This window comes from Panthera leo, chromosome F2 (genome assembly GCF_018350215.1).
Source record: "Panthera leo isolate Ple1 chromosome F2, P.leo_Ple1_pat1.1, whole genome shotgun sequence".
In the NCBI taxonomy this organism is placed as follows: domain Eukaryota; kingdom Metazoa; phylum Chordata; class Mammalia; order Carnivora; family Felidae; genus Panthera; species Panthera leo.
The window spans coordinates 36,219,399-36,291,487 of NC_056695.1; positions in this window are offsets into that span (position 1 = coordinate 36,219,399).

Sequence of the window (72,089 nt, forward strand, 5' to 3'; positions counted from 1 at the left end):
TACATTAAAAAAATAAATCTCAAATCAATAACCAAACTTTATACCTTAATAAATTAGAAAAAGAAGAATAGAATAGATCCCAAGTCTAAGAAAAGGAGGAAAAAAATTAGTGTGGAGATAAAGAAAACAGAGAATTGAAACACAGTAGAGAAAACCAATGAAACAAAAGTTGTTTTTTTGAATAAAATAAAAAAGTGACAAATTTTCAGCTAGACTTACAAGAAACAAAGAGAGAGAATTCTTCTCAGAAGATGGCAGTGGAGTAGGATGACTCTAGGCTCACCGCACCCATGAGTACAACTAGGAATCTATCAAATCATCCTAAATCCGCTAGAAATGACCCGAAGACTGGCAGAACAAACTCCACAACTAAAGGTAAAGAAGAGGCCACACTGAAGAAGGTAGGAAGTGCAGAGATGTGGTTTGGGAGATAAAAGGATCATGGATGCTGTAGCAGGGAGGGAGCTGTGGTTGCATAGAAGAGTGAGAGACAGATTACCATGGGGCAGCACACAGAGAAAAAAATCCCCATAGCAATTGGCTTGGGAAGCAAGAAGGGATGAATTTTGTGAGTTGTGGCAGTCAGTAGAGCTTAAAGCCTGGAGCTCTAAAGGTCAGTAAGCTTGGCTTAGACAGAGACTAGAGGGCACTGCACTGCTCTTGGACAGAAAGCAGGCAAACAATTCATAGACACATAGGATAGAAACAGTAATCTGAAGGGTGCCTGGAACACACATTGAGAAGCTTATTTGCTCATCTTGGAGCATGTCCCAGAGAGGAAGCATTCATAAAAAGACCCTTCCAGGAACAAAGAAACTGGCAGGCACCATTTCCAGGCCCCACCCCTCAGCATAAACAGAGCCTCTTGCAGAAACCAGCACAGCACCTATATTCATTACTTAACTTGCTTCTACCAAGCCCCACTCCACAGTACCCAAGTGGAACCACCTTTCACAGTCACGCTTGCCTTAGTCCCAGTGAGGCAGGCCCCCTACCCTAGAAAACTGGCCCAAACCCCTGCCAACACCATGTCTCCCAACCCAAGAGTTTTGTAGAGCCTTATTTCCAGCAGTGGTGGCAACAGGTCTCATTTCATGAGCATACCAGAATGCACCTAGTTAAAATACGCCACTTTCAGTCCAGGGACCAAACATTGCCCATAACAGGCAATGAGAGCCTCTGTAGACAACTGGCCTGAAGGGTAAAGCAGCCAGGGCAAAATAGTAGAGCAAAGGCAGCACACTGGAGATAGTCTCAGAAGCATCAGGCCTTAGGGAACAGGGGAATCTACACAACAGGGTACTCTAGAGGCCATTACCCTCAAGAACAGAAGGTGTAGCTGACTTTCTTAACACAGAGAGACAGGCACAGAAACTTAGACAAAATAAGAAGACAGAGAAATTTGTCCCAAATTAAGGAATGGGACAAAGCCTTGGCCAGAGATCTAAGTGAAACAGATATAAGTCACATGCCTGTAAAGTATTCAGAGCAATGATCATAAGGATTCTCAGTGGCCTTGAAAAGAGTGGAAGACATCAGTGAGACCCTTAACACAGAGATAAAAAAAAGGACCAAGTAGAGATGAAGAGTGCAATAAAGGAGATTGGAAACACTACGCATGGACAGCAAGTTGGAAGAAGCAGAGAAATGAATTAATGACCTGGAAGACAGAGTAATCAAGCTGAACAAAAAGGAGAAAAAAGAATTATGTAAAATGAGAATAGACTTAGGGAATTCAGTGACTCCATCAAATGTAATACTATTCATATTATAGGAATCCCAGAAGAAGAAGAGAGAGACAAAGGGGCAGTAATCGCAGCTGAAAACTTCCCTAATCTTGGGAAGGAAACAGATATCCAGATCCAGAAAGCACAGAGAATTCCCATAAAAATCAACAAAAGCAGACCTACAACCAAGACATACTGAAATCAAATTGCCAAAATATAGTGATATATAAACAATTTTAAAAGAAGACAATAAGTCAATAACATACAAGGAAAAACTGATAAGGCTATCTGGAGAATTTTCAATAGAAACTTTGCAAGCCAGAAGGGAGTTGCATGATATATTCAAAGAGCTACATGGGAAAAATCTACACCCAACAATACTCTATCCAAAAAGGCTATAATTCAGAATAGAAGGAGAGATAGAGTTCCCCAGACAAACAAAAGTTAAAGGAATTTATGAGCCCTAAACTAGACCTAGAAGAAATGTTAAAAGGTACTCTTTGAATGGAAAGAATAGACCACAAGTGGGAGTAAGTAGGGAGCAGAAAAGCAGTAAAAATAAATATATCTATAAATATCAGACAAGGGACCCCCAAAATAAAAGAATGTAAAGCATGATATATACTTAAAACATCAGTTGAGGATAAGAGTAAAAAATGGGTTCAAACACAGCAACCATCAACTTAATATAGACTGCTGTATACAGAAGATGTTACATACAAGACAAATGGTAACCACAAATCGAACACCAGTGATAGATATGAAAATAATGAGAAAGGAATCCAAGTATATTACTAAAGAAAGCCAACTAACCATGAGAGAAGAGAGCAAGAGAAGAAAGGAACATAGAAGAACTACAAAAACAACCATAAAATGAGTAACAAAATAGCAGTAAGTACATACTTTATTATTAATAATTGCTTTGATTGTAAATGGCCTAAATGCTCCAATGAAAAGACCAAGAGTGATGGAATGAATTTAAAAAAAAAGCAAGACCTGTGTGTGTGTGTGTGTGTGTGTGTGTGTGTGTGTGTGTGTATAAAACCTATAAGATACTCACTTCAGACCTAGACAACTGTAAATTGAAAGTGAAGTTGCGGGGGGTGGTGCCTGGGTGGCTCAGTCAATTAAGTGTCCGACTTCAGCTCAGGTAATGATCTCACAGTTTGTGGGTTCAAGCCCTGCATCGGGCTCTGTGCTGACAGTTCAGAGCCTGGAGCCTGCTTTGGATTCTGTGTCTCCCTCTCTGTCTGCCTCTCCCCTGCTCACACTCTGTCTCTCTCTCTCAAAAATAAATAAATATTTAAAAATATTAAAAAAAAAAAAGAAAGTGAAGCAAAGTAAGTACACTCATCAAACAAATGGATGTGAAAAGAAGCCAGAATAGCAATACTTATATTTGACAAAATAGACGTGAAAACAAACACTGTAACAGGAGAGAGAAAAGGACACTATATAAAGGGAACAATCCAATAAGATGTAACAATTATAATAGCAAACATAAAGAAGTAATTGATAGCAATACAATAATAGTAGGGGACTTTAACACCGCAGTTTAATCAATGTATAGATTAAAAAAAAGAAAATAAAAAAGGAACGAGTGGCTTTGAATGATACAATCAGATGGATCTAACCAATATATTGGTTATCTAACCAGTATATATCTAACCAATATTCAGAACATCCCGTCCTAAAACAGAATACACATTCTCTTTAAGTGCACATGGAACATTCTCCAGATGTTCATTCACTCATCATTTATCAGGGAAGTGCATATCAAAACCACAATGAGATGTCAACTCACACCTGTCAGGATGACTAAAAAACACAAGAAACAACAAGTGTCAAAGATGTGGCGAAAAAGGAACACCTGTGCACTATGGGGGGAATGCAAACTGGTGCAGCCCCTGTGGAAACTGTAATGAGGTCCCTCAAAAAAATTAAAAGTACAACTACTGTATGATCCAGTAATCCCACTACTGGGTACTTACCCAAAGAATATGACAACACTAACTTGAAAAGATACATGAGTCCCTATGTTTAATGCAGCGCTGTTTGTAATAGCCAATATATGGAGGCAGTTCAAGTGTCCATCAATAGATGAATGGATAAAGAAGAATTAGTATGCACACACACACACATACACACATGCACACGTGCACAGGAATATTATTCAGCCATAAGGAAGAATGAAATCTTGTCATTTGCACCAACACGGATGGAGCTAGAGAGTATGATGCTAAGTGAAATAAGTCAATAAGCGAAAGACAAATACCATATGATTTCATTTATATGTGGAATTTAAGAGACGAAACAAGCAATGCAAAAAAAGAGACCAACCAAAAAACAGACTTAACTATAGAGAACAAACCGATGGTTACCGGAGGGGAGTTTGCTGGGGAGATGGGTGAAATAGGTGAAGGGAATTTAGAGTACATTTATCTTGATGAGCAATGAGTAATGCATAGAATGTTTGAATCACTATATTGTACACCTGAAACTAATATAACACTGTATGTTAACTATAACTGGATTTAAAATAAAATTAAATAAAAAAGTATTATTCAGTATTACCAAGTGGGATTTATATCAAGAATGAAAGAGTAATTCAATATAAGGAAATCAATTCATATAATACATCAAATGAATAGAACAAGGCAGGGGAAACATGAACATCTCAATTGATGCAGAAGAGGCATTTGACAAAATTCAATATCCTTTCATAATAAAAACTTTCAGGGCCACCTGGGTGGCTCAGTCAGTTAAGTGTCTGACTTCAGCTCAGATCATGATCTTGCGGTTTATGGGTTCCAGCCCCACATTGAGCTCTGTGCAGACAGCTCAGAGCCTGGAGCCTGCCTCGGATTCTGTGTCTCCCTCTCTTTCCCTGCTCCTCCCCTGCTAATGCTCTGTCTCTCTCTCTCTCTCAATAATGAATAAACATTTAAAAATTAAAAAAAAAAAAAACTTTCAGAAAAGTAGGAATAGAGGAAAAATTCCTCAACATAATAAATGGCATTTATAGAAGATCCACAGAAAACATTACATTCAATAGTATTTCCACTTAAAAGTAGGAACAACACAAGGATGGTCACTTTTACCACAGCTAGTATGGTACTGGAAGTTCAAACTAGACCTTTAAAAAAAGGAAAATAAAAAGAAAAGAAAGAAAACACCGAGACCTGAAAGGTAAAACAATCTCTGTTCACAGATGTTATGACTCCATACACAGAACACCCCAAAGGATCCAGAAGAAAACTATTAGAGCTAATAAATTCAGAAAAAAATGTAGCATATAAAAACAACAAACAAAAATAAGTTGTTTCTATACACCAATCAGAAACAATCCAAAGAGGAAACTAAGAAAGCAATTTTATTTAAAATAGCATCTAAAATAATTAAATATTTAGGAATAAAACTAATCAGGTAGGTGAAAGACCTGTATGCTGAAAGCTACAAGTGTTGCTGAAAGAAACTAAAGAAAATCTAAATAAATGAAAAGAAATTCATACATAGGAAGACTTAACATTGTTAAGATGGTGATACTACCCAAAGTGATCTACAGATTTAATGAAATCTCAGTGAAAATTTCCAAAACTTTTTTTCACAGAAATAGAAAATAGTTTCTAAAATTCACATGGAATTTCATCAGGCTCCAAGTAGCCAATAATCTTGAGGAAGAAAAATAATATTGGAAGACCACCATTTCCTGACTTCTAACTTACTACAAGGCTAAATACTTAAAACAGAATGGAACTAGCATAAAAGCAAACATATAGATCAATGGAAGAAAGTAGAAAGTCTAGAAATAAGGTCACATATATTGTCAACTGATTTTTTACCAGGTGCCATGACCATTCAATGGGGTAAAGGTCAGTCTTTAAACAAATGTGGGGAAAAACGGATATCCGCATGTGAAAGAATAAAGTTGGACAATTACTTTACACCATATACAAAATTAACTCAAAATTGTTAAAAGGCTAATCTTCAGGGCTAAAATTACAGGTCCAAAAAGAAAACTCTGGAGAAAATCTCCACGACATCAGATTTGACAATGATTTCATGGATGGCACCAATATTAAAGGCAAGGAAATAAAAAAATAAATAAATTTGACTTTAACAAAATCAATAAATTTTGTGCACCAAATGACACTATCAAGAAAGTAAAAAATTAATCTTCAGAAGAAGAAATTTTTTAAATTATTTAAGTATTAAGAAATTAATATCAAGATTATATAAAGAACATCTACAACTCAACAATAACAACAACAAAATTCAAAAAAGATATAAAAATGACTAATAAGCACATGAAAAGAGTCTCAACATCATTAGTTATTAGGGAAATGCAAATCGAAATGACAGTAAGATAACACTTCATACCTATTAGAAAGACTGTTATTAAAAAATGAAAAATAATAAATATTGGCGATGGTGTGGAGAAATTGAAACCCTGTTTCTTGCTGGTGGAAATGTAAAATGGTGCAGTCATTGGGGAAAACAGTTTAATGGCTTCTCAAAAAGTTAAACATAGAGCTATTACACGACTCACAAATTTCACTACTAGGTATATATCCAAAAGAACTGAAGGCAGAGAACAGACATATCTATGCCAGAGCCATAGCAGCATTATTCAAACTACCTGAAAGGCTGAAACATGAATACCCATCAATAGATAAAGAAGCAAAATGTGGTATATATACTCATGGAATAATAATGAGCCATAAAAAAGAATGAAATTTTGATATATGCTATAACATGAATGAACTTTAAAAAACTTTATATAAAATAAGCCAGACCCAGAGGGTAAATATTGTATGATTTCATATATGTGAGGTATCTACAATAGCGAAATTCACAGAGACAGCAGAATAGAAGTTATCAGAGGCTAAAGTTGGGGAAGGGGAGAAGGTGAGAGGCAGAGGAGTTACTTTTTAACGGGTACAGAGTTTATGTTGAGGATGATAAAGTTTTGGGTATAGTTAATGGTGACAGCTACACAACATTTTGAATGTATTTAATGCCAGTGAATTGCATACTTACTTACAAATATGATATTATACGTATTTTACCACAATAAAAACAGATTGATCACAGCTGCATAAATATGTGAGAAAACAATTGGGAGAGTTCCTATCTCATTGAACATTGCACTTAGATGGAGGCAAGATTTGTTTCCATTTTCCTCTTGCTTACATTTCAGTGGAGGAAAAGTCATAGACAAGGAAAATGTTGGCTTGGCTTTCTTTTCTAAACTCAGTTAATTCCAGATTCTCCTTCTTTATGGTCAGATCAGTCTCTATTTTTTCCTTCTATGCCTTTCCTGCTTTAACAGTTGGAAGCAGGAAATGAAATACTGAGTATTCATTTGTATATCAGATTCTTAAATTCATCCCTATTTTGACTACCTTTCTGTATCAAATCTTTAATCAGGAATAACAATTGATATCAGGCATATTGCCCATTGGATCCTTATCTTTGTCGTGCCTGGTCAAAACCTAGGTTACTCAAAGAAGAGACTTTTAACTATTTATTGTACCCATAGTTAAATATTCTTATACTGTCAGAAAAATAGTTCAAGAAAGGTCATATTTGATACTGAATTAGTAATTTTCCTGTCAGCTACCCAGCATCACCCTCTCGTATTATTAGCATTAGTGGGAAAGGCTCAGAAAATAATATCATAGTAACAGAATCTGTAAAAGTAATGTGACTCATTTGAGTCACATTTATTTTGACATTTATTTTCTTAATAAGTAAGGGACAGTATTAGGGGCTTTAGAAGTTCAACATAAGACTATCTTTATGTTTTGCTAACACTGAATGGTGTAAAAATGATCCTAATAAGATAGGTTATCGATACATAAGCTGTGCTATATACTGCACCATGTCTACAGTTATATGTTTCCAAAATCTTTCAATTTAGAATGTTATATTATTTTACAGATGCCATCATAGGCAATGTAGGAAGACATCATGTAGGCATTATAGGCTTTATAATAAAAGAACTGTACATTTCTTTAACAAAGCACAATATTTTGCAAAATAAAATAAAGTATCTTATATATCTTATAATCTATGTTTAAAATAGGAAAAATACATCAAATATTTGATAAGCAAACAGATGGATATAAATGCTAGTTGTTAAAAAGTATTCTTTTTAAATTTTACCTGAATTTAGCTTATTATACACTTAATGAATTAAAAGTATTTTCTTTTATACTTCTATGCACCATGCTGTATTTTGAAGTTTACAACAAACATGATCCTGAGGAAGAGTAAATATGCTGAATTGTCTACTAAATTACTAAATGAAAACTAGATTTGTTTCAGTGTAATGATAATTATATTTAGTGTGTAACTTTATATAACTTCTGATCTCTTGTAGGAGCTCTTTTCCATACATTACATTCATGTCCTAATCATTTATAGTCTGTTCTTGATAACTGTCATAAGTCTATATATTCCTTGTCTGACTTAATACATTAGTCCTGACCAGAAATAATCAATAAATTATTGTTAATTTGAATTCACTTTCTAATTCTATTTACCAGAATATTTACAAGAAATCCCCTTCCCCAGACATGCAAGAAAATATCGGCACGGGGGGCGGGGGTGGGTAGGTAAATTTGGAAAGTGATAATCTGGAATTGATTTTTAGATAATGAGGAAATATTTTACTTTTCAGAAATTAAAAAAGTTGGATGCTAATTTTTGCTTAAACTATATATTTGAAAGTTTCTTTTCTTTCTTTCTTTTTTCTTCCTTTCTAAGAATGTAGGTTATATAATTTCCCCACTGGAAGTAAAACCACAATCTGGCAATAGTTTCTTTCTGTTGTTTTCATTGATATATAGTGAGTATGTAGAAAATATTGAAACAAGTGAATGTTCAATATTTGTTTAATGAAAGACTTAAATATACATATATTGAAGAGTATGATTTTATGCTTCCTGTTTAAAAAATAAATCATAAATTCATTTTATGATAAAATCACATCACTACCCTTAGGAACACAGAACATAAAACATTGGTTTCCCAGATATTCATGTGTCCACTCATACTCATATTTACATATATATATGTATATATACATATATACATGTATATATACATATAAATACACATATGTATATGTACATATATACATATATACACACACACACATATATATGTATATATGTATATATATGGGAAATACATATACATACATATATAGGTATGTATGCATATATACTTCTTTACAGAAATTTTTGAGACAGTGTCATGTATTCCTAAGTAAATATATAATTAATAGCAGCTTCAATCAAAATCCTGTGCAACTCTTTTGGGCCTTAATATTGTTGTAAAGCTCGGGGGGTGATTTTTGGTTCAAGATGACTGTTTAAACTCATTTACTTCTCCTTTTATCCTAAATCTCATTAAAATAAGAAAATAGGTATTCTAGAAAATATGTTCAAATTTTCTAAATAAAAACCTTCCCATAGAGATTAAAAGAGAGGAAGTATTTAAAAATAAGCATAATAACATTGAGACACTGAAAAAATAAAGGGAAGCCAGAAACAAAATGGAATACTGAAGAATTTCTGGTAATATGAATCATATTGATTGGCAGTGAAAGCACCAGAACTGAGAAATTAGTCCTATATACGTAATAGAACAAACGTGTTAAATAATTAAAGTTTTCCAGAAGAAACCTGGAATTCCAAGAACAAGTCATTCAAGTATCAGAGAAGAACTGGGTCACTCATGGTAGATGGAATGAGGCCAACTATTGCTTGACAATGTGAAAGGATGACTCAGGTATTGGTCAGCAAGTAAATAGAAATGATATGGTGGTGGTTAAGAACATTGACTCCATAACCAAACTGTGAGTTTGAATCCCAAATCTTCCACTGGTTAACAGTGTAAACTTGTGCAAGTTTGATAACATGTACAAATTTCAATTTCCCCTTTCGTATATCAGGGGTAACTGTTCTTACAGAGTCACCGTGAGGACTGAATATGATAATGTATGTAAAGAGTTTAGAATGCTACTGGGAATATAGTAATTACAGTGTTCGTGTTTGCTCATGTCATTTTGATGTTATTTGAAATTAAACTCCAAGTATCTTGTCTGAAGTGAGAATTCTGACACAGGATACACCTTGAGAGGTCACTTGGGAGAGAGATCTATGATAGAATAGCAAATAATTTAGGACTCCAAGAGGAGAAGGAATCTCCATCATCCAGAATAAAAACTACCTACATACCTTGCCCCGGTGCACATTGCCCTCTGTTAGGAGCAAGCCTTCTGTCCTGAATTTCTGAACTTCACTGAACGGTGAGAAGGAATTCCCATTCATTCTGATTCTTATTCATACATTCCAGCCACAAATACTGCTCTGCTTATACAAGAATTTATAGTTAAAACAGATAATTCAGAACATTTCAATATAAGCATCACAAAGAAAGACACCAAACACTTTAATAAACATATAATCCATCCAAAGAAACAAAAATGGATAAAACAGAATTTGGAAAAATATTATGGTAAAAAAGAAATACCAAGAAATCTTGTTTAAACAAACAAACAAAACCAGTAAAGGAGTAAATAATAAAACTGACCCAGCTGAAAATAAAATTAGTGAGATGAAAAAAAGGACTGAGTTATTTTTCCTGATGGCAAAAGAAAAATATATAAAACAGAAAAGTTATACAGTATAATAATTAGCGTCAAGAATTCCAACTATTCTTTAGTAGAATAACAGAGAATAGAATTGAGAGAATAGATGGAAAAAAGAAAATATTCATGTAGACCTATCCTACTGCCAAGCCAAGAATTAAAACCACAACAGAAAAACCAACTATAATCCTAAATTCTTTCAGGAGAAATGGGAGAGTTTATTTTCAAAAGTCAAGGGTCAGTAAACTACAATTATAGTCCATGGGTTGCCTGGTTTTGTAAATTAAGTTGCACTGGGACACAAGCACATCCACTCATTTACACATTGTCTATGGCTGCCTCCATACTACAAAGGCAGGAGTTGAGTAGTTGTAACAGAGATTATCCAATCCACAAAGCCTAACAACCTATTTACTATCTGACTCTTTGAGGAGCACTTTACCTACTCTGCTCTAAAGAATGAGAAATTATCAGCTATGAGGCTAGATACTAGTAGACAAATGAAAGAAAGCATTCAGAATTCTACAGAAAATTTTCAAACTAATACAAGATAAACACAACGTAACTTTGAAATACATAAGGAAAAACTAACAAATCCCTAATCAACTTGGAAAATGTTCACACATATCTTTCAAATATTAAAGGAAATCACAAGGAAAATAGGTAAGGATATAGAAGATTTAAACATTACCTATTTTTTAACAAAAGAAACATCTAAAACTCTAGATCAGCAAAACCAAAATCTCTCTCTGAAAAGAATACTTAAGTAGATAATTCTCTTGAAAGATTGAAGAATCAGGAAGAAATATCAAATACTAAGCACCTAATTGTCAAGCTCCGGGGAAAGGTTTTATGGAGTGGTGTGGTGGATACTGTCATATTCAGGCTGCATTCCATCTAATCCCCTTTGTAATGGTGCCTAATTTGCTTTCTGGAGATTAGTTCTCTTTTTTTTTTTTTCAATGAAGATTTATTAGAGGTAGCACAGGCCACTTTTTACAGAAGCAGGAGTCGGATCCTCAGTTTCCCTGTTACATCTCAAGAAGATAACATTTTTAGTTGGGAGACTAATTGGGATGAAAAATAATAGCAGCAGGCAGCTGACTCTTTGTACAATCACCATTCACAATTTGTTACTGCTCTCCAAAATGAAAATGCAACCAAATAATGAACCCTTGAGATAGGTCACTTTTTTGATTCTCTGGTCAGATTTCAGAGTCTCTCTTAGATTCACTTCTTCTTCCCCCCCACCCCCCCAGACAGGCCCATGGTACCCTGGTGTTAACTTTATAACCTTCTCCAAAGTACTGATATTATAAGAATGAAATCTTGCCATCTGGGCCAAGCTTGCATCATTCTATTTTCCTGCCAACCCCCATTTCCAGGGACTGACCTTTTCTTCTGTCTCTTTGTCTCCTTTGGCTAAGTTACCAAAATGACTGGATTTTTATGACTCTCTAATGATGCTTTGACCTCTGTAGATATGCAATCTATTCTGCATCCACCAAAATCGATGCCCTTTGTTCTTAAGCATTCCCTGGGCTCAAGTGGGTTGGATGTACTATGGCTCTGTTTGGACTCATCCTTAGTGTCCTCCTGAAGGTCTTACTCTGTTCCAATCTCCTAAGTCTCTGCTCCTTCTCTGTCTGCTCCCATCTCCCTTTGGCTATGTCCCTCAGTGACACCTAGCACACCAGTAGGCTGATCTTACTATATATTTTGCTCTTATGCCAATCCCCTGCTGGATGCCAATCTTAACAGAAGTATATGGGAGACATAAAAGCGAGGGCCATATCTTTATTAATTGCCTCTGCTATTTGAATTAAAACCTTTCCCTTAGGCAAGCTTAATGTACACAATTAAAAAAGAATTGAATAAAATTTTGAAGTGTGAAATTCTCTGTTACTATAGTTTCCTAAAGTTTGTATCTTTTTTTGCAATTAGATCTTGCATAAAAATTGAGCTATATAGATTGAAAACTAGCATCAAGACAATAAAAAAAAGACAATGATGCACTTAAAGCCTCAACTTACAGATCTAGGAAATCCATGTTTTTTTTCTTAATCTCTTTATTAATATTTTAGTATGTGAGATTTATAGCCCATTGTCAAATGCCACAGATATTATTGTAGTACATGGTTCAAATATCTCAAATGGAAATCAGAGAAAAATGGTTAAGGAACATGAACTGTGAAGTAAAATGCATAAAAATGAGAAACATAAAATTGGGTAAAAGGTCATCAATTATTGTTGGAAGACAAATATAAAAATAAACATTACAGGGCACTTGGGTGGCCCAGTCGGTTAAGCGTCTGACTCTTGATCTCCACTCTGGCCATGATCTCACAGTTCTTGATTTCGAGCCCCATGTGGGGCTCTGTGCTGACAGCATGAAGCCTGCTTGGGATTCTCTCTCTCCATCCCTCTCCTGCTCCTGTGCATGTATGCTCTCTCTTTCTCTCTCTCTTCAAATAAATAAACTTTAAAAATAAAGTTTTTAAACTTTGTTTAAAAAACAAAGTAAGTGTACTGAAAAGCATGGATTTGGATATGACTTACAGATAGATGTATGGTGTGATTTATAATTTTTTTACCATATTAGACTAATAAGTTCATATTTATTGTACTCGGACTATCTAGTGGGCATGGTACTACATTCTTTGTATGTCTTATCTTTTCTTATGACAACCCTATGTAAAATCTATTTTAATCTCTGTTTTACTCTTAAGGGCACAGAACCAGAAAAAGATAGAACTTGAATTCTGATGGTCTAAACATATGAATATAGAGTCCACATATTGGACCCCTGGATTCACATACGTTTTATGATTTACTAGACCCTTTCTATGAATCATGACTAGTCCTATGGAGGTAAATCAGAGTTTTGCACCTGATATGCCCCAATTGGTTGGAGGTAAACAGCAACATGTTGTACCTGTCTATACTCAGGCAAACTTGAAGGGACCTAGGTTTGCCAGAACCCCTAGATCTGGCATCTGTAATAAGAAATACTCCATGGAAGGCAGAGCACAACACAGGCAAATACACACTCCACAATCTTCACAGGCATTGAGAAGAATACATATTTCCTGGCTATTCTCGATGCTTTGAGCATGACAGAGGAGATGCTCTCTTATATGGATGTCTATTTTAATAGTTAGATGTAAGATTTACTACTGCCCATCACCCACAGGGAACTGGTGACCCTGCAGAAGGGATTTAGATTTTAGGGTTCCAAAGAGCACAGCCCAAAAAAGAACCATGGTGGCATGAAGGAATGAGCAGGAGAGATGTCTTGTGACCTGCAAAGGTATCTGTGGCACCTTCAAATCTTTATCTTTAAATATTGCAGTGATTAATGATAGCTGCAAATTTTTTCACACTCCTCCCTTTGAGCTGTAGGGGTCTATGCTCTCCCCTTTGTGTCTTGATGGTTCTGTGACTGCTTCATCAACAGAATGGAACAGAAGTGATGCCCAGTTCTGGAGCCCATGAAATAAAAGACTAACAGCTCCCATTTCCTATCCCTTGGAATGGTAGCCTATTGAAATGCAGTCATCCCGTTATAGGAAGCCAAGGAACCCTTGGACCCTAAACCAAGGTTCATGGCTGACAGGAAATGGATGAGCTTCCATCGAAGAGCCAACACCAACTTGTCAGCCATGTGAATGATCCTTCTTGAAAATGGATCCTCCAACCCCAGTCAAGCTATCCCAGGTGACACTACTTGGAAAAAGGTGAGCCATCCCTGCTGAGCCCGGCCCATAAAGTTGGAGATTCATAAGAAAACTAAACAAATATTTTTTTCTTTAAGCCCTAAAATTTAAGGGTGACTTGTTACATAGCAAGAGATAACTGGAACTAGTAGTGCCATTTAAACTAGCTCCAGAGTAATTAATCGCTCAGAAAGTACACAAAATTATGCAAATAAAAGCCTTACCTTACTTGGAAATTATTTATATGAAAAATTGTTATAATAAAATATATTCACAAAAATTTAATGTCATATTCATCACTAAAGTTAAAGAAGAGTTATTTAAGTCTTTAAATAAAATTTAACTTGTAACAATTCTAAAATGTTTTACATTTTCTCACCTATTTGTAGAAGGTTTCATGTCGATGACAACTAACAATATTTTGAAGATTATCATAAAAAATTAATCAACATTAAGACTACAGAAAAGCAAAAATCTTTATGTTAAAGAATCTAGTTCAAGATGTTTATGAATCTATTTGGAAGTGTTATGCAAACTAATATTAATACTTTACCTAATACTTTTATTGTATTATTCTAATGAAATTTTATATATATATATATATATATATATATATATATATTTTTTTTTTTTTTTTTTTTAACTTAGCCCCATATAAATACCTACAGATTGCCTCCAGCTTTTATGTTCTATACATAGGAAAATTTGCAAAGCCCTAGTGTAAATAATATTGTCCTTGTTTTAAGACTTAAGAAAAAAACAGAAAATTCACATACTTTGCCTCAGATCACATGAATACTAAGCTGTAGAATTTGAAGCCAAGTCTGTTTAAATTCTAAGCCAGTGTTCTTTGTAGTATTTTTTCCCTCTTGTATAATTTAGCTTTGAGAAATTCTTTAGACCTTTATGTTAGAGTTAACAATATGAGTATCTAACTAGGTTTGAACAGCTAATGCATGAAAATTAAAAATGGTAATAACATGGGCGTTTTATCTTTGTGAGCCTAGATTTAGTCACAAGTTTGTAGATTTCACAACACCCGACTCCAGATCGACCTGACTGGTACTCATTAGGCAGGAGAGGATTTGCCTCTAGTTGAGTTTTGTTCAAAGCCAGTTGCAAGCATATTCAACTCAGGGATGTAAGGTAAATCCACTAAGTAATACCTTTGAGTTTATGCTGTTAAACCCTGGATTGAAAAAGCTTTTGCGTGCACTTTGTTAACCGTAACAAACAGCATTTATTCTGTGTATGCCGAATTTAAAACAAAACGATACAAAACTCGGTATATGTGATTGTATTGCATTCTCTGTGTGCAAATTGATTGTAAAACATACACGACAAAAAGTCATATTTTGTATTTCCCTTTTCTCAAAAGTTTCAAGAAATTATGAGAATCAGTGTTGCTGGTGGGAGCTACATTAAAAAAGAGAAACTTAATTCTCAACTATCTAATCACATTTATAGTTTTGAAAATATCCTATCTTTCTAGATTTATTCTCTTCTTATTACACCAACTTGAGGCCTACTCAAATTGACGGTTGTTGGTAGCAGTAGTGTATGTGGCCGTGTTGATAGCGTGTTCACGTGTGTGTTTTTGTTCTTGGACTTAATTTAACTGGCGCTCATTTTATTCATATTTTCAACAAATCCCAAAAGAAGACTCTAATGAATAATTAGCAACTACAGTTTTCTACTTATCAACGACAAAGTATAGAAATTACATGTTGAAGAATGGGAGAGCAGGAGTGGGTGGGGAGTGTACTATAGATTGAACCTTGAGGTCTCAAGGGCTCAGCAGAATCTAGGGGCCAAAGCTACTACCTCTACAGGAGCTTTTCTGGAGAAGAGCCAAGATTAGATTATCTATTGCTGAGCAGTACAAAACTGAATTGGAAAGACCCCACCCCTCTCACCCTGAGGCAAGAGCCTTCTTATATGGCAGGAAATCGCTCAATCTACTTTTTCAAAATCCCTTACTATTGGCTTTCCCTTCTGAGGTCATATCCATTTTGCCTTCAAAAATGATTATGAGATAGAAGAATATCCCCACTATTATCTGGAAGAAGTAACAATTTTCATTGTTCTAAAAACTTGTGCGTATTGAACTATAGTTAAGTTCAATGAAGAAATGTATTGAGTTGTCATTGACCTGACCCCAGTTGGATAAAGAACACTGGCAAACCTGATTAAATGATGATAAAAAATGATGATAAAAAAAAAAAACCTGCATATTTCTGACGCAAAAATTTCTTAGGGATTGGAAATAGTCTCTAGGTTCGGACAACCTCAGTAGTTTAAACAAGATAAGCAGAGATGAAATGAATTTCATGACTATCATTGACGAGCAGGCAGAAAGACACTTTGATGAAGGAAATGTAAAAGCTGAACAAAGTACTATGGGTTGCAGGTAGATACCAACAAATATGTTACCAGGGAGATATGATAGCTTGTAGGGAAGAAGGATAACTTCATGATCTCAAAATGCAAATCACAAACATTTGCCCAGATAATAACCAGTACACATGTGGGCAATGACAAAGGAGCCAGATAAGCACAAAGGTACACTAGGTACTAAACAGATACCTAGGATCAGAAAGTGATAAAACTAGTGGACAATTCACAATACAGTTGGCTACAGAACAATGTGTGGATTGTTCCACTATGGATGGGGATTGTACCCCCACTATGCAGGGGGTACCAATCCCTGCAAAGTAAAAAATCTGTGTATAACTTCTGACTCCCCCCAAACTTAACTAATAGCCTACTAGTGGCTGGAAGCCTTACTGATCACATGAACATTCAATTAACACATACTTTGTATGCTATATGTGTCATAAATTGCATTCTTACAATAAAATAGGGAAAAGAAAATGTTATTAAGAAAGGCATAAGGAAGAGAAAATATATTTACAGTACTCTACTCTACTGTATTTAAAAATATCTGTGTGTAAGTAGACATGCATGGATCAAACTTGTGTTTTTTAAGGGTTAACTGTCTTTTTGAAAATGGTCACCAACAGAGTTCCTTGGTCATTCAAAATGGAAGCCATAAACAAATGGATTTCGAATGTGTGCTAACCAGAAGAATATCGTGATGAATACCAAGATGTCTATTCAAGACATTTACAGCATAGCAACTGAGGCATTGATTATTGTATTTACACAAAGAAGAACTATGAAAACAATACATATACTATATGAACAGTTTAAAAGTTAAATGAACATTCATGAATTTTTGAGCTTAAATAAAATATTGCCTGTACAATGAATGGTCTCTGGATTTCACTCTAGTTGCATCCCTCTTTCTTTCTCAAGGTAACTCGTATCTTATATTTTGTTTTGGTACTATACATGAGTGGATCCGTATACTATATATTTTATCACCTTCATTTTTAAAAACCATTTTAGAATTCCTCCACGATGACTTGTGCAACTGTATTTCATTCAGTTTCACTGCCCTGTATTTGCTTCACTGTATGCGCTATAACATATCCATCTATTGTACTGATTGACATTTTTCTAGATTTTTAAAAACTGATATTCTGAGGGTTGCTATCTTGAGCTTTTGTGTACATGTCTCCTGGCGTACAAGTGTAGGGTTTCTTCAGAGGATGTGCCTTGGAGTGGAATTATTGGGTCATAGAGTCTGTGAACTTGAAACCTGACTGCACCTTGCCAAAATATTTTCAAAATTTATTCTCCAAGTCATACTCTTGACAAGCAGTATATGGTCATAATATACGTACAGCCTCCGAATACTTAGTACTGTCAAGCTTTTTAAGTTTCCCCATTCTGGAAAATATAACTTTTTCTCATATCAATAACTTGTATTGATATGTTTAGTAATGATATTCAGTATCCTCCTGTTTTAAAAAAAGGAAAAAAAAAAACTTATTTATTTTGAAAGAGAGCGCGCGCGAGCAGGGGAAGAGCAGAGAAAGAGGGAGAGAGAGAGAATCCCAAGCAGGCTCTGTACCCACGTGGGACTCAAACCCACAAACAACGAAATCATGACCTGACCCCAAAATCAAGAGTCCGATCCGTAACTGCCTGAGCCACCCAGGCACCCTTCAGTATCCTCTTAATAACAGTTTTTGCCATTATTTGTTCTTCTCTGAATCGACTAGTTACATTTTGTTTTGCCTATTTCCTGTGGTGTGGAAATTTTTCACAGTGATTGTAGGGCTTGTTGATATAACTCAGCGTTGATCCATTATCAGCTATTTGGATCAAAATGATTGTCCGTTTGTGATTTGTCTTTCTGCTCTTGGTTTCGTTTCTTCAGGTGAACAAATTTTGTGTCTTCTTCAAGAAATACTGTCTACTCCAAAACCAGAGATAATCTTCTTTACCAGAGATAATCTTCTAACCTCTCTAAAAGGTTTGCAGCCTTGTGTTTCATGTTTAAGTCTTTGTTCTACCTGAAATGAATTGTTTTGTCCTGTGTGAGATAGGCATCATTTTTCTATGTGGATAATCAGGTGAATTAGCACTACAACTCAGTAACCAGTGCTTTCCTCACTGATTTCTGATGCCCACTCAATATGCATCAAGTTTTCCTACATGCAGGGTCGGTTTCTTGGCTCTCTATTCAGTCAAATGATGTATTTATTTATCTAAGAACCCATAGTAAAACTACTATCATATTGTAGTGTTAGTATCTAATACTTCAATTCCTCCCACTTCATCATTTTTTGTTAGCAACATACTGGTTATTGTTGGGCTAATGGTGCCTATTATCAATTTTAGAGTTAGTTTGTCAAGTTCTATGGAAAATCATTTTGGGATTTGATAAGTATCCTACTGAAATCAGAGATAAATGCCACAAAATTTCTTCTCTGCAATAAAGGATTGTCAGTGGATTTGGGAAAAAGTGGGTAAGCAGTCAAAAAATATTATGCCGATCCTTCATAATGGAAGCCAAGCAACAAAAAAAAATAAATTTAAAAACAGTTAAATTTTGTGGCTCAGGCAAGAGTCGCATTTGTCTCATCACAGCCCTGGCCCTGTGAATGAGTTACTCGATTAAATGAGTCTTCTTACCCAGACAGCTCATCCTTTGTTCTAATCTCATTAGACAGATTTACCCTTGACACCCAAACAGTGGGATTATCTCAGGCTCTTATCTTCCCCTTACCTTTTCCCTATCATTTCATAAACTGATTAGTAATTTTTGTTAATGCAGCCAACTAAATATCTCTTCAATTCCTGACATCTACTTATTCTCCCTGATTGAGTTTGTGCCCTTTTTCCCCCCTGGCCTCACGTTATGAATAGCATGTTCCCACACCTCCCTCCACTGCCCAGTTTGTTTGCCTTCTATCCACCGCCTTCTAACTTCACTACAACTCTCTGACTCACATAGAGTATCTAAGAATATAAACCCCTGTTTAAGGGAAATTAACTCTTGGAAACTTCTACAAAAAAAGGCCAAAATCTTTTTTAAAAATTGCATAAATTCTTTCAGGATTTATCGTCTTGTTTACCTTACATGTATTCTTTTGGTCTAGAAATACTGAGCTACTTTGATACCTTAGAACATTCTAAATCTTTTCAAATTCTCTTGTCCTTGCTCATCCTGCTCCTTCCCTTGGAAAACCTTTCTGCGTGTGTGCATGTACATATGTGAACTTCTCCTAATCATCCTCTACAGTCACAACCTCAGAACAGACACCTTCCTTGATCTTTCACAGAAATTCCATCACTTAGCTGCCACTGGTACCAACCTCTCTCCTTGCAATTCCTTGTTTATTCATCTTTTTCCCAAATGCAATGTGAGACCTTTCAGGACAAGAACCTTGTCTTCTTCTTCTAGGATAGCGCTTGGTCTGTTGTGAATTCATTACATGAAAAGATGGGTTAAAATTGTATCACCGTAATTATAGTAATTGGAAATTCTAGTTTCATCTTTGGATCCCAGAATAATATTTTATGGCAAGACATTATTCCCTGATGATGAGGAACCATGGATATTCAGTCGACCAGAGGCAGAAGACTCCTACTCGAAGTTAACTATCACATTAAATGACATTCAGTAATGTAATTCATAGTAGCATCAAGGTGACGAAGAAGATGAAAGTGACTATGGCAGAGGAGATAGGGGATGAGTGAGACTAGCGAATAGGACAAATTGAACCAGCAAACATTAAATTTAGGTAAATAAGAAGAATATTTATATCTACATTATGGCTGTCAGACTTGACAGATAAAATACAGGATATCCAGCTAAATTTGAATCTTGGTAAGCAATGAATAGTTCTTTTCTAAATATATGTTTCGTAGATTATTCGGATACACTTAATTTTAAAAAATTATTTTTTCAAATCTGAAATTCATGTTTAGCTGGCATTCCTGTGTTTTATCTAGCAAACCTAAGCTGTGTGACAAATTAGACTTGAAAGTTAAATTAGAACCCAACGGGTGCCTAGAAGACACATGTGGAGTATGGCCATTAGCAGAGTTTATTCTGTCGCTTGAGATCTACGTATGACTGGAACCCCCCTTTCTCGGTCTTACTTAAAAAAAAAAGTTTCTGATAATCCCAGAAGAGAGTTTGCAGGGACTCCTTTTTCTCACACTTCATGGAATTCTTGTTCTCTGTATTGTATTTTGTGGCTCTACATTTCTGCCCTAACAAATTATTAAGCTGAACTACTTTGTGTGTGAGAGAGATTTTCCATATACTTATATATGAAGAATACAGTACAGATACCCACACATTTTAGTTTGTGTGGAATATTTTCCTGAATGTTTAGGAAAAGGGAAGGTTGTTAAATTTTTAACTCTTTGCATTACCATACAATGATTTAAATCTTTGTTTTTTAAGTTTTTTTAAATTTTATTTGATCTATTTTGAGAGAGAGAGAGTGAGTAAGGGAGGGGCAGAGAAAGAGGGAGAGAGACAAAATCGCAAGCAGGCTCCATACTGTCAGCACAGAGCCTGACATGGAGCTTGAACTCATGAACCCGGAGATCACGACCGGAGCTGAAACCAAGAGTCGGATGCTTAACCAACTGAACCACCCAGGCACTCCTAAATCCTTGTTTTTGAACATACTCTGGTTATTTTCTTGTCTTGCTTGAATTTCTCTTACTATGGTCTTTAAGGCACTTTTAAGTCTGGAGAAAAAGTTCTTTTTTATACGCAACATTATTAAGATCTCTCCATGACCCACCCTCAAATGCAGCCTGGAACCTTCCTTTACACTTCCAGAGACTCAGTGTTGATATGAACATTGCTTATATATGTTTGTCTAAACACAGATAAAAACCTTCTTCTACCCAACGTAGGTTTTCATGAGACGTTGTGATTTTCTTTATCCAGTTATAAACTCATTTGAATTTTTAGTAGGCTTGCCATCAGGCAACGTCATCCTTATATACTGACAAGTAGAGCCCCTACCCTTGAACACCTTCCTTGAAAACATTTTTAGCCCTTCTTTAGTGCTGATTATGATGGTTTCATCCAGGCCACAGACCAACTGTGCCTTGTCCGTGTTTTTGCTTTTTTTTTTTTAAATCCTCGGTCATTTACAACTCACTTCCATGTGGGATAGACCAGAGGCTTTGAGGATCTTCATGACTTGTATTCATGAGAATTTGCAGGGACTTCCGGCCACACCTAATATTAGGATATCAGTCTAGCAAAAAGATTGTTCCTACTAGTTCTCTGATCTCCCCCAAAGTATTTTCCTGGAGGCTGCAGACACACTCCTTCTGGGCAAACCTGTCACCACATTTTAGGTAAAAGAATGGAGTATCTAGGTTTTAGATCGGCCAAGAATCTGATATAATTTTAAATGTTCAATAGTATGTGACACTGACATTTTGAGGGTTAAGAAAATAGAAGCATACTGGAGTCTAATTAGAATTGCAATGTGTTTTGATTGATGTCAGATTCTTGGAGCACAAAAAAATTCAAATTGTGTTTCATCTTCCACACACTTTGAATACAGGGGAAAATAAGTGGGTGAGGAGTGGGAAGGGAGTAATAAATTGTTACTATCTAAGAGCTCCATATATCAAAAATGTTTCTGAGGTTGTTTGGAAAGGAAGCTCATTACTGTTGTCCATTTTGGGGAATGCTAAGGATATGGACTGTGTAGCTATTTGCAAAAAAAAAAAGACTTTCAAGGCTTGACCCACTCACACAAGTCTCTGACAGCAGAGGCTTCAGAAGAGGAAACTGAAGATTTTAAGTTCAGGGGCCTCATCCCTTACCGAATTTTCCTTTTTGTACAGTTGTGTACATAAATACTCTACCAATACCACCACTAACAGCATAAGCAAAGCTTGTGTAATACTTGGCCATTGAAAAGGTTCGGACTTCCTAGGACACATTCATGCTTCATCCCTTCTAATCTGAATGATGTAGCGAGACCTTTAGGAGAAGAATTAAGAGGTAATATCCACTAAATATTGGCTTTTGAAGGTGATTTTTAATGCTCCAAGCTTGATGTTTCTTTACTTTCCACTCAAATTCAAATATCTAGGAGGTTTGAGTTCATCTGCCTTATGTCAAAAGTTAACATTAAAATAGTCTCATAACCAAAACAAAATTCTTTTCAAAGGCACTCTGCTTAGAATAAAATCAAATTGTGGAGCAGTTTAGCGTAGATTATCTTAATTACTCCTACCGACAAGGATGCTTTCTAGTTTTATAGATGGAGAGACTCAAGCTCAAAGAGCTCATATTAGCAAGTCATAAAGGTTAAATTACAATCTAGTTCTTTATGTTCTTAATTTAGTACATTTGTTGACTTACCAATCTTCCTGCAAGGCTACAAAATAAAAAGTGACTGGGGTGTTTCTGCTTGCGATTCCATAATACAAAGTGTTTGAACTGTCATTTTACATTGGAGAAAAAAAAAAAAATTGTGGTTTTATTTACCCACGTCACGATTTCATCACGTTACTAGAAGCTATACAACACTACTAGACAAAAATCATCATTTTTTCTCAGTACCATAATCACCAAGAAATTTTCTACTTTTAACATAGTAAGTGGAAGAAGAATTTATAAAGCTCTTACAAGCATAAACATTAAAACTATAATATTCTATCACAGAAAATCTCATGTGAGCTAAAAAGAGAAATGCAGTAATAAGTCAACAGTTAGTTGCTATGCATTTCTTAGAGTTTTAAAATATTTTATGTGTGTCTGTTTGATTGTCCCAGTCACATTTAAAGGAAAAGGATTATGTCTTATGCCTCCTTATGCTCTCCAAACCACCGCAGGTGCTGTTATATTAATTGTTAAATGAGATTTATAGATGTTTATGGATCATAAAGTTGACTTGCACCCCGTATACCAGCCACACACAGAAGGAGCAACTCTCTATTTTAAATGCAATGAATTACATGACATTTGATATCTACACTGATTTCTTTCCCTTAGTTCTCCCTCAAATAGTGCCAAGAATTCCTCTCATGGGGCTCTAAGTGTTCTGTGATGAAGCACTTATCCCCTGGGAAAGGTGACATGTGGATTTATACCCTTTCTACCCTGTAAATGTATTATTCCAGAACTTTAGGGAGGGCAGCTTGATAAAGTGGTCGAGAGAATTTGAGCTGACTAGAAGTCTAAAAATTCAATATACGTGTGCCAGATTGTGGAGTGAAGAGGGAATGTTTAAGTCACTTAATTTTATCTATGTTAATTATCTAACTCTCATTCCGGCTCTCTCATTTTCTATCCTTCTCCCTGCTTCCCCCCCTTCCCCCCCTTCCCCCCCCCCCTCCTCTGGCTATCATCCTCACTTGTTTGTGAAATTCACAGAATGAACATCACTATCAGTATCTGGAATGTATTTAGGTGGCTTGGGGAAAAGTGTCTCTTAATTATGAAATCTACTGCTGGTTTGATTTTCACAAACTGAATGGCAGGCCACTTACTAATACCCACCCCTAATTTGCTTATGTAGCTTGGGAGACATATTACATTCGGAATTTCACCAAACCATTTTTGTGAAAACCCAAAGCCTCTTTTGGGGCAACCACATGAACCTGGGTCAGGGCTGAAGACTGCATTCTTCTACCTATCAGTAGTAGTTTGATGCCTTCTTTCCTTCTCTCTTTCTTCCAAGGACCTCTGATATGATCTTAGAGTATTTTCCTATAACTTACTATTTCACATTTGACCACCTAATCTGTGTGTTTGTGTGTTCGTATATGACTTACACACTCCTGGTGTATACAAATTACCTGTACTCCTAATAATAGTCAGCAAAGCCTAGGCAGTAACTTACAAACATAAAGTATTCTTTTACTAGAACGTGGAAGAAATATTGGAGTCACTCTCAATTGTGTATATTACTAGTTTGAGGCAGAGTTGAACAGTAATGAGTTGGACTAATGAGCTTCCCTGTGGTTAAAGTGCTCAGTAACTACATTTCAGGAGGAAGGATGTCAGTTGCTTTTTCCTGACCATCTGAAAGAGTTCAGAGTCCTTTTATTTTTCTAAATGAAAGTTAAAATCCAATCTGGGACTGGAGGTAATTTACTCCCACCTGTCCTCGTAGTAGCCCCGAAACAGCCTCCTCTATTGTCACTGACAACTTAATGAACAGAAAGGTCCTTTGAAAGGTAAAGATGTTGAAATTTATTATTACTCTCCCTCTGTAATGCCAAATGATGGCATTAGAGTGTTTTGTTCTTATGTGCCATATTTTTTCCCCCTGTGGAACCTGTGTTGCTCCTTCCCGTCTATCACCATGCACACTTCGTAAAACAGGCAAGATAAATATTACCCTCTTCAATATCTAGAGTATCATAAGCACAGAGTTTAAATGACTTGTCAGCACCACAGCCACTTACTTGTCAAGTCTGCGTTGAAACAACAACAACAACAACAACAACAACAACAACAAAGAAACATGATTTCTAATTCAGTGCCTGTAAATTAAACTGTGTAACCTTGTAATTGAAGCTTCAGTTTTTCTTGAAATTTGTTAAACAGGCTAATAAGACCTGGCAGAGGACTTCTTACTCCCCATAATTTCCATGTTGAGTTGAAACTATTGGTCAAGGCGCATTATCATGAATTGTCTGCTGGACCAATTATTTAGTAGTGTCAATCCTATTTACAAATCTAGTGGAGCTCATGTGAACTCTGGCCCCTGAAGGGAATTGTGAGAGAGGGGTTAAGATGGTGAAGTAGTACGGAGACCTGGAGCTCATCTCATCCCTGAAACTCAGCTAGATCAACATCACACCCTTTTGAACACCCAGGAAATTGATCCCAGGTTGAATGCAACAGTCTGCACAATTTGAGCAAGGGAACGTGGCAGGCGCATGGTGCAGAGCAGTGAATTGAGGGAGAGAAAGCTGCAGTGCCACAGAGAGTAGGGATGCACGTTCATGGAGAGAGGACAGAGAAAAAGAGAGGTGGAGAGAGTGACGTCTGTTGGGATTGCACAGGAAAAGCACTCCCCCTAAAAGTAGCTGGAAAGAGAGAGAAACGGAGAGAGAGAACACTCAGAAGGGACGGACAAGAAACCACTGATGGGAAGAAATAGAGGGGGTGTCAATACCACCAGCTTTCTTTAAACAGTGGACACAAAATCTGAAGCTTCAGAGTGCGTTACCTGGTGGTGCCTCAGTGAGGAATCAGGGCAAACCCCAGGAGTGGGCAGTGTGCTCCAAGGGGGGCCATGTGCCGCTTAGGAGGAAGTAGTTCCCATGTTCCAAGTGCATTTGGTAGAGGCCACGTGACCTCTCTGTGGGCAAAAGTGCCAGCGGGCCCCAGAGAGCTGCGGCATTTACTGATGGAAGAACAGACATGGTGCAGGGGGCAGCAAAATCTGGCACCACCTATGTGTTGTGATTTACCATAAACTTTAAGGCTCTGCTGCTGCACAGTTGCACTAATGTTTCCCGGGACGAGTCAGTACCTGGCCATTGCTAGGCAAGACTCTCCACCAGAGGACCACATGGGTCCAAGCCAGCGGCCTCTAAAGTGTGAGGCTTTGAAACACAGCCCCATCTGAGATGAACTCTAAAGGGACGTGCTGCCTGGCAGACATACAGCTTGGCCACAGACAGGGTAAAGGCAGGGAGCCCAGGAAAGCCTCAGATAAAGGAAGAGTGATTGATCGTGTGTCTGTGAGGTGGCAAAATTCCAGCTCCGGAGACTAGAGACCAGGGTGAAGCAATTATACCTCTAGCCCAGATGCACTGTCAACCCCAGTGAGCTAAGCAGCACCACCAAGTGGAGATTGGAGCTGTTGCATGAATCCCTGCCCACCGACACCCTCCAAGGCACAACCTACGGAGACCCAGCACAGCCCCCTTCCGCCCTCTTAATCTACAGATTAAGGTATATTAAGTTTAGGCTGCAAAGTTTCAATTCTAGGAGAAACTGGATCTAGCTTCATTTGGGTTTCTATTTGTTTGCTTGTTCGTTTGTTTGTTCATTTTCTTTGCTTCTGTTTTTCTTTATGTAATTTTTTTTTTCTTTTTTCTCTCTTGGATACAGAAAGAACTCATTCTTCATTCTATTTTATTTTCTTTCTTTTATTTTATTATATTTTATTATTTAAATGTTTTTAAATTTTTAATTAAAAAGTTTGTCTTTTTTTTTTATCGAGCTTCTCTTAACAAGTAGACTGAAACACACCTAGGGTTTAGGTTCTTTTATTTGTTTTTTGGTTTGTTTTAAAATTTTTTATTTTTATTTTTTATTTTATTTTATCATTTTTTTCTTCCTCCAAAGTGACAAGAGGAGGAATTCACCCTAAAATAAAGAATAGGAATAAATGATGACCAGGGATTTAATAAACACAGATATAAAATGTCGGAACTAGAATTTAAAACTATGATTATAGGAAGGCTTGGAAGGAACTAGGAGCTAGCTGAGGCTGAAAAAAAAGCATAGGAGACACCCAAAAGTCCCTTTATGTAGGATTAAAAGAACAAACGTCTAGTCAGTACCAAACTTAAAAACGCTATAACCAAGATGCAATCTTGAATGGATGCTATGACAGTAAGGATGGAAAAAGCAAAGCAGTCAATCAGTGATATAAAATAACATTATGGAAAATAATAAAACTGAATAAAAGGGAGAAACAAAGGCAAAAGATGACGCTACAAGACTTAGAGCACTAGCAACTTGTTAAAGAGGAATAATGTTCAGATCATAGGAGGAGTCCCAGCAGATGAATAAAGAGAAAAAGGGGGAGAAGGTTTATATGAGCAAATTATAGTTGAAAACTTTCCTGTCTTGGGAAGGACACAGACATCAAAATCCAAGAAGCACAGAGAACTCCTATTAGATTCCACAATCTAATTAGATGCCAACATGCCTATTAGATGCCAACAATCAACAAGGCATAACATGGTCAAATTCATAAAATACAGAGGCAAGGAAAGAATCATAAAAGTAGCTCCTCAACAAGATATTAGCCAACCAGTTCCAAAAACACATTAAAAAAATTATTCTCCATGACCAAGTCGGATTTATACCTGGGATGCAGGGCTGGTTCAATATCTGCAAAACAATCAATGTGATTCATCACATCAATAAAAGAAAATACAAGAACCACATGATCCTCTCAATAGATGCAGAGAAAGCATTTCACAAAATACAGCATCCTTTCTTGATAAAAACCCTTAAGAAAGTAGGGATAGAAGGATAATACCTCGAGAGCATAAAAGCCATATATGAAAGACACAACGCTAATATTATCATCAATGGGAAAAACTGAGAGCTTTCCCCCTACGGTCAGAAACAAGACAGGGATATCCCCTCTTGCCACTCTTATTCAACATAGCATTGGAAGTCTTAGCCTCTGCAATCAGACAACACAAAGAAATAAAAGGCATCCAAATTGGCCAAGAGGAGGTCAAACTTTCACTCTTCACAGATGACATGATACTCTATATGGAAAACCCAAAAGATTCCACAAAAACATTGCTAGAACTTATTCATAAATTCAGCAAAGTTGCAGGATATACAATCAATGCAGAGAAGTCGGTTGCATTCGTATACACCAACAATGAAGTGACAGAAAGAGAAATCAAGGAATTGATCCCATTTACAGTTGCACAAAAAACCATAAAATACCTAGGAATAAATCTAACCAAAGAGGTGAAAAATCTATAGACTGAAACTATAGAAAGGTTATGAAAGAAATTGAAGAAGACACCAAAAAATGGAAAAAGATTCCATGCTCCTGGATAGGAAGAACAAATATTGTTAAAATGTCGACACTCCCTAAAGCAATCTACATGTTCAATGCAATCCCTATCAAAGTAACACCAGCATTCTTCACAGAGCTAGAACAAATAATCCTAAAATTTGTATGGAACCAGAAAAGACCCCATATAGCCAAAGAAATCTTTAAAAAGAAAACCAAACATGAGGCATCACAATCCCGGACTTCAAGCTATACTAAAAATCTGTAATCATCAAGACAGTATGGTACTGGCACAAGAACAGACACTCAGATCAATGGAACAGAATAGAGAACCCAGAAATGGACCCACAAACGTATGGCCATCTAATCTTTGACAAAGCAGGAAAGAATATCCAAAAGAATAAAGACAGTCTCTTCAATAAGTGGTACTGGGAAAACTAGACAGAGACATGCAGAAGAATAAACCTGGACCACTTTCTTACACCAAACACAAAAATAAACTCAAAGTGGATGAAAGACCTGAATGTAAGACAGGAAGCCATCAAAATCCTTGAATAGAAAGCAGGCAAAAACCTCTCTGACCTTGGCCGCAGCAACTTCTCACTCAACACGTCTCCAGAGGCAAGGAAAACAAAAGCAAAAATGAACTATTGGGACCTCATCAAAATAAAAAGGTTCTGCACAGCAGAGGAAACAATCAACATATGTAAAAGGCAACCAAGGTAATGGGAAAAGATATTTGCAAATGACATATCAGATAAAGGGTTAGTATCCAAAATCTAGAAAGAACTTATCTAACTCAACACCCAAACACAAATAATCCAGTAAAAAAATGTACAGAACACATGAATAGACACTTTACCAAAGAAGACATCCAGATGGCTAACTGACACATGAAAAAATGCTCACTCATCATCAGGGAAATACAAATCTAAACCACAATGAGAAACCACCTCACACCTGTCAGAATGGCTAACATTAACAACTCAGGCAACAACAGATGTTGATGAGGATGAATAGAAAGGAGGACCTTCCAGCACTGTTGTTGGGAATGCAAACTGGTGCAGCCACTAGGGAAAACACCATGGAGTTCCCTCAAAACGTGAAAAATAGAGCTTCCCCATGACCCAGTAATTGCTACTTGGTATTTATCCAAAGGATACAAAAATGCTGATTCAAAGGAGCATATGCACCCCAATGTTTATAGCAGCACTATCAACAATAGCCAAATTATGGAAAGAGCCCAAATGTCCATCAGTGGATGAATGGAGAAAGAAGATGTGGTTTATATATATATACAATGGAATATTACTCAGCCATAAAAAAGGAAATTTTGCCATTAGCAATGATGTGGATGGAGCCGTAGAGTATTATGCTAAAAGGAAATAAGTCAGTGAAAAACAAATATATGATTTCACTTATATGTGGAATTTAAAAGACAAAACAAATGAACATAGGGGAAGGGAAGGAAAGATAAAATAAGATTAAAACAGAGATTAAATAAGATTAATAGACTCTTAAATACAGAGAACAAACTGAGGGTTGCTGGAGAGGAGGTGGGCAGGGGTCATGGTGACAAGCTAAATGCATGATGGGTATTAAGAAGGGCACTTGCTAGGATGAGCACTGGGTGTTATATATCAGTGCTGAATCACTAAATTCTCCTCCTAAATCCAATACTTTACTATATATTAACTAACTTGAATTTAAAGAAAAAAATAAATGAAAGGAATTGTGTGGTGGTGTCCTCTTTACATTCTCTCATGACATACTACTTTATCCTCCAACACTGCACATAACTCACATCACGGTGCTGAACGCTGTAACTGGCTATTCATTATGAAGACCTCACCTAATATTCATCACTCTACGCACAGAAGTTTACATGGATATAGAAGTTGCTCACTAAAGTGAGTTTCCAAGTAAATAAAACAACCCTGCACTCTGGGCAGTAGACTATAAGCTGCATGAAATCGTGAACAAAGTTGTCCTTATTTTGTCCCTGGGCCCCACCTCAGGGTCTTGCACCTAATACACGTTCAGTACATTTTGTTGAATTTATTGAACTTCACACACACAGAGGTTGTTTTCACCATGCTATGCTTTTTTCCCCCTTTGAATCTCAAAACTTGTCGAATTCCGTTTTCCTGTAATTATTGGAGGATTTGGGAGTTCAGATGAATATTGAATTGGGGTTGTCAGCCTTGTTTATGAGAAAAAAAAGGCAAAGAAATTGCTTTGATGTCTGTATACAAAAGGTCAGCAAATATTCTCTTCTCTCTACTCTTCTAGCACAGAAAATATTAGCATCTTAGGTGGCTTTTATTTGTTTAGTTTTGTTCTGTGTGTGTTCGCTTTTGTGTCTGAACATAGACCCAGGGCTATTTGGATAAGGCAGGTTATATGGTCAAGCAAGGCAAAGAAAAAAAATTCAAAATTATTCTTTGTAGAAAACTCACTGTAAATTATGAAAAATATTATTTACCATGGATTTTCATAAAACTCTCATATGGAATGCTTTATTAGACATACAGCATTCACTGCAATAAGATATTACTTGTTAGCTATAATTATAGTGAACTTCCCAGGACAATCTAGGTCACTGCTCATATTGTACTTTTGTTGTTTATAATACTACAAGGAATAGAAAATACAAATATAGACAAATGTGTGTATATTGCATATATGCACACGTGTATGTGCATATACAAGTGTGTGTACAAATATATGTATATATAATGTATATATGTATACACATGTGTATGTGCATACACAAGTGTGTGTGTACACATATATGTATATATATAATGTATATATGTACATACGTATATGTAATGTACACATATACATACATGTGTGTATATGTATACATTATAATGTATACATTATAATGTATAATGTATATGTATATATATAATGTAGATATGTATATATATTATATATATAATGTATATATAATATATGTATATATATTATATCCGCATTTATTTTTCTCTAGGTGAGGTATCCAGGAACACAGCTTACATAACTTTGCAGGGAGAAAACTGAAGCCATAAAGATATAAAACCAAGATGAGTATAACTTTTTTGTTCTCTGAAGTTCATTACTTATAGTGAGACATTCTGGATTTTGCACACAGAACTTCCAGTGGTCTTGAAAAGGGACAAGTTATTACTTTACAAATATTGTGTACCTATCTTAAAATGCTGAAGTATATTTTATTTTAATTTACATGTTTGATGTCTGCTTCTTATAATAACTAATTGTGAAAGAGTATTTAAGATTTGTGGGAGAAAGGAACCTTCAGAAGACACTGAACGTAGTACTGTAAAATGACATTTTGATTTTTTTTTCTATATACAAATGAAATAGATCCAGGGAAGATCAAATATTCCTCAGAAAAGCTCCTTTTTGATAACATATTGTCTGTAAAATCTAACAGTATTGCCATCAGAATGGTCTCCGTTTAGTGAAATGTCATTTTTAATGCCAATAGTATTACCTTTCCCATCCTCAGAATATCTATTTTAAATACTGCTTTAGGATATTATCAATACAATCAAATTAATTTTTTTCAGTTTATTCCTAGGAAAGAAAAATTAAATATGGGAAAATTTCCTACCATTATGAAAGAAACTGCATATACATAGCATAGATCTTTATATATAACTTACATTCAAAACTAGACTACTTTCTCATTTGCTGTTTTCATTTTACATTTGATAATAAAGACATTATTTTGGCTCATTTTGTTTAATATGTATATTAATGAATAATACATATTATATATAAAGGAATAATATATATGTATTAATGAATAACATATATATTATATATTAAGGAATTACATATACATTATATATATTACATTATTATATACATAATATATGTTAAAGAAGACAGACTCAATGAGAATTCCAGAGTTTGCAAACAGTTAAACAGATGTATTGATTTTCAGGGTTTCACTCCACAGGAACTAGACTAAATCTCAATGCCAAGGAAAAGCAATTTAAAAAGTAGAAAGAGGAAATTCTTGAGCTTTCTAGAAACTTTAAGAAAATACTAAATAATCCTTGAGTGCTTAAACCCAAGAAAAAAATTTCTCCATAAAACTTTCTTCCCTCATCTCTACAACAGTTAGCGTCTAGCTGTTATGGATGTTATGAAGATTAGGTAGGAGAATGCATTTAAAGTGCTTAGACAAAAGTCTGGTGCGTGTTAATACTTAATAAGTGTAGTTATTTTTTATTATAAATCAAGAAGCTTAATTCTCTTCCCCTTTTCTCACTTATAACTTAAAAAGCAACATTGTTTGCTAATGTACAATAATTGACTTCCATTAAAAGTTATAGCAGGATGAAATTTTGATAACTGTATACCTTGGTATAACCACCACGACCACCACAACAGAAGTATAGAACATTTTTATCATCCGAAAAGTTCCTTTTGCTCCTTTTCAGCCTCAGGGAACCACTGATCTACTTTGAGTAACATATGTTAGAAGCACCTGGGTGGCTCTGTCAGTTAAGCATCCAGCTCAAGTTCAGCTCAGGTTGTGATCCCATGGTCTTGGGATAGAGCCCTACATCTGGCTCTGTGCTGAATGTGGAGCCTGCTTCAGATTCTCTCTCTCTCTCTCTCTCTCTCTCTCTCTCTCTCTCTCTCTCTCTCTCTCCCTCAAAATAAATAAACATTAAAAAAGTTTCTGTCTCTCCCTTTGCCCCTACCCCCACTCAGGTGCTCTCTCTCTCTTTCTCTCTAAAAAAAAAAAATTAATAAAAATAAAAAAAAAAGAAATACAGTTTAGTTTTGTCAATTCTAGAACTCCATTCAAATGCAATCATACAATATGTACTACTTAATATTCTTTTATTCAGCATGTTTTCAAGTCTATCCTCAATATTTCATGTGTTGGTAATTTATCCTTTGGAATGCTGAACAATTCTTTGTTGTTTTAATATAGCATTGTTCCTTACCCATGCACTTATTGATGGATATATGGATTTTTGTTTCTAGTTTTTGACTGTTGTAAGTAAAACTATTATGGACAGTCTCACACAGTCTTTTTGTGAAAGTCTGTTTTCATTTCCCTTTGGCAAGTAACTAGAAGTAGAATTTCTGTGTCATATGGTAAGTCTGAGTTTAACTTGGTAAGAAACTTCCAATTTTCATCAGTGACTATACAATTTTACACCCCGAACTCACAGTTCATGAGTTTCAGTTGTTCTGTGTCTTTGAAAACACTTACTATTCCCATTCTTTTCATTTTCAGGCATTTTCATGGTTTTATAGTAGTATACACTGTGGTTTATTGAACTTACTGTAGCACTTTCTTGTTGGTGAGCATCTTTTTTTTTTTAATGTTTATTTATTTTTGAGAGACAGGCAGAGCATGAACGGGGGAGGGTCAGAGAGAGGGGAGACCCAGAATCCAAAGCAAGCTCCAGGCTCTGAGCTGCCAGCACAGAGCCCGATGCGGGGCTCAAACCCACGAACTGTGAGATCATGACCCGAGCTGAAGTCGGACGCTCAACCGACTGAGTCACCTAGGCGCCCTTGTGAGCTTCTTTTTTTATATGCTTAATGGTTATATTTATATCTTCTGTATAAAATGTCTGTTCAAATCTTCTGCCCGTGTTTAGTCAGCTGATCATCTATTTTATTACTAACTTGTAAGAAATCATTACACTAAATACTAATTCTTTGTCACGTGTATGTACATTTTCTACCAATTTGTACTGGACATTTTCATTTTCTTTTGGATATCTTTCAACAAAAACTTAAATTTTGATGAAGTCAAAATTATTTATTTTGCTTATGTGGTTCATGCTTTTGGACACCCCATCTAACAAACACAATGACAAAACAAATAACATCATAGAAGTTGCAGATAGTTTTCCCCCAATGTTCCTTCAAAAAAAATACATTTTTTGCATTTATGTTTATTTCTATGTTTATTCTTACACCTATCACTTTCTGTTCATTATTATAGCCTTGTTAAAGTCTTGGAGCGCCTGGGTGTCTCAGTCAGTTTAGCATCCGACTCTTGGTTTTCGTTCTGGTCATAATCTCATGGTTCGTGAGTTCTAGCTCTGCATTAGACTCCATGGGGATTGTCTTTCTCCCTCTCTCTCTGCCCCTTCCCTTCTCACACACACACTCTCTCTCTCAAAATAAATAAATAGCCTCAAAAAAAGAATTAAAAAAGAAAGCCTTGAAATAAAGTCCTCAAAAATTCTTCCTTTTCACAATTGTTTTGCTATGTAAACTCTGCAATCAATATGACAACTTCTACAAAAAGCAAAGTGAAAACAAAACAAAAAAACCTATGAGGACAGTCACATGCAAAAGAGTGAAGCTAGACTATTATCTTATAATATGTACAAAAATTAACTTGAAATGGATTAAAGATTTGAACGTAAGACGTAAAACCATAAAACTCTCAAGAAGAAAACATAGGTGATAAGCCTCTTGACATCAGTTTTGGCAATTATTTTTTGGATCTGACACCAAAATAAAAGACAACAAAAGGAAAAATAAAAAAGTGGGACTATATTAAACTAAGAAGTGTCTGCACAGTGCAGGAAGCCATCAACAAAATAAAAAGTCAACCTACTGAGTGGGAGAAAATATTTGCAAATCATATATATGAAACAGGTCAATATCCAAAATATGTAAGGAACTCTTACAACTTAATAGCAAAAAAAACCTAAACAATCTGATTTAAAAATGCGCAGAAGACCTGAATAGACATTTTTCCAAAGAAGACATACAAATGGCCCAGAGGTACATGAAATATGCTTAACATCACTAAACATCAGGGAAATACAAATAAAAACCACAATGATACATCAACTCATAGCTGCTACAATGTTTATTACCAAAAAGACAAGAAATAACAAGTATTGGTAAGGATATGGGAAAAAATGAATGTAAAATGGTGTAGCCAGTATGGAGCTTCCTCAAAAAAATTAAAAGTAGAGTTACCATACATTCCAGCAATTCCACTTTCCTGAAGAAAACAAAATTTCTCTGAAGAAAACAAAAACACCTAAAAAGACCACCATTTTCACTGCAGCATTATTTACAAAAGTCAACATGTGGAAATAACTTAAGTTTCAATCAATGGATTAATAAAGAAAATATGAGATATTATATATAATATTATTCAGTCATAAAAAAGAATTTGCTATTTACAAAATGGATGGACCTCCAGGACATTATGTTAAGTGAAATAAGTCAGCTAGAGAAAGACAAATACTGCACAATCTCGCATGTAGAATTTTAAACAAAAAATGCAAGCTCATAGATAGATTGGTATTTGCCAAAGGCATAAGGTGGTGGATGGGCAAAATGGAGGAAAGGGGTCTAACTCTTAGTTATAACATAAATAAGATATGAGGATGTAATACACAGCATGGTAACTATAGTTAATAATACTGTTATTACATACTTGGAAATTGTTAATAGAATAAATCTTAAAAGTTGTTATAAAAAATTTAACATTAACATAACCACATATATTAATGGATGTTAATTAGACTTATTGTGATGAACATTTAAAAACGTACACAATATTGAATCATTGTTATGCACCTGAAGCTAATATAATGTCATATGTCATTTATACTTCAATAAAGATAAATTAATTTGAACCTCCCACAAAAACCTATGGGGATTTTAGGTATCATGTTGATTCTGAATCAATTTGAGGATAAAAGACACTTTAAAAATGTGTTTTGGGGCTCCTGGATGGCTCAGTTGGTTGAATATCTTACTCTTGATTTTGGCCCAGGTCATGATCCCAGAGTCGTGGGATCGAGCCCAGGTTGGGCTCTGCAATGAGTGTGGAGCATGCTTGAGATATTCTTTCTCTCTCTCTCTCTCTCTCTCTCTCTCTCTCTCTCTCTGTCTCCCTTCTCCCCTGTTTCTGCTCTCACTCAAATAAAAATGTAAATGTGTTTTGTAACATATAATGTTGTATAGCAAATTCTGCAAATCCTTAATTTGCTATTGTGATGCTGACATTTATAATTTCACAATTTACATACCACCTATCAGGTGTCGCTTGGTAAATATCAGGGCCAGCCAGTGTTGCCCAATATATTATTTGCATAGATGCATAAGTTATATAAGTTTGATGTACTAAATATGTACCAAAGCATCATATACTCAATTTAACAAAATAATCCTGAGCAATATTCAGTAATGTGGGATCTGTAGTTGACAGATGAGAGGACTTTTAATGAAAAATTTTAACTTTAAAATCATGTCTATTGTAATTTATAAACTTAGTGTACCTCACCATTTATCTTCAATTTCTAGGAGCAGAGTTTCATGCATTGCACTTTGCAGTCTTGCACATATTTTGCTAAATTGATTGCTATGTTTCATGTTTTTAATGTTATTTTAAATGACACTTTAAATTTTCATTTTGTCTTCTTCCCTGCCAATATAGAAATATAATTGACTTATGTGTATTGACATTGTATTTTGCAACCTTACTAAATTAACAATTTTGTATCATTTTAATGATTTTTGGTATTTTATCTAAAGATGATGTCACCTGCAAATAAATGTACTATATTTTTTCCTTTTCAATTTCTATGACCTTCTGTCCTTTTTGCCGTATTGCATTGGTATAAACCTCCAGTTAACCATTGACTGGAAATTGTGAGTGCCAAGATCCTTGCCTTTTTTCTAATTTTAAGAAAAAGTCTTCAGTCTTTCTCTATTAAGTATGATTTTACTATAGATTTTTTAATCTCTGTTTTCCTGGCAGTTTTATCATCAATATATGTTGAATTTTGTTAAATGCTTTTCCAGCATCTATTTAAATGATTATATGGTTGTTCTCCACTATTATGTTAATATGATTAAAATTTGAAGAATGATTTATTCCAAATGATTACATGTGGATAGGATACAAATGGAAATGGGTACAACCATTGGAGACTTTTCTTTCAGATGAGAAATGATTTTGCCTATTTTAGGAGCAATCTTAGGTATGTTTGTAGGTAGAAATGTCAGAACTTCCTGAATCAGAACTTAAGGGACAAAGAATTGTTAATAAAGACTTCCGGGTTCTAGGATGTTCTAGGATGACTTCCACGTCCTGGGTATAGATGGAGAGTCACTTACTGAGATGACCTAGAGTATATTCAGATTTGTGTGTGTGTGTGTGTGTGTGTGTGTGTGTGTGTGTGTGTGTGTGTGTGTGTGTGTTTTGGAGTTGATAAATCTTAGATTCATATGAAGTATGAGGATCAAAGAGGAATAGTCAACTTGGAAGTTGGATAGATGACTTGAGCTGAGAGGAGAGGTCTGAACTTGATACTTACATTTGAGAAATTTAGGGTTCAGCTCATATTGTAAAGCAACATATTTCTATGACTTTCAGAGCTTTAGCTCTTCCCTGTCACTCTTTTAATATTTTACTCCTTTTTTCAAATTCCACTTTCCTTTCTTCGCCTATCTAACTACGACTTAAGCTTTAAGACTTAGCCAAATGTTTTCTCTCCAGGAAATCCTTTCCCAAACTCTAAGTTTTAGTGTATAGCTGAGATAAAAAGCTGAAGAAAAGCCTAAGGTGAGAATGCAGAGAATATAGCTCAGGATCAAGCCTTGGGAGCCTAACATGTCAGAGTTAGGTTTCACAAAAGCCAGGAGAAGTAATGGTCTCAAAAAGCCAATGTGCGGGGCGCCTGGGTGGCGCAGTCGGTTAAGCGTCCGACTTCAGCCAGGTCACGATCTCGCGGTCCGTGAGTTCGAGCCCCGCGTCAGGCTCTGGGCTGATGGCTCGGAGCCTGGAGCCTGTTTCCGATTCTGTGTCTCCCTCTCTCTCTGCCCCTCCCCCGTTCATGCTCTGTCTCTCTCTGTCCCAAAAATAAATAAAAAATGTTAAAAAAAAAAAAAAAAAAAAAAAAAAAAAAAAAAAGCCAATGTGTGATCCATTGTGTCAAATGCTTCTGAGAAAGAAAATAGGAATGGGATTTAAAAGTTTTCAAAAGATTTTAAATTAGCTCTCTTAAGGTGTACCTTTAGAGAACAGTTCAAAAACCTTGGGCATTTAATATTTCATATCCAGGGCCCATGACAGAAGCAAGTTTATTTTTTTATTTTTCCTTATGGCATACTCAAGTATCCCAAATAGCACTGTTTTTAGACTGACAATGATGTAACCATGTGAGCTTAACAAACAAAAACAAAATGGAAGGAGAAACTTAAAGTTGCTTCATAAAACTTTGTAAAAGTAAAGTCAACCTGCTTACTGATTAAAAAAAATACTTTGTGGGGGAAATTCAAAGTGAAGATTTATGTAACTCTTTCCCTCTATGAAGGAATTAAACACGTGATAGAAAAAATATGCACAGGAAAAAAAAAGTTTAATTAAGGTAATCTTAGGGAAGTGAAATGATTTAAGTAAAAGATAAAAAATATTTATGTATTTATGATTTCTTTTATTGTGGGAACCTGAAATCTTATTTTTCTTCTCTGATAAATACATTTTTAACTAGTAATCAAGATACAAAGAAAAGTAAATACAAATAAACATACATCATAGTGTAGCATAGAGTTTTATATTACAAGTGAATGGTTGGGTTCTCTGCCTTCGGCTCTATGTTCAAAATACTCAGACTCTCTGGAGCCATAATTTTATCCCCCATAGGGTTGACTCAGCTTTTTATCTTTTCAAAGACAGATACAGAGTACTCGCAATTTTAGTGTCTGACATTGGTGGAAGCTTATTCTATAAATGTTTAATTTACTTAAAGATGAAAGACAGTCATTTTTTAAATTTTTACTAGGATTTACACTGGTGTCGATGTTTCTATTTCAAAAATAAAAGGCATTAGCACCTTTTGTTTTTAAAAAAGGAGTTTATTGATTCTGGGAGAGAGAGAGAGAGTGCGAGTGAGCACAAGTGGTGGAGGGAGAGAGACGACCCCAAACAGGTTCCACACTGATAGTGTGGAGCCCAATGCCGGGCTCGAAACCACAAACCATGAGCTCATGACCTGCGCTGAGATCAAGAGTCAGACACTTAGCCAGCTGAACCACCCACATGCCCCAAGGCATTGGCACCTTGTAAGCTCTGTCCTAAATGTTCTTTTTCAATGTCTTATGTGTCATATTGTAGTACAGTTAGTAGATAAATGCTTTAGAATTTTTTTCTGCAAAAAAGCACACACTAAATGTAGTTCTTATTTATATCTGGGTTATTACTTTAATGGTATCTTTTTATAATCTACAACTGACCTTTTAAATCCTGGTGAGGTAAGTTGGAATTGCTTACATAATAATATTTGACAACTACTGGGAAATTCGGTTAGCATATGAAACAGTACTTTTAGGAGCATCTTTAACAACGATGATGTAACTGGTATTTTACAGAGTCCTAATCAGCTTATTGATATCTTTGGCATTAAAAAATAATATCTAACATGTACTCTTGGCTATTTATCTGGTATTTCTCTTGTTTACTTATTAGGTGTTTGCTTTTCTCATGGTCAGGCTTCTGTAAGTTTGGTGGATAGAGAATTAACCCTCCTTTATTCTAAGCGAATGTTTCCTGAATGAAGTGTTTCATAACAAATGGTGACCTGTCAAATTCTCTTGGTTCTCACGCAGTAAATGTTTCCAGGTGACGATGCAATCGCTTTTTGAAGATAAACGTGACTCTGAAGAATCCAGCTTCTGCTCTACTTCTACTCAGACCCCCTAATTGACAATTATCTGGCTATCCCCACCATGTACAAAGCATTGTCATGCTCACCGCTGGGAGCCTGCTAAAGGAAAATCACTCCTTTCTATTTTTGACTACTTGATACCCCTGTCTTCTCTTGTTTCTATCATGCAGCAGTCTGTGTTTTAAATTTAAATTTTTATTTTTATTGATTTTAGTTCTTCCCCTCAAATTAAACATCTCTGTCTTCATATCTCAGATTTCGTATCTATTTGATGTAAGTTTATTATTTTTTTAAAATGTAAGTCATAACATCTCACACGTTAGGCTCCAGTATTTGACAGGCACAGCATGTCTATACTGGAGAGAGATAGGACACCTGTGGTTCTTACTGGCTTGCTTTTTCTGTGCTGCTCCTGAAGCCAATACACGGACTATGAAATGGAATGTCCAAATACAAAGTGTGAACAAGTCTTCGTCAGATATTTTGATGATTTTAGTAACTATTCACAATATAATAAACATTAATCTGAATTTGCCCAATCAACTGTAGGACACTGTTATAAAGAAACTCACCCTACTAGCAATGTCTCAGATTTCATTGGATCATTGACCTCATATTTATATCACGGCATCTCAATTCCTTCTCAAAGTCTTCTGCATGTGTCTAGAAATTTCTAAAACTGTTCTCAGAAAATGCTCCAGTTAATTCCAGCCTCTTTGGTGATGCCCATTATCCATACAACGATCTGTAGGTAATATTTTGCCTTGGCTTCTGCTGCAGTTTTTAGAAGAAACTTCACACCTGCTTAGACTACTGTATTTCCAGGATCCTCAGGGTTGGGACTATAAATTCTGGACAAAGTATGAAAACCACTCTTCTTGAGAGAAGAGAAGCAGACACTATGACCCAACATCAACAGAAATTTTCCTTTGAGAGCATTTTTGAAGCCATGGTGCAGAGAAATAGAATCCAAGCCAAAAGAAGCAGTCTTAGAGGGCAAATGAAACAAATATTAGAGTTTGGGTTTTCTATAACAATTTAAATGGGGGGATATGGTTTGGTAGATCTCTCTCTCTCTCTCTCTCTCTCTCACTCACACACACACACACACACACACACATACAAACACAAATAACAAAATTTGTGTAAGATCTCTTTTAGAATCTTAGCTGAATCCTAAGGATGCACAAGTGTAGTTTAAGAATCCGAGAGACTTTGGGTGTTTGGGTGGCTCAGTCAGTTAAGCGCCCAACTTTGGCTCAGGTCACAATCTCACAGTTTCCAAGTTTGAGCCCCACATGAGCCTCTGTGCTGAAAACTCAGAGCCTAGAGCCTGCTTTGGATTCTGTGTCTCCCTCTTTCTCTGCCCTTCCCCCACTCACACTCTGTCTCTCTCTTCTCTCAAAAATAAACAAACATTAAAAAAATATTTTTAAAGAATCTGAGAGACTTAAGCAAGACTAGAGATTATACACCCAACAGAGAACTGGAAAGACACTGGAATCATGGCCTAGCCAGAGTACAGTATCTTCATGACCACCATGCATGCAGTTAAGACTCCAAAACAGGCACATATAGCAATAAGGACCATGCAATTATTTAGGACTAAGATAAACTGAAAGAAATTTTCTAACAAAGCCTCAACATAAACTCCAACATGATTAAAATAATCTGAGGGCAATTTAACTGTCAGATGAAAATGAAGCATCCTTTAGAGAGAAATTACATAATGCAGGTAACTCAAATTTTTAATAATTTCCAGCAAAAAAAATATATATATATATACGTATATATATACATATACATATATACATATACATATACATATATACTAGATATACAAAAGAGCAAGAAAAAGCGACTGATAACTAAGAAATAAAACCAAAAAGTAGAACTAGAGCCAGAGATGAATTAGACATTAGAATTAGGCAACAAGAAATTTAAAATACAGATTATTAAAAAATTAAGGAAATAGAAAAAATGTATAAAAAGTAGAATATTTCAATGGATAAGCAAAATCTTCAGAAAAAACAATGCAGGGTCTACAATCTGAAAATATAATATATCAAAATTGAGAACACACTGTATGGGTGTACAATTTAAGAATTCAATACCAAATATCCAAACTGAATGCAGAATAATAAAAACAAAACTCTGACAGAATGAAGTGCAGAAATATAGGGACCTGCTTTAAAAAAGTGTAAACATCATTAATTTACCAGAGGAGAGGGAATGGGAGAGTGAAATCATAAGAAAAAAAACATAGATACATAGTTAATAAATTAATACATAAAACAGCAATCAGCAGACATAAAGGAAGACACTGGCAGTAATATGATAATAGTAGGGAATTTTAAAATATGATAATAGTAGGAGACTTTTAACACCCCACTTCCATCAGTGATACATACATACATCCAGACAGAAAATCAATAGTAAAAAATGTCTTTGAATGCACATTAGACCAGATGGATCAAACAGATATATATAAATATTTAACATTCCATCCCAACACAATGGAATATATTTTCTTTTCAAGTGTTCATGAAACATTCTTCATGACAGATCACATGTTAGGTCACAAAACAGACTCAATATATTCAAAAATACTGAAATCTTATCATCTGTCTTTCCTGATTACAGCAGTATGAAACTAGAAAAAAATTTTCAAGAAAAAATCTGGAAAGAACACAAATATATAAAGTAAATAATATATTATTAAACAATGAATGGGTCAACCAAGAAATCAAAAGCAAATTTAAAAAATATGGAGACAATGAAAATGAAAATACAGTGGCCCCAAATCTTTGAGATATAGCAAAAGCTGCTCAAAGAGGGAAGTTGATAACAATACTGGTCTACCTCAAGAAACAAGAAAAATCTTAAATAAACTACCTAACATTACAACTAAAGGATCTAAAAATTGAATAACAAAGTCCAAAGTCAGCAGAGGTAAGGAAATAATAAAGATTAGAGCAGATATAAATGAAATAGAGTAAAACACACACACACACACACACACACACACACACACACACCAGAAACGATCAATGAAACCAGAGATTGGTACTTTAAAAAAAAAACACAACAAAATTGATATATTTTAGCCAAACTCAACAAGAAAAAAGAGACAGGACTCAAATAAATAAAATCACAAATGAAGGAGAAGACATAGCATCATCACAGAAATACAAAGGATCATGAAAAATTATATGCCAACAAATTGGACAACCTATACTAAATGGATACATTTCTAGAAATATATAACCTCCCAAAACTGAATCATAAAGAAATAAAAAATAATTGAACAAACTGATTACCAGTAATGAAGTTGGATCTATAATCAAAAAACTCCTAAAAACAGAAGTCCAGGACCAGTTGGCTTCACAGGTCAATTCTACCAAATGTTTTAAAAAAAAAAAAAGTTAATACCTATTCTCAAGCTACTCCAAAAAAATAGAAAAGGAAGTGAAACTTCCAAATTCATTCTATCAGGACAAATTACTCTGATACCAAAACCAGATACTAAAAAAAAAAAAAAAAAGAAAGAAAGAAAAAGAAAACAATATACCAATATCTCTGATGAGCATAGATGCAAAAATTCTCAACAAAAAACTAGAAAACCAAATCCAAAAATACATTTAAAAAGTCATTCACCATGATCCAGTGGAATTCATTCAAAGGATGCAAAGGTGGTTTAATATTTGCAAATCAATGCAATGCATCACATCAACAAGAGAAAGGATAAAAATCATATGATCATCTCAATAGAAGCAGAAAAAGCATTTTACAAAGTATAACCTCTATCCATGATAAAAATTGTCAATAAAGTAGGTTTATAGCGAACATACTCAACATGATTAAAGCCATACATGAAAAATCTACAGCTAACATCATTCTCAATGGTGAAAAAAGTGAAATTTTTCCTCTAAGATCGGGAACAATAAAAGGAATGCCCAGTCTCATCACTTTTATTCAACATAGTACTAGACATTCTAGTGCAGCAAAAGGATAAGAGAAAATAAATAAAAGGCATCCAAATTGATAGGAAGAAGTAAAACTTCCACTATTTGTGTATGATATAATGCTATATATAGAAAACCCTTAAGACTCTACACACACACACACACACACACACACACACAAAACCTAATAGAACTGATAAATGAATTCAATGAAGTCGCAGGATACAAAATTAATATTCATAAATCCATTGCATTTCTATACAGTAAAAATGAAGTATTGGAAAGAGAAATTAAGAAAACAATCTCAATTACAATTGCACCAAAAGGAATAAAATACCTAGTAATAAACTTTAGAAGGTAAAAAATCAATATAGATTTGAAAACTATATAGATCTGAAAACTATAAAACACTGATGAAAGAAATTAAAGAGGACACAAATGGAAAGATATTCCATTCTCATGGATTGGAAGAACCAATATTATTAAATTATCTATACTACCTAAAGCAATCTAAGATTTAATGTAATCCCTATCAGAATACCAACAATATTCTTCACCAAGATACAAAAAAATACTATTACAATTTTATGGAAACACGAAGGACCCCAAATTGCCAAAGCAATCCTGAGAAAGAACAAAGTTGGACATATTACAATCCCAGATCTCAAGATATACTGCAAAGCTATAGTAATCAGAACAGTATGGTACCATCAGAAAAACAGACCCATTGATCAATGGAACAGAATAAAGAGGCCAGAAATAGCCTATGCCCTACAGTCAATTAATCTATGACAAAGGAAGGAAGAATATACAATGGGGAAAAAACCATCTCTTCACTAAAAGGTCCTGGGAAAACTGGACAGCTACATGCAAAAGAATGAAATTGGACCACTTTCTTACACTGTATAGAAAAATAAACTCAAAATGGTTTAAAGGCCTAAATATGAGACACAAAATCATAAAAATCCTAGAAGAAAACCTAAGCGGTATTTTATTTGACTTTGTCTATGAAAATGCTTTCCTAGATTGTCTTCTCAGCCAAGAGAAACAAAAACAAATTTAAACTATTGGGACTACACCAAAATAAAAAGCTTTTGCACAACAAAGAAAACCATCAACAATACCACAAGGCAACCTATTGAATAGGAGAATATATTTGCAAATAATACATCTAATGAGGGGTTAATATCCAAAATGTATAAAGAACTTATACAACCTAACACGCAATAAAAACAAATAATCTAATTAAACATGGGCAGAAGACCTGAATGAAATTTTTCCAAAGACAACATACAAATAGCCAACAGACACATGGAAAGTTGGGCAACATCACTAATTATAAGGGAAGTGCAAAACAAAATCATTATTAGGTATCATCTAACACTTGTCAGAATGGCTAGAATAAAAAAGATAAGAAATAACAAGTGCTGGTGAGAATGTGGAGAAATAGGAACTCCCTCATATATTGTTGAAAACAAATTGGTACAGCCACTGTGGAAAATAGTACAGAGGTTCCTTAAAAAATTCAAAATATAATTATCATATGATACACTAATTCCACTATTGGGTATTTACCCACAGAAAATGAAAACACTAATTCAAGAAGATATATGCACCCCTATGTTTGTTGAAGCAGTATTTACAATACTCAAGATGTGAAAGCAACCTAAGTGTCCATTAATAGATGAATGGATAAAAAAGATGTGATACACACACACACACACACACACACACACACACACACACACTGGAATATTACTCAGCCTTAAAAAAGGTGTCTTGTCATATGCAACAATGTGGGTGGACCTAGAGGGTATAAATGAAGTAAGTCAGAGAGAGAAGGTCAAATACCATATGATTTCTTTCATATTTAGAATTAAAGAAACAACACAAAGGAACAAACAAAGAGAAAAAGAGAGACAAACAAAAAACACTCTTAAATACAGAGAATAACCTGTGATTTTAGAGAGGAGGTGGGTGGAAGTTTGGTTGAAACAGACAAGGGATTAAGAGCACACTTATGGTAATGAGCACTGAGTAATGTATAGAAATGTTGAATCATTATATTAGACACCTAAAACTAGTATAACACTGTATGTCAATTATACTTCAGTAAAGAAAAAAACTTAGTTTTAAAAATGTGAATGAAGACATTAATCTACAAATTCAGTTAGATCAGTGACTTTGAACTGGATAAAAACAAAGAATACCATTCCTAAGAATTTCATAATCCCTTTGCTCCAAAAAAAATAAAATTTTAAAAGTAAACAGAGAAAAAATATCATAGATATTAGGGGAACAATACAATCAAGACAATGGGGAAAAAACATCTTTAAAGTTAAGGGGTGGGAGTGGTGATAACTGCCAACTCAGAATTCTATATTCAGCAAAAAAACTCCAAGATAAAAATGTATCATCTACCATCATATAATAAAGCACTCCCAAACTTAGCAGTTTCAAACAACACAGATTTTTATTTGTAGATACTGCGGGTCAGAAATTTGGACACAGTTTAACTGGGTCTTCTGATCCAGTGTCTCTCATATGCTGTGCTCTTTTAAAGCTCAGCTAGGAAAGGATCTGCTTTAAAACTAACTCACATGATTTAGGGCAATATTTTTGGCTGCTGAATTGAGGGCCTCAGTTAAGCACTGATTGATGGCTAGAAGTCGGCCTCAGTTCTTTACCACATGGGCTTTTCCAACATAGTTTGCCTCACCAAAACTAGAAAGAAAGGGAGTGTGCTAGCGTGACAAAAGTCACAATCTTTGTAATCTAATTATGCAAGTGATACTCCATCATGGGCTCTGTATTCTTTCGGTTAGAAGCAAGTCACTAAATCCTTCTTACACTCAAGGAGATGGGATTGCACAAGGGTGTGAAAACCAGGCGAGGATCAGGAGGGCCATCTAAAAAGTCTGTCTACCAAAGAGATAAAAAGGAATACTTTGTCAGAAAAAAAAATTATTTATATTAAATGAAATTAAAACATTAGACATATCTTATGAACTACAGATAATAAAACAATATAAAAGGGACTTTAAAATAAATATGATATAAATATTTCAAAATATGAGAGAAGAAATAAAGACCAGAGCAGAATCTTTTGAGAGTAACTACCTATTTTCGGAATATTTGCATTGAGTATTATTTTTGACACCTTATGTAAATTACCTATCTTAACAAAATACAGTTAGTGGTTGATTTAAATATGAAGACACAAAGTCTATATAAGAATAATAATGTAAATTCTAGATTAAATTGAATGAGTCAAAGTTAGAATGAATACCATCTGAAATTACGTATCTTACAGTAATGTTAAAAGTAAAGGAACCAGGGGTGCCTGGGTGGCTCAGCTGGTTAAGCATCAGACTCTTGATTTAGGCTCAGGTCATGATCTTACAGTTTGTGGGATCGAGCCCCCTGCCGGGCTCTACTCTGATGGGAATGAGCCTACTTGGGATTTTCTCTCTCCCTCTCTCTCAACCTCTCCCTGGCTCATGCTCTTTCTCTCTCTCCCTCTTTCTCTCTCCCTCTCTCTCCAATATATAAACACACATTTAAAGAAAAGAAAAGAAAAGGAAAAAGAAAAAGAAAAGGAACCAGAAAAGCAAAGCTGAAGGTATCACAATTCTGAACATCATGTTATATTACAAAGCTGTGGTAATCAAAACAGTATGGTACTTGCACAGAAATAGACACATAGATCAATGAAAGAGAATAGAAAATTCAGAAATAAGCCTACAATTAATCTTCAATAAACCTAGAAAGAATGTCCAATGGGAAAAGGACAGTCTCTTCAACAAATGATGTCGGGAAAACTGACAGCATTATGCAGAAGAATGAAAATGGACCACTTTCTTATACCATATACAAAAGCAAATTCAAAATGGATGAAAGAGACCATAAAAATCCTAGAAGAGAACACAGGCAGTAACTTCTTTGACAATGGACATAGCAACTTCTTTCTAGATATGTCTCCTGAGGCAAAAGCAAAAATAAACTATTGGGATAATATCAAGATGAAAAGTGAAGGAAACAATCAACAAAACTTGAAAGGAAATCTTCAGGATGGGAGAAGATATTTACAAATGCCATATCTATTGAGTGACCAGTACCTAAAATATATAAAGAACTGATAGAACCCAACACCCCCAAAATAAGTAATCCAACTTAAAAATGGACTAATGACATGAACGGATATTTCTCCAAAGAAGACATACAGATGGCCAACAGATACATGAAAAGATGCTCAAGAATCACTCATCATAGGAAAATGCAAATCAAAACTACAGTGCGACATCACCTTACACCTGTCAGACAGGCCAAAATCAACAGCACAAGAAGCAACAGGTATTGGTGAGGATATGGAGAAAAAGAAACCTTCATGCACTGTTGGTGGGAACCCAAACTGGTGTAGCCACTGTGGGAAACAGTTTGGAGGTTCTTCAAAAAGTTAAAAATAGAACTACCTTATGATCCAGCAATTTCACTAGTGGGTGTTTAACCAAAGAATAGAATAACACTAATTCAAAGGGATGTATGCACCTGTATGTTTATAGTAGCATTATTTAAAATAGCCAAACTAGGGGCGCCTGGGTGGCTCAGTCGGTTGAGCGTCGGACTTCAGCTCAGGCCACGATCTCCTGGTCCGTGAGTTCGAGCCCCACAGCGGGCTCTGGGCTGGTGGCTCAGAGCCTGGATCCTGCTTCGGATTCTGTGTCTCCCTCTCTCTCTGCCCCTCCCCCATTCTCTGTCTCTCTCTGTCTCAAAAATAAATAAAGGTTTAAAAAAATTAAAACAAAAATGAATAAAATAGCCAAGCTATGGATTCAGCCTAAGTTTCCATTGATAGATGAATGGATAAGGATCTGGTGTACGTACACACACATACACACACACACACCACAGTAGAGTATTATTCATGCATAAGATAGAATGAAATATTACTATTTGCAGTGACATAGATGGAGGCAGAGAATGTAACACTAAGCAAAATAAGTTAGAGTAAGACAAATCCACATAATTTCACTTATATGTAGAATTTAAGAAACAAAACAAACAAGAAACAGGAAAACGAGAGGGAGGGAGGGAGAGAGAGAACAAATCACAAAACAGACTGTTAATTGTACAGAAGAAACTGATGGTTGCCGGGGGCGGGGGGGGGGGGGGGGGTGGGCAGGTGAGTGGGGGATGGGTTAATAGGTGATTAAGGACTGTCCTTGTGATGTGCACAGGGTGATATATGGAAGTGTTTAATTACTATATGGTACACATGAAATCGGTATAATGCCATGTTAACTAATTGGAATTAAAATAAAAACTTTTTAAGAAAGGAACCAAAAAATGTTACATGTACTCATGAAATGAAAAGTAAAATAGAGATAATTTTTTAACATATAGCTCAACAATTTTTGGAATCAATTGACCCGGAAGAAGTTGCCAAGCAGTTAGTAATGGATTTAATTATTGATCAAGTGAATACATGTAGATGAGGTTTGAATGTGCATATGGAAAATGAAAGATAATAGAAGTTTAATGAATGAATGCTTAGAGTTTATCTCATATTCTGCTGCCTCAGGAAATAACTTTGTTTTTTTTTTTTTAATAACCAAAAGACATTTTGAGTCAATAGCAATTACCCTTGCCCTTTTAATACTAATTCATATGGATTTGTCCAATTAACACCGTACTCCATTTGCCATTTAACTATTCATTTATTGATTCAACAAATATTTATTAAGTATCAGGCACTATTTTCAATCGTTTTTCTAGATACTAGTATTAAGTTTACATCCGTCTCATGATGAGTCCAAATCCGATCTTGTGCACCATTAAGAAGAGAAATAAAAAAAGATACTTAAACAGATAAAAAGTATACTCTGTGTGTTATATCCATATTTGTGCTTCAGTATTTTTCATTCCAAAATGAAGAGCACTACTTTAGTACCATATTTTTGGAGCTCAGTATCCAGATAAATCTGATGAACTGCTGGGTTCAACCCATCCATAAATTCACATATTGTCTAGCATTAATGTTAAGAGTCTTTAAAAATATTGGCTTATGCACAGATGCCTGCAAAAAGGAACACCTATTTCTGTTTCTGGCCAACTTAACTAAGCCTGAGCCTTAAAGAGATTGAGTCTGCCGTCAGTGGCTTCCGAGGGTGCATACATAAGGTATTTTTAAAGATACAGGTACAGAAATAGCTTTGGTCCCAAGCAGACACAGGGAGACACAGAATAAGGCAGGAGAACTGTCACGTGGCTTGCTTGGTCAGCTGGAATAGCCTTAGCAAACCTACACAAAGGAAGAAGGAAAGAACAGAAATGGCATGAAATTGAGGAAGAGGATTACATATGGACAATGGGAATCACTCCTAGAGAGTACTTCACAAAATAAGCCGCTTATATTTTGAAGTCTAGACATACTTTATTAGCAAGACAATTTTTAAAAATTCCTAGAAACATTGTTTACTGTACTCAATGAGGCAGGGAAACTGAAGGACTCCATAAAAAGCTGCCTTATCCTCCTTTTCTTGCTTCTCTTCTTGCTAGGACTGGCACCTCTACTTTACACGTGTTCAAATAGTGTGTGTCCTACCTTTAACGGACATGGAGTTATTTCTTTAAAACAGATAACACCTAAGGAAGGATCAGGTAAGAAAGACTGGATGAAGTCATCATATGTGTTCCAGACCACTGGCTCCAAGGAATAATATCTGGGCTCTTTTGTTCTAACTGGTTCCTGGATGCCTGAGGGGACACATATACAAGACCACAATTCTCAATAAACACCCAGACTCCAGGCAAAACTGAGACTCTCCCTGCTTTCTTTTCTGAGTCTCCCAGACACTCTGTACCTGGATTCTCTACATCCTCAATAAACTCTGCTTTCACCTTCTGCTGCCTCGTGTTTGATTTCTATCCTGCATGCAGCCAGGAACCCTCTTGGCTGGTCCTGCAGGACCCTCTATGGGTCCTCAGACCTGGCTTGCCTGCATCACAAAGACCCCATATACATTCTGTAGCTGGGATTAACATGGATATAGAAAAATACTATGCAGAACAGCAGGTGGATTAAAGTGACACAAGAATGGAAGGAAGGAATCTAATGAGGAGGCAACTGAAAAAAAAAATCCACATAGGATGCCTAGGATTTGAACAACATTATTTCAGTAGATGCAGAGAGAATGAGCCTGGAGGGATATGGAGAAAGTAGAAAATCAGGGATTTGGTTAGATTATTTGGAGTTTGAGGAGCAGGGAGTTATTCTAACAATGTTTTATTTTGGATAACTGAGTAAGAGGTAAGGTCAATATAGGGAATTCAGAAAAAGAATTTCAGGCTGAGTAATTATATTTCAAGCATCTGGGAGTCATGCAGATGTTCTACAGGAGATTAGAACCACTATCTGTAGCATGGAAGAAAGCAGTCTACACTAAAGATACAAGTTTGGGGAATCACTATCAGAAGCCATGTATATAAATATGGTCACCACTAAGGTATAAAGAGAGTAGAAGGCTACGTGTAAAATTCTAAAGGCTAGTCATACAGTAGTGATAGAGTGCACAGGAAAGAAACCATTAGGAAACTAAGAAGAAATGGCTAGAAATTTAGAATAGTATAAGATGATATCATGGAAGCCAAAATACCTTCAAGAAATGTAGTATGGTTAATAGTGGTAAATGTCTCTTATAAGGGTAAGGTCAGAAAAGATGCTACCATTATTAGTGAGAATCATTTCAGCCTGTGACAGAAGAGGGCTCTAAAGAGTTAATGGCAGCGAAAGTCTTAGAGCAAATATAAAAATATAGACAACTCAAAACATGATGGTGAATCAGAGGGGAAAGAAGACTAAGAGATTTTTTAAATGTTAATAATAGCTATTTATATTTATGTTTGTAAGAAATATATAGCAATATATTTACAAATATATATAGCTACATATATTTATATATTTATTATATACATATTTACATTGTATTTGTACATATATTATATATTTATATATTTACATTGTATTTGTATATATATTACATATTTATATCGTATTTATATATATATTACATATATATTTATATTTATATCTGTAAGAAATGCATATGTACTCATTCAACCCATATAAGCAATAACAAATAACTAAGAAATAGAGTTTCATTAGTTTTTTAAGCCCCTACTCAATATTTGCTCACTTAAAATGAAAGTGAGAGAAATTTAGTATCTTCATCTGAAAGGAAGAAATAACTTAACATTCTCTAAGGTTTTATGAATCCTCAAAAAAACATCACTAAAGTCCATGACGCTTTTTATGTTAAGTATATTAATTTTTTCTAGTCACCTGAGCAGAATAAATTCATGCATGATGCCTAGCCACTTTTTATATTTAAGAGCTCAGTTTAAAGATCACCGTAAGAGAAAGAATTTCACTGACCTTCCAATATAAAATGAGCAGTCTTGAAAACATGCACCCAATCTGTAATTTATATGTTATTTTGTTTTCTTTCTATTTGTCACCTTATCCCCCGAAACTTGAAAAAACGCAAGGACTGGGTCTGCCATATTCTTGAGTTTATAATCAGAAAGCAACCATAGCAGTATTCCTGGCACAAAATAAGGTTTTCTGAGGAAAGTATGAGTGAATAAATGAATAGATGGATGAATGAGTGAATCAACTACAATGACAAAGTTTAAAAATAAAGTTCTGTGAATTATAATTTGGAAAAAAAGTCATGCTGTTTCCTTAGGTGAAAGATAAGCAGAGAAATATCTGGGAAGTTCTAATAATTCTTTAAAAACAAAAGAACAGAAAATTGAACTATGGACTATCAACACAAATTGGATACCTACAATTTCTTAACATTAAAACACCACTAACCTAATAATCCTTCACAAAATTATTTGGCATGAGTTTACCTTAGTTCAAATCTATATTGCTTGAACATGTGTATTATAGGGAAAAAGAATGCGACATTATTTATCAATAAAGCAAAAGTGACCAAAGGTGTGTGAAAAAACCACAATATTCTAACATGACCAACTGCTTAATAATTTACATTTTAATGTACTTCTTCTAATTAGTTATTTTTAATAATTATAAATCTTTTGGTTACCTTTGTTGAGCAAGGGATCACTAACTTATCAGAATGAGAAAACTTTCCATGTGTGGTTTTCAACACGCATCACAGACTAGAAGGAATTAAGTGTAGGATAAATTAAATGTCTAACCACAAATATGTACAGAGAAAAATCACAGCAAAAGACAAAAGAACTTTCAATGCAGCATAAATATCTTAATGAGATCAGCTTGAGTTGAAAATTTTACATAGGATTAGCTCTTAGAGAACATAATTTAGAAAACTATTATTATAGTTACTGTTTCATTTTCCTCCATGGATAGGGAGAGTAGCTATACATCACATCAATAGACTTTCCATGTGCTTATTCACTTCAGGTGATTCTTCCACTAATTCAATTATCCAAGGTAGAATAGCAAAAATGTATTTCAGGAAAAATAGGCAAATAATTGGCTATCATGGAAAAACTAGTTCTTGTAGATGTTGCTCGCCACCAAGACGTCAAATATTTAAGACTGTTTGCCAATCAGGGGCTTTTTTATTTCTAGTTTTCAATAAGACGGTAAAATAAATTTTTAAATCATTTTTACATTTTAAGAAGGATTGGTAAGGCCTAATAGGCTAATTTCGACACAAAGCTGTTTGGTTTTTGGCTATAATTGTGTAAAATTCCATAGGGTCGCCTACTGATGGATATTGGTGTTGGTAGGCTAAACCAAAGCTTCTAAAATGTGGCAGATGGTAGTTAAAAGACTGAAATGTGTGAAAAGCTTGAGAAGGACCTTGGAAAAAAGGTGGCTCATGAAAATATGCCATATAATTTTTTAAAATAATGAGTATTAACATCACAAACAGAAAATACTATTATAGCTACCTTTAGAATTTTGTGAAATAATATTTTAAATACATAATTATAGAAACTGAGAGAAGTGACCCTAATAACTGCTAACTTACTGTAAGTCTCTGTATTAGACTTGAAACTACTTATGAGTAAAGAGTCTCTCTTCCTTTGCACATTATGAGGGAGAATCCTCTAGATTTCAGTTCTTGTTCCCTTTTTCATAAAACTATTTAAATATACTAGAGATTTCCTAGCTTCCCTTTCACATCAAGATGAAGCATTGCATTTTTCACATTATGTTCCTCAAATTTTATCCTTAAAACACTGCCACTATAATTTGTCCATTCATTAAGTCATTCATTATTCAGCAAGTTTAAAGTTCTTCAAATTATGGGAATAGCGTTTTTAATATTAAATATGATTTCAATGATGGGAAAGTTATTATAGCATTCCACTGGTCAGGACAATGATGAAAAAAAATACCTGAAACGTATAATGTCTTGATCACAACATAAGTGGGTAATAGGACTGCGAAGATGTCTCTAACAGGATTGTGAAGATGTCTTTAGGTCAGCCCCTCTTTGTTTTTGAGGGATATAGATCAATGGAGAATCTGCGTCTGTGGCATCGCCAATCTCACTGGAGACAATCTCCACTCCAGCCAGCCAGAGAGTAAAGGAGCGGGGAGAGTGAAGGAGTTTGGAAGGTGTGGACAACACTGTTGTTCACATTTCTTTGTATATAATTCATTCAACCCTGTGAGCATGTCTGTACTATAGTCAAGAGAGGACTGGCAATTTTAGTTTTTTAACTTCAGTGCTTCAGTGATTACTCTCTTTTCAGGAAGGAAGGGAGCACAAGGCTTTCGGCAGACAGCTAATGAACTGCTCCCAAAATATAAAGAAATATAGTTTTAAAATATTTAAAATATTTTATTTATATATTTTGTTTCAACAATTGAGTGATATATTTCAAGCACACTTAAATCCGTTCTTAAATAGCTCCTTGATCTCATTCCTTGTCTTTAATCCCCAAAGGCAACCAATCTCATGAAGGGATTATATGAAGTGCTCGTGGATTAAAAAAAACATTAGTATGTGGAAGACTGCTGTGTATTATTGAAAAACACATTCAAATTACCATATTGAAAAGAGAAATACAGCCTTATTTCTTTGCTTACTTGACTTATAAAACTATTTGCTAAACCGGTAGTTGATTGTTTTTTTTTAATAGTGAGCCTGGGTTATTGAATTACCACATAGCCATCTGCCAATGACACACGCCTGTTTTCAAAACTTGTTTGAATGAGAAACAAACTGTTCTTGTGCCTAAGCTATTACATAGTTTTCTCTATCAGTTTAGCCTACATTAACTAATTCAAACTAGAAGTGACTTATTGGGCATGTGAAGCCTTAAATGTCATAATTATTTCTACTTTGGGCTACAACATATATATATATATATATATATATATATATATATATATATATATATATATACCTAGTTTTTCTCTACAAATGTGTTTGAGAGTTTCACTTGCCCTAAAATCTCAACATACATTTCATTATATAACTCTTGGCAACTTTGGTTTGTTTTTCATAGATTCATGCATTACCTGTTCAAATAAATAAACCCAATTAAAAACAAATATAAAAAAATATTAAGAGTTACTAGGCAAAGGAAAGGAGAAACTCTTTAGACTCTACCAACTAGAAGAGTTTTCAAAAGAGAAAAATATCTGGCAACATCAATAAAAGGAGATAAAGCATCATGGTGGTCATTGTTTGGCTATCCCAAGCCCTCTTCCTATTGCTAATGAATTTTAATTAAAAATTAGCTGAATAGTGTCTCCTGAACATCTTCTAACTTCCTAATGAAAACAGGTAAATTCAGTTGGCAGATCGCTTTTCCTACCCTGGTTAAGTGCACAGTCATAGCATCTGAAGCCACAACAATCATTCTGAGATTTTGTTTTAAGAAGCATGAGGACAAATGCAAGCTTTTAAGACTGATGGAACAGAAACAAACAAAAACAGCCAGAAGTGGTATTTGTGTAGTCACATTAGCATGGAAATACCTATTTCCAGACTATACCGCTCATTACAACAACACTGGCTTTTCTCAGTTTTTACTATTCGTCAGTGACAATGCCAATGTGCATATTGATAATAAATTGTTGTGCTAATACACATTTTCCAGATAAATAGTGAAGGGCATTTTTTAAACTTTATTTTATATTTTTTTAAAATTTACATCCAAATTAGTTAGCATATAGTGAGGCAATGATTTCAAGAGTAGATTCCTTAATGCCCCTTACCCATTTAGCCCATCCCCCCTCCCACAACCCCTCCAGCAACCCTCAGTTTGTTCTCCATATTTATGAGTCTCTTCTGTTTTGTCCCCCTCCCTGTTTTTATATTATTTTTGTTTCCCTTCCCTTACATTCATCTGTTTTGTCTCTTAAAGTCCTCATATGAGTGAAGTCCTATGATTTTTGTCTTTCTCTGACTAATTTCACTTAGCATAATACCCTCCAGTTCCATCCACATAGTTGCAAATGGCAAGATTTCTTTTTGATTGCCAAGTTATACTCCATTGTATATATATATACCACATCTTCTTTATCCATTCATCCATCGATGGACATTTGGGCTCTTTCCGTACTTTGGCTATTGTTGATAGTGCTGCTATAAACACGGGGGTGCATGTGTCCCTTCTAAACAGCACACCTGTATCCCGTGGATAAATGCCTAGTAGTGCAATTGCTGGGTCATAGGGTAGTTCTATTTTTAGTTTTTTGAGGAACCGCCATACTATTTTCCAGAGTGGCTGCACCAGCTTGCATTCCCACCAACAATGCAAAAGAGATCCTCTTTCTCCGCATCCTCGCCAACATCTGTCGTTGCCTGAGTTGTTAACACCTGTTATCCATTCTGACAGGTGTAAGGTGGTATCTCATTGTGGTTTTGATTTGTGTTTCCCTGATGATGAGTGATGATGAACATTTTTTCACGTGTTGGTTGGCCGTCTGGATGTCTTCTTTGGAGAAGTGTCTATTCATGTCTTTTGGTGAAGGGCATTTTTGTAAATGTTGACTGGGCATTCAGTTTTCTTGTTCTAGAAAAACATCTTTAGACATTCTGGTATATATCTGGGATTTGAGTTATCATTTATATGCATCACAAATATCTTCTCTGAATATGAGATTTGCTAATTAACTTTGGTAAAAAAATGCTTTATATGCAAACAAGTTTTTCATTATGAATATAATAAAATTGATCAGTCTTGAAATCTTTGATTGGAAATTTTATTTTCTTACTTATGATTATCTTCCCTACTCCAGTATCATGAAGATATTATCTTGTAAGCCCTTCAAGGTGTTTTTAAATTTTGACTTTCATCATTAAGCTTATATAATGTATAATATATAGCATGTATTTCATATAATGTATAATAAAATATAAATGGAAAATTTCTGTCTACGGTGAGAGTCAGGATTTTGTTTTCTTCAGTGTGGACTACAAAGCATCCTGAATATTATATTGAACATATTAGACATTATATTGACTAATATATTGAATAAATGGTATTTAATACCCTTCATTTAGTTTGTTGCTTCTCTGTTGATATACTGTGTATCTGCTTTACAGATTTGAAGTTCTATTAAGTAAATAAATATTCAGAATTTTTATTTATTTTTTTAATGAAATGATACATTGCTCATTAGGAAATGACCTTAATTAACCCTTCAAATTTAGTGGCTTTGAATTCTACTTTACCTGATATCTGATATGAATATAACCATTATTTTTACATGATATATGTTAATATATCATTTTCCTTTTCGTGGTTTTCCATTTAAAATATATAAGTCATATAGAATCTGCCTTTTGTTTTTACAACAATCTCTGCCTTTTAATTGGGATGTTTAAACTATCCAATGTGATACTATTTAATGTGACTACTTACATGGTTAGTTTAAGTCAATTATCTTATTGCTTGCTATTTGCACCATCTGTTCTTTGTTCTCTTTTTTCACTTTTCTGCTATTTTGCAATAAATTAGGAACATTTAATGCTTAAGCTCTTCTTTTTTTTTGGCTTATTACAACTTTATGTTTAGTTATTTTAGTAGGTACTCTAATGTTTACAATATCCACCTTTATCTCATGACAATTTACCTTCAAGTGTTATTATATCACTTCACATATACTATAAAAATCTTACAATACCATGTACCAGAAATGGTGAAGTTATTGACCTCTGAAAGTTTACTCCTATATAAAAATAACAAGAACACTAGGCAAAAAATTGTGAAAATATAATATCAAAATTCTAGAAGTTTACCAAAGGCTTAGAACAAATTGGAAACTGACTATCAAGAAAAAAAAAAAGCTGGAATTTGGTAATAACAGTGAGATTTGTGTCCATTTGGCTTCTTCCAACTTCTCAGTAGATTTGAAAATAAACTCCCTTGTATTCGTGATGAAAACCACCAGCCTAGGAACCTCTGGAGAGGACAAAATAGGTTTGGAGCTGTCCCCAAACATTTCCAGAGAACAGTCTTTTTTTATTATTTTTTTTTGAACTACCTAGCAGTTTCCTACAGAGATCATCTTTATTTGACCTGACCCAGAGCTTGCTTGTGAAGACAGGCTTTTCCCTAATGGGAGGAAGGGTGTCAAAAACAGTGACAATTGCTTGATTTCACAGCTACCTAAAGTGGTGATAAGAACTGAGCAAACAAGAAGCTGACCAAAACAAACAAACAAATAGCCTGAAAGGAAAACCTGGGGAATAAAATGAACTAAAAAAGTTTTCAGACTACAATGGGATGAAATAATTCAATAACAAGAGGACAAGGGAAATTTATAAATACATAGGAATTAGACATTGCATTCCTAAATAACCAAAGAGTCAAAGAAGAAATCAAAATACAAATTAGAGAGTAGAGTGAGATTAAGAAAAATAAGAACACATTAATGCATACTATAAAACATACAGTAAAAGCAGCGTTCAGAGGCAAATTTATAGATGTCAATACCTATATTAAAAATGACTAATCTAAACTTTAATCACTAACCTAAACTTTGAGACTAGAAAAAGAACATAAAGCAAACAGAAGGAAGGAAATAATAAAGATTAGAGCAGAAATTAATGAAATATATATTAGAAAACCAATAGAGAAAATGAATAAAACCAAAAGTTTGTTCTTTGGGAAAAAATTGATAAATATAAAAAATCTCAAATTACTAAAATAAGGAAAGGGGAATTAACCACTTGTAGAGATAAAAGTGATTAAGGGAAAACTATGAACAATTTTATGTCAACACATTAGATAACCTAGATGAAATGGACAAAACTCCTAGAAAGATACAAACTACCCAACTGATTCAAGACAACCTACACATCTGAACAGACCTATAACAAGTAGAATGGGAATTAGTAATACAGTAAAAACCCACAAAAAAACCCAAGCCGCAAGAGCTTAACTGGTTAATTCTACAAAGTGTTTAAAGAATCAACACCAGTCCTTTACACATTTTTCCAAAAATACATTCCCCATACATTCTATGAGGCCAGAATAACCCTGATACCGAAAGCAGGCAAAATCCATACAAGAAGATAAAACTGTAGAACAACATCTCTTATAACTATAGTCACAAATATTGTCTAGAAAATGCTAGCAAAACAAATCAGGTAATATAAAAAAGATATTATACCACAACCAAGTGTGACTTATTGCACAAATACAAGCCTGAATCAACATGTGAAAACCACTGTATGATCATATCAATAGCCACAGAAAAAGCATTTGACAAAATCTAACACCAGTTTTAACTAGTGTCATTTTCCCGTCCGAAGGATTCAACAGTTCTTGGAGTGAAGGTCTGTGGGTCATAAATCTTTTCAGTTTTATTATGATCCAAAACGTTTTCAAGCTACATTTTTAAAACATAATTTTGTTGCTTAAGAAATCTAGGTTGATGGTTTTCTTCCCAATACTTAAAGGTGTCTTTTCACTGTTCACTCGTGTAGACTATGTGCTTGAAATTTCTGTTGCCATTCCTATATTTGCTCCCCTCTATGTAATGTATTTTTGTATTTCTGGCTTATTTTTTAGACTTCCTTTTTTTTTTCACTGCAATTGTTCAAGTAATTCAAGAATTATAATGTGGCCCGGTATAATTCCTTCATTTTTGTTTGCATGGGATTCATTAAAATTATTGGATCTATCAGTTTATCATTTTTATCAAAATTGAAGATATTTTCCCATGATTTTATCATGTTTTTTTTTTCTATCCCTTTTTTTTCCAGTTTGAGCACGCTGATTACTGCTATATTTGTCTGCTTAATGTTGTCCCAGATTTTATTTATGCTTTTTACCATAAAATGATACTATTTAGTTCATAAGAACACAGAACATAGTAAGTCCCCCATAAATAATAGCGGTGATTACATAAAGGAATGAAGAAAATCCTCACATAAATATTAAAAAGTCACAAACACAATTTCAGGGACTCTCTAATATGTTTTCTGAGTATATAATCTGATCACTATGTTGTCTGGATTTTAATATTTATAAGCTTTCAAATGTCAATGAGCATATGTCCAATCTTCAAAAAATCTCTAATTTCATAATTAATAGCACACACAATGTATTGAAGAGAACATTAAAGTCAATTTTCAATTTACTTAACTAGTCAGAGAATTAATTATAAAGCATTTTTTAAGTTCTTTGCCATACTTCCGCATGGCTTTCATTGATTTAAAGTAGCAATTGTCTTGCTAGCAGAACACAATAACTGCACTGAGTAAAGTCTTCTACACAGTTCTATTAATTAATTAAAATGATATTTTTTTAAGGCCGTATTCCAGATGGAGGCTTTCCATTTGCCTCAAAGGAAAGGTCCATCCACATTTTTGGGGACTTCTGTGATTAAATACAAAGTAGAACATAGAATGCATTGTTCAGGGTTCTACTAAGGTTCTAGCCTTGTCACTACCAATTAAAATAAAGTTCTTCACCATGTATTAATAAAATACAAAAAATAAGAAAATGGTAATTGAAGAAAAAATTTTCCTCGTAATAAAACCTGTGACTGCTCTTTACTTCCAACCTGCTATGTTCTTTCAGACAAAACCAGCCATAAATAAAAATAACACTAATCTTGAGCACACCTAAATAACAATGAAGAGAACTTAGAATTAAGCTACATTTAAAAAAGAAAAAAAAAGCCACTAGCGTATGCTCATCTATAATGAAAAACGTATTCTACTCTACTTTTTAAAAAATGAATACTATAGCTCTGCAAGGAAAAATATTCTTCGATATCATCTTTCTATACCCACACAAATTTTCCTCCTCCAGAGCATTTGATAAATAATAGAAATTCCTTTAACCTTGAGAGCAATCTGAAAACCATAAAAAAGATAAAGCTATAAAGCTATATCAGTAGGCACTGCCCGTTACCTGCTCAGAACTATGGCAATGATTGATGTTCAGCAGAGCTATTCTGACCCATACCCTTCAGAAAGATCTTAGTAACCTTAGCTAGTGTATTCCTTTTGACGACTTCTTGTATCAGAATGTATTCACTATGTTAATACTCATCAAGGTAGCTATTTATTTTCAGAGTATTGTTTCAGGAACTTCTCCCAAACCGTCAGTAAGGCTGTATAAAACATTCATAGTCAAGCTTTTATTGAAGACCTCACTAAATCCATGGATATAGATCTCATATATGAATATGACATTATAGCTCACTGAAGAAAACAGAGGTCCAAAGACAATGGGTGACTGCATTACAAAGCATTATAAGTTGATTTATGCCAAATTGTTTTTACTTCTTTTTTTCCTAAATTTAATTCACTCAAAATTTTCCTCTGAATAAAATAAAATTCTGTCATGTTATGTACTTAATGATATTGGATAATACTTAACACTTCTGAACTGTTAGGTGAAAGCGAATGCAGAAAGCAAACGAAACAAGAAGAGTCCTGATTTTGGAATTTGAATGGCACTAAACTGTTATTTTTCTACAGAGTTTTAAGAGAAATTATTCAATAAAATGGCACAATTATTCATAACTATCAGATTTGGGGAGAGTCCTTGCTCATTATTTCAGCAGATAAAGTTTGACTTTTTTTTCTGCCATCCTTTTGGAAGATTTTGCAAAATAGTTTTAGTTAAGGTCACTTGCAATTTGAAAATAGGCTAGGTTTTACTCATTATGATAGCAGATAAAAATAAACTGTTACTTTCCATCTCTTTTATCCTTTATTTCCATGTCAATTCCTGTAATATGACTTGTAATGGTTATTTATTTCATTCATTATTCCAATTCACTTCTGGGAATCTCTTTTTTAATGATAGCAAGCCATGGCATCAAGGAAATTACCAGTTCCATTTTCCTGTGGATTGTTTGTTATTACTCATGCTATAAGTTCTACACAGCCGAGAGCCTATAGCTTTTATCATCATTGCATATGGCCGAAAGCCAGGTAGCTGCTAAATCTCCCATTTGCCTATTCCAAGGTACATGCACAATCAGGGGCAAAACAGTGAACCAATAATTGTGACTACTTTGAACACTCATAATTACACCAATAGTTGTTCCCTACAATACTAAAAACAATCAGATTCCAAGAGTAGAAACTGCCTTTACATCTGGCCAAAAAGAATATCATTACCACTAAAAATATTGCTTACATCTGTTTCTTCTCTAAATGTATTGTGCTATTATATAGATACGAGTTTACTTTGAGTGACTGAACATAATTATTTTATATATTTCTTTTTTTTTTATTCTCCCACAATTGGGATAGTTGGGCTAGATTCAAATCATACTGCTGTCACAGTATTTTAGAATTGTATTTTGATACTTTGGCTGAAACAAAAGAGAAATCTTTCTGGCTTTATTTTAAATCAGTTGAGAGATAAACAGCAGGACAAATTCTGCCACAATTAAGGATGAACACATTGTAAAATGAGCTGCAACCAGCCATCTGTAGGTAATAAACATTACCTCTCCTCTAGAATAATCAGCTCTTCAATTATCCACTGAAACTTGGACCTGGGTATCTTTTCTCCAACAATATGCCTGTTATTTGTCACCAAATCACTCCAGAAGTATTCTTTTTATAACAAAATATGAATGTGAAAAACAGGCATTAGACAAACAGAATGTCATTTCCTTTTGCAAAAAAAAAAATATTTCTGTGCTTGGAGAGTCCTTCTGAAAAATACTCTATACCCCAAAAAAGAATCTTTTGCTACATGATTCTGAAATGAAATGGAGATGATACCCTGCTGTAAACATTAAAAATATTATTTCCTTGGTTTCAAAAGAAAGCCTTTAGATGGTAGAGTCATCAGTATTGCTATTTCCTTAATGATGACTTTGCCATCACTTTGAAATAATTATTTTGATAGACAAGTACTCCTTCTCATCGGCACCCCACCCTTAATTTATATTCCAAGAACTGGCAAAACTAAAGGCCTGGCAATCTCATTCTGGCTTCATATTCCTGGTATTTTCAATTCCTGGTACAATTTCAAAACGGAAATTGTAACATATGGTATGCCTTGTCACACTCTTAGGTGATTTCATCTGATCTTCATATTACTTCCAATAGTCTCTTGCCATTAGTTTGTGATATTGAATACTGTGGTAGGCATGGCAATGAACTCAACACTGGAGAATGAGCAAAACTAACCCTGAATGGCGTATTCTTTATCCCAAGGGAAATACAGGATAAGGTCACTGCTTTGAATATCCTTTTTTTTAAGGTAGAGAAACAATCAGTTCATGATTTCTTAGAATGTGGTAATGGTAGCAAAGGCTGAAGATAAATGTGTGGCATTTAATTAAAAAAAGAAGTTGATATATTTGGGTGTTGTGTTTTTGTTAAAAATTTATATTTTAATGCAGAGGTTTAAAATTATATAAAATAAGGGTGAGGATTCATTTCTTGCCTTTTCATTTCCTCAAAAATTAAGAATATTATCAACAGGAATTGAGACTGACATTCTCAGTTATGCATTAGATATATTTTAGACTTCACTTTTATCCTACAAACTGTAGGATGAGTGGAGTAAAACCTCAACTCCAGTCACATAATTGCTTGCCTTGCAATTTGTTGCTGCTCCTGATAGATTAAATAGTTTCTTAATTTTTTAACTCTTTTATATTATTTATTTTTGAGAGACAGAGTGCGACAGAGCATGAGCGGGTGAGGGACAGAGAGTGAGGGAGACACAGAATCTGAAGCTGGCTCTAGTCTCTGAGCTGTCAGCACAGAGCCCCACATGGGGCTCGAACCCCCCAAAACCATGAGATCATGACCTGAGCCGAAGTTGGATACCCAACCGACTGAGCCACCTAGGTGCTCCCAGAGAGTTTCTTTCTTAGTATATTATTACATCCAACAAATATCTTTGAGCATCTCCTGTGAGTCAGGAAATACGTTACACGTGTTAATATGGTGCTAAACCAGAAAGACCACTTGTCACCACCATGAAGCTGATGCACAGGGAGAATCAAGACACAAATAACTACAGTCGTGACAGGCGCCATCTGAATGAAAGTACACGGTTAACAGTATTTCAAAGGAGGAGGCCAAAACACAAATGGAATAATTTTTACCCTCAAAGCCCAACAATCCTGTTTCAAAATCAGAGAGACTCTGATCAACTAATAAAACTAAGAATAGAGTTCACCCGAGTGTTAACAATATATTATCAGTAGAAGTGATATGAACAGGCAGTTCATAGAAGAAACACTCACGGCAATAACATTGCAAAAGAAGCTCAACTAATCACTTACATTAAAATACAAATTAAAAGAATCTTGTTTGCCTGTTTACACATTTTATTAGTTTGCTGGGGCGGCAGTAACAAAGTACCATAACCTGAGGGGCTCCAATAACGGGAATCTATCATCTCAGTTCTGGATGGTGGAAGTCAAATATCAAGGGTCAGCAAGGCTGGGAGAGAGGATCTGTTCCTTGCCTCTCTCATAACTTCTGGTAATTTGCTGCAAATCCTTGGTGTTCCTTGGTATCTGTTGCATCACCACCAACTCTGCCTTCATCTTTACATGATGCTGTCCTTGGGTGTATGCCCATACCCAAACTTCTTTTTACAAGGACAGCAGTCATATTGAATTAGGAGCCCATCCTCCTTTGGTATGATTTTGCCTTAACTAATCACATTTATAACACATCTATCTATTTTTAAATACAGTCACATTCTGAGGTACTGGTATTTAGGATTTCCACAAATAAGCTTTGGGGGGATATAACTCAATGCATAAAACATCTCATATTTGCAAATATCATTAAACATATGACACTTTAATAACCAACGTTGTCAAGAGTATGGAGAAGGGGTCATTCTAACATATACTGGTGGGATTCTAAACATTAGGAAATTGTATTCATGATGTCATTTTGTCCAAATGTATCAAAAATTAAAAACATTCTCAGTTTCTGCTTTGGAAATTGCACTTCTAGAAATCTATCTCGTATAAATGCACGTGTGCATGAAGATTAATATGCAAATAGTAACTGAAGCAAGAAAGAAATCAAATGTCGCCTTGAATTCATTTTTAAGTATTTCATATTTTGCTGGCCATTAGGAGTATTCTTACTTTTTAATTTCCTCTTCATTATTAAAAATAGAAATGCAGTTCATTTTTCTATACTGATCTTGTATTCCGTGACCATGCTACATTCACTTAATTCCCCCTCAATATTTTTTTGGTGATATCCTTAATGCTTTCTATAGAGAATAATGTTAACCAAAAAATTTTTGCTTGTCTCTTTCCAATATATATTACTTTTATTTATTTTTTTACTTGCTTTACTGCACTTGTTTGAGACTTCCAGTAAAACACTACAAAAGAGAAGTGAAAGCAAACATGTTTGCTTCATCTCCAGTCCTAGAGCAAAAGCATTCCATCCTTCACCACTAACTATGGTGCGAGCTATAGCTTCTGAGTGTTTTGTTGTTGTTTAGGTTTTTGGGGATGCCCTTGAGAAAGTTTCTTCAGATTCCTAATTTGCTGAGAGTTTTAAAAATGTGTATTGGATGCTTTTTTTACATCTTTGGAGATCATCACATTGTTTTCTTTCCCCTTCTTTATATTACTTTGCTAATTTAGTGAAAGGCATAGATTGATTTTAAAATGTAAAACCAATCTTGTCTTTGTGAGATATGCCACACTTAGTCATGCTGTGATAATTCTATCTGATGTCGTGTTTCAGTGTACTAAAATTTTGTTAAGGATTTTTGTATCAAAATTCTTAAGGGATGCTGATTTGCAGTTTTGTACTCCTGTAGTGTCATTTTCTGAATTTGGTATATGGGGAATGCCTGTCTTACAGGTGACTGATGATGTGTTTGGGTAGAATTGATACTGTATCTTTCCGCAAAGCTGAGCAGAATTCACCAGTAAAGTTATCTGGGCCCATGGTTTTCATGTGGGAAGGTTTGTATCTACAAATCCAATTTCTTTCAGAGACATATGGTGATTCAAGTTATCTATTTCCTCTGTTGTGATTCTGTTGGTTTATAACCTTGTTATAAAGTTGCTTATAACATTTCCTCAATTTCCTTTTAATAACTGCAATAGTTCTGGTGATGTCCTTTCTATTCATGGATTAGTAATTAAAGTCTTCTCTATTATTTTTCTAAGAATCAGATAAATTTGTTCTTATTTTTTTTTAATTTTATTTTAGACAGAGCGTGAGCATGTGAGCAGGGGAGGGGCAGAGGAAGAGAGGAAAAAGAGAATCTTAAGCAGACCCCACACTCAGCATGGAGTCCAACACAATCCCAGGACCATGAGATTGTGACTGAGACAAAATCAAGAGTCGCATGCTCAACCGACTGAACCACCCAGGTGCCCTGAAATTTGGTTTTTATTTTTTCCAAAAACGTGGTATTTAAAAATTTATTTTTATTACTTTTTCACTTCTGTTTCATCGACTTATGTTCTTAATTATTTTCTCCATTAGACTTAATTTTAGATGTAACTTACTCTTCCTTTTTCTACCTTCTTAAGGTGGACAATTATGTTAATTTTACAATCTACAGCCATTTATAATACTTGTGTTAAGCTATAAACTTCCCTCTAAGTACTTCTTTTCCTGCATTTTAAAAGTTTCATGCTTTGGGTTTTTGTTTCCTTTCAGTTAAAAATGTTTTCTAATTTCTTTTACAGTTTTTAAAATCTGAAATAGAAGTTATTTAGAAGTGGGTTAACATCCAGACATTTGGAGACTTTTACAAATATCTTTGTCATTTGTTATTTATTTTAGCTATGGTCAAAGTATATACTTCATATCACTTCAATTCTTTTAAACTTATGGATATTTGTTTATGGCACTGTAGTGGGCTAAATAGTATCCCCTCAAAATGCATATCGACCCAGAACCTCAAAATATGACCACTTATTGAAATAATGTCTTTGCATCCAAATCACAGAAAATTAAATACAGTGCAGTCATGTCTCCACCCCTGCCAGCAAAGACGATGCAGAGAGTCTACATTTCCAATATGACCAAGCTGTAATAAATTGCCTTAACCCTCTTGGTCATATCACAAATATGTGATTTGGCTGAAGTAGAGGAATTATCTGAAAACTGCCTTGATGGCTTCCTTTCCCCAGTCCTTTGGCTAGAAGATCAGAATTTTCCTGGGTATTTTTTTTTTTTTAACCTGTGCTTGTTGGCATTTTTGGGTTGCCAATAAATGAAATAAAATACTCAGTGAATGGGTCCGATGACAAAATGGGAAGGACAGAAAAAAGAATAGGTGAACTTAGAAATTATTCAGTCCAAAGAAATTATTCAATCCAAAGAAAGAATTTAAAAAAGTACGAGCATAAGTGTGCTATTTCTTGATAAGGGAGAGGTTTGGGTTGGTTGGAGGATAAGTGACTTCAGTTTGGGCTGTGTTGACTTCGAAGTGTTTGGAACATCTGAAGGAAACTTAAAAGTAAAACTGACAGCACGTGAGGGCAAGCACTATTCTCAGCATTGTTACATGCCTAACACTCAACACTGCAACTCTGGGTATTACTATTAACATCTCCATTTTATAAGTGTAGAGAGTAGGAATGTAAAGTTTAAATAACTCATTAGATCCACACATCTAGTAAGTAGTAAAGCTATTATAAACTCAAGCATTCTGGTTATAGAATCTATACCCTTATCCCTGGCTTCAGACGTGAAGAGTATTAATTACGAAGGTGAGGAGGTCTGGAGAGTAATATGACTTGTAAATGTAGATTTGAGCTATCTAAAAATATAGATCATTGAATTCATAGATTTCTCACATAAATTATGTATAGTGCAAACACAGAGGCTAAATATAGATTCGTAAAAACAATTCACATTTAAGATCGTGGTGGGAAGAGCCTTCAAAGGAGGTTCATTGAGGCTACTGAAATAGGGACACAAATATCAAAAGATTTTATCCTAATCAAAAGCAAAGAAAGATGCCACAAGTAAAAGGGAGTGGTTAACAGGGGTAACTGCTATGAAAATTTCGAGAAACAATAATATAGACGTTAAATGAGTGCCCACAGCATATAACATACTAGATGAAATGCTTTATCTATATTTATCATGTTAGCCTTGTAGCAAATCCATGCTATAAGGGAAACTCCATGCTTATGGGGAAACTGTATAATTTTCCTCATTTTACAGGTGGGCACTATAGTTAATAGGTTATTAACCTATTAACCTCATTTTACCGGTGGGCACTCTGAATCAAAGAGAGGTTAATAAAATTAACACAGGCACCTCAGTAAGAATAGGTGAACAGCTATCAAATGTTGATTCAAGATATTTAAGAAGGAAGCAACGGAAAGAGATTGTGGATCTGGGGGAGGTTTTTTGGGAAGGGCGGAGCTTTGGGTTTGATTCTTAGAAAAAAAATGAGATGAACTGCTTATACAAGAAACCAATATAGTAGGTAGTTTTCTAGAGATGCTACTCTAATGAGTGAACAATCTGTGGTATCTCAAATGAAAGCATCATCCTTCATTAGCAAAAAAGAATATTTTCTGCTGTCACTGTTAGGAAAGAAATGAAAAAAGTGATGCAAAGTGCAGACTACTCAAGAAAGTTGAGCTTCTTTTTGTCATCATTCTTATGTCTATAGGAAAGGAGGGGTCAGATCTCCTCCCAACAAGGGAGCAGGAGATGTAGCTACTTAAGTCTGAGAAAAGCAAAGAGGGTTTTAAATAGCTGTTGCATTTGGCACATCTGGGTGGTGCAGTCAGTTGAGCTCAGGTCATGATCTCAGGGTTTGTGAGTTGAAGCCCCACATTGGGCTCTGTGCTGACAGTTGGGAGCCTGGAGCCTGCTTTGGATTCTGTGTCTCCTCTCTCTGCCCCTCCCCAACTTGTGCTATGTCTATGTCTCCAAAAAAAATAAATAAATGTAAAAAAAAATTAAATAGCTGTTGCATCTAGCAGAATGCAGAGGGAACAGCAGAAACATGGAAGCTATCTAGGGATAATGAGGAGGCCAGCTGAAGATAGAGCATGAAATACCAGTTGCATTGTTTTATGATAAAGACTTTGCTGTCAGGGAAAATTCCTTTTTGCCACAGGCCCACATTAATTAGTAATTTCTTTCAAGGCAGTACAGACAAGATTCAGAAAACATGGAGGCATATTTGTTCAAAGGGCTTATTCAGTAAAACGTCTTTTCTCTTCTGTAATGATAGTATTACATATGAAGTTGATATTACCAACACTGGTTTATTAGTCTCCTGCAGCTGAGAAACTGGAAACCCCCCTAACAAATTGCCTTAACTTCCTGACTTGGTAGGGTTAAGAAACAACAAAAAGTTTTTTAAGCTAATTCACAGTCAAGTTACAAGGACTTAATCTTGTCATGCTTTTGGGGGGACAGACACGAGACTATACAGTTGAATAACCTCCATCCCCAAACCCTAGCTTCATAGGGCACTAAGGAGACATGTTGACTAAATGCATGTGTTATCTTGGATTCGATCTTGGAACAAAAAAAGAACACTAGTGGAAACCCTGATGAAATCCAAATAAAGTCTAGAGCTTAAGTTAAAAGTACCATGCCAATATTATTAATTTGTTAATTTTGACAAATATATTAAAATTATGTAAAACAGTAATATTAGAGGGAAATTAGGTGAAGTGACTATTCATTTGCTGAATAATCTTTCCAAGTTTTTTCAAGAATCCAAAATTATTCTCAAAAACATGTTTATTAAAACTAAGAATATGAATTGTCCCTCTTAAGTCTTTCATATCCAGAAGAAGGAAGACAAAAGGAAATTCCCATCCCTATTTTTTAAGAAGTAATACATTAACCCTATCACCTAAGTTTTAGAAGAATATCCGTCATTATCAAACTCCACTTTGAAACTAAATATATCTGTTCCCTTTCTTCTAGCAAGTGAACAGCAGAGGGCTAGAAGTCAGAATAAAAAGTCACATTGTAATGAGAAGTATTTATCATCTAATCCTAGCTAAGCCAAAAGAAAAACAAATATAGGCAAACAAAAAAAACCTATGCTCTCTCTTTCACACAATGTGTTCAAATAGTAGGTTATAACCTAGTGCCTCAGGTGAGTCCGGCATGTGAAATAATTACATCAGGAATGTGGTAGAATGTGGGGATGCTAGTCTTATGTCCAATACATCCATGCTGAAGAGTTGTTTAGAGGTAATTAAGTTAATACACTAACTCATTTTTAGCTTTCCCATATTGGTCAGAAATGAAGCTATTATTTTTAAGCTGTTTTTACCTTAAATTTTCTGTGAAAAATTTGCTGATATATAGGTTTTTGAATAATAAATTTCTTAGAAAACATGAATAGCGTGTGATAATTGCATCCTTATTGTCACACTGACATAGGCTCTCAGGATACAGTGGTGAAAAAAAATGAACATGTCCCTCATGCTCAAGAACTTACCAAATAGTAGGAACAGCAAATAAGAAATGATTTTTAAGGTCACTAAAATATTGAGTATTTATTATACTCCAGGAAGAGTTTAACTGCTCCTGAAATTTCCAACAAATAAACTGTGATAAGTACTAAAAATATAGAGGATACCGTGATAGATAATAACAGGCAATAATTACCTAGATTATGTGGGGATTACTTTATATTGGAGGTTCAACATAAAACTGTAAAAGGAGGAAATATTTAATGAAGGAAAGGTGAAAAAAGCTAGCTGTGTTAAAAGCAGTAAAAGAGTATTCTAAAAAAAAAAAAAAAGAAAAGAAAGAAAGAAAAGAAAAAAAAAAGATATGACCATAGGTACATACCTTCATAGAGAAAATAAATAAGAACATAAACAGACTGGAAAGAATGTTATAGAAAAAGATAGCATCATAAATGTTAATTATCAAAGATAATTGAAGATAAATTATCTTCTGTTTGAGATAAATTATACTCTGATAAATTACCAAAGATAATTGAAGATAAATTAGAACATGCCAGGACAGGAAAGAGAACTGTGGTTTCAGAAAGCATGGGGAATGTCTTGCTATGTGCTTAGTATGTGGTAGGCATGTACTAAATCACTTGTATGCGTTATCTTAAACATTACATTAATAGTATGTGGATAGTCAAACTTTAAAGACCAGTTATGTATGTATTAGAGGGGTTATGTAACTTATTAAAAGCCACAATGGTAGTTTTATGTGATTCACCCAGCATTACAATAGGCAATGTAAACATCATAATTATCATGTCACCACTGTGACTGCCATCACCTTATCATTATTGACTATGAGATTACTATCCGAATGTTTTATTGAAGTATAATGGACATTTAGTATCCTCTTAGTTTCAGGTGTACAACATAGTGATTCAGTATTTTTATACATTACAAAATGATTCCCATGATAAGTCTAGTTACTGTTACCTTACAAAGTTATTATGATCTGAATGTTTTTGACAGTTTCTGAGTTTTAGAATTTCTAATGTTTTAAAATTCTATTGCAGAGGCAAATTACTGGGATCAATTAGTGAGGCCCAGGAAGGCTTGGCTATGGCAACTAACATGAAATAGAAAAAGAAATCAGATGTTAGAAAATTTTATACTCTGAGGTTATTTTCCTTTCCAACGGATGATCTTTCTTTTAGTGAGAACCTAAGAGCAATCCTTATTGTTTATGTGTGGGTTAGGGGGTATTTGTCTATCCATTCATTAAGAGTCACAATCAACAGAGTATATTCTCCAGTTTTCAAAGTAACACGCACACA